The sequence below is a fragment of the Pristiophorus japonicus genome, chromosome 4, assembly GCF_044704955.1.
Source record: "Pristiophorus japonicus isolate sPriJap1 chromosome 4, sPriJap1.hap1, whole genome shotgun sequence".
Taxonomy (NCBI): domain Eukaryota; kingdom Metazoa; phylum Chordata; class Chondrichthyes; family Pristiophoridae; genus Pristiophorus; species Pristiophorus japonicus.
This window is the reverse complement of record NC_091980.1, coordinates 305,615,441-305,687,529: the sequence shown is the minus strand read 5'-3', so window position 1 is coordinate 305,687,529 and position 72,089 is coordinate 305,615,441. Positions and strand designations below refer to the sequence as shown.

General features: G+C 47.4%; 2 protein-coding genes across 10 annotated transcripts in view; one reads left to right on the top strand and one right to left on the bottom strand.

Annotated features, from left to right (window-relative positions):
* The window catches only part of ttc7b (tetratricopeptide repeat domain 7B), a 453,719-nt gene extending 450,449 nt beyond the window's left edge, over positions 1–3,270 (top strand). For all 9 annotated transcript variants that reach the window (XM_070879667.1, XM_070879664.1, XM_070879666.1 and 6 more), the window contains one exon: positions 1–3,270. This exon is cut by the window's left edge and continues 1,330 nt beyond it. The gene's annotated coding sequence lies outside the window, so the exon portion shown is untranslated.
* A 41,433-nt stretch (positions 3,271–44,703) lies between these two features.
* On the bottom strand, positions 44,704–46,369 carry LOC139262400 (uncharacterized). Its single transcript, XM_070877596.1, has 3 exons — positions 46,115–46,369; positions 45,629–45,785; positions 44,704–45,353 (listed from the first exon to the last, which is right to left on the bottom strand). The coding sequence occupies exons 1-3, from the start codon at positions 46,367–46,369 to the stop codon at positions 44,923–44,925; spliced, it is 843 nt and encodes a 280-aa protein (XP_070733697.1). The 3' UTR covers positions 44,704–44,922.
* Between the last annotated feature and the right edge of the window lie 25,720 nt (positions 46,370–72,089).

Below are 72,089 nucleotides of genomic sequence, written 5' to 3'. Positions count from 1 at the left end.
AGCTTCTCTGGGCCCACCATGCTTTGCCCAAGCTGGGAGAGCAGCATGTTTAGACTGGCTTCAGGGAGAAGTAAACACTTCAGCTGCCTAGCATCCCTTAGCCAAGCAGTAGGAAAATACTGCACATACATTAATAGCTGCTCCGCTTATATAATCTGCACCCCTCCCTCTCCCGGTTTCCTCTGTGCTGTAAGATTCACCCTAATCCACACCTTTAACTAAATTGTTACAGATTTACCTTCTCTTTCGAGATTTGTAACCCACACCATAAGCCATTACAAATTTTAGGAAGTGATCAATCTCTATATATGGGTTATATATGTGTGTGTATTTATGTACAGCAGTGTAAGGATATTATATTTATGTATTGGGAGTTTATTCAGTAAGAGATGGTTAGTAACTGGTGTAACCCCAAATCACTGTTCTTTAAATGTCAAACTATGCACCCCATATTGGACTGGGTTTCAGGACAGTGTGTTGGAATACCGTCCATTCAGCTTTGAACTCTGACCTGCATTCAAATTGTGGGACCATATAGCGAAAATGAGAAACCAATGATAAATGGAACACTAGAAGAATGATGTTTAAAGGAAACAAAAACCCACACAAATTAATTGTCACAGTTACTTCCAGTACACACTAACTGCCCAGTTGAATGGTTAAAATCTATATATGGGACTAAAGAAGTTGAAAGCTGTCGATCGTCCTTTGTCAAAAGAAAATTGAGGCCCATTGATGTAAAGAAGCCTTGAGTTGGGCTGTGAATGCAGGGATAGAATAAAACCACTCACTCAATATTCACTCCCACAAGCATCTGGTTTGTGCTGTCGCTGATTCATTTCACCATTTAGGCCGAGGACATTGCTCCCCGCCCACACCTCTCCCTATAGATCGAACCCTGAGCGTATAAAGTACTGGGCTGTGTTCGCCTCTGCCATTTTTCTCTCAATGTGCGAATACGCATTCTGACAGCTGAAAAAACGCATCACTGGCAAGCTCCCCGCCCACCCATAGGCACAAGAGCAGTCGCTTCCCCTTGGCAGTAGCACTATTTCTGTTTGCCACTGTGTCCGGCAGCATTGTCGACTGTTCCCCAGGTTGCGTCGTTGATTTTGCAGCTTTGTCGCTAAAGTCAGGCAATGCTGCTGGGGTCAGGAGTGGTGTAAAAAAACATAAGCTTATAGGTAGAAGAGAGCAAGGATGGGAAACAAATCCCTGTATAAATGCAGCACTGTAGATATTTATTGGGGGGTCCACAGGTTTGTGAATCAATGTTTGCTGGGAGTATGTCAGTATTTACTGGGGGTCCCCAGGATCTTACATTCCAACAGTGTAAAGGTACTCCATGGGCTGTAAAGCGCTTTGGGTCATCCTGAAGTAGTGAAAGGCGCTATAAAAATACAACTTTTTCTCTCCTTTCTCTTTTTCTCTCTCCTTTCTTTCTCCCATTTCCCTCTTTCCTTTTATTTCTTTTTTTCCTTTGTTTCTCATTAATTCTTTCTTTCTTTCGCTGTGGGTCAGTTTACAGAGGGAGTAGCACCAGGCTGTGCTCCTCGGTAGGTTGGGGAAAAGGAGCAGCAGTTTCTCACCTTTTTTAATGTAAAATCTGGAAGATCCAATACAGAATACAAGTGCCGATTTCAAGCAAGTCAGCCCTTCCTGAGTCGCCATGTGAGAGCAGGGCACCAGTGCAAGGTACAGACCCTTTCATCTGCTTTCCCTTCCCTTCCTGATGGCCGTCAGTGAACAGCAGGTTGAGTCTGAGCTGCGTACTAGCCCTGTGCACGCTAGAAGCACTGTTACAACAGAGCAAACTCTGCTTTTCTGTTTTCTGCTGAGGAGGGCCCTGCACTGGGGGGGTGCGGCTTTCATTTCCAACCCACTCCCAGCTCAGTTGAAATAGAAGGGATGATTCTGAACCACACTCCCTGCACCTCCAAGTGGCATTGCTGGAAGCCGTTGCCCAGAAACCGGGGAACTTGCTCCTTGGATCACTTAACGAGATTGGAGCTCGAACCTGGGACCTTCCTGGTCTTTGTGGTTCAGTGTTGCACCGGACAACAGTCACTGAAACAGTTGCGACATGTACATCAGAAAACGATGTACATCCGTGGTTCTCAGACTGTTCTTTGTGGGCAACCCCCCAGCAGGTTCTGACACACTCCCAGCAAATACTGACTCACATTCCTCCTGGGTTCACCCAGTAAATGCTGCAACACTCCCAGAGACTCCCGTCAAACACCGTGACACACTCCCAGAGACTCCCATCAAACACCGTGACGCACTCCCAGAGATTCCCGTCAAACACCGTGACACACTCCCAGAGACTCCCTACAAAAATATTGGCACCCCCCCCACCTGTATATCACCCCTCACCTGTATATCACCAACCCCTCACCTGTATATCACCAACCCCTCACCTGCATTCAGGGAAAGAGAGAGATTTTTTAAATAGTATTTCAAAAGAGAAGCTTTTAAAAATATGGAGCTGGTGTAATTTTAGTGGTTCTGTGCAAGAGTGACCCTGGAGCACGTCATTGTTCAGGACTGTGGCCCTCAACTCACGTCACAGTCTGGAGATAAGATGTCTATCCATGGAGGCCCCGCTATCGTCTGAAGAGATGGAGAGCCTGTGTCTCAGCTCATTAAAAGCCAGCGTTGGAAACGGGCTTTGAAAGCACACACACGCACACTCCTGTTCAACATTCCATTTGAACGTAAATGTTAATTTATTTCTGGACTCGCTGATCAGTTTACATGCAATCTGCCACAGGGCGTAAGATAGTTGATTCTTATAAGGTTTCAAACTGACAAGGCTGTCAGTGAGCAGTTCCTGAGCTGTGCTGTAGAAAGGGTGCGATGTTGATCAGTATTCAAGCCGTGTATCCAGAGAATTCTTTCAGAAACTTAACCTGGTGCAATGTGATTATGTTTGGAACTGAGCCCTTCTTGCAATCACTGGGTAAGGTCGCACAGTCCAAATGGAGGTTAAGGGAAAGAGAACGAGTTTTTCACATACGAGGATTGCGCTATGCTGTGAAACATTTTCTTGCAGTGATGCTAAGGACACTGTATTCATCCCTTCGACCGAGTGTGCATCCAGACCCTGGAGCCATGGAGTGAATGCTATGTTTGAACAGCGATCTGTGCTTTCTCCCTCCCCTCAGTAGGTACAGTGCATTTCCCGCTAGTCAGCCCAGCCACACAGACCAGGACAGCGCCAGCTTCAATCCCTGGCCCGTGCTGATTCAGCTGAGGCAGCAGGAGGGGGGTGGGGGTTGGGGTGCGGGTGGGTGGAGAGGCAGGGTGGCAGCGTTGGTGGTGATGGGGGGATTACAGTTAGCCTCAGTGCCCCTGACGAGGCCTCCCACTCCTGGACACTAGCGACTCCTGGCAGGAAAATGCACGTGGCTGGAGGGCGCGTCAGGATCGAGTCAGGCTCGGGCACAATGCCCCACATGGTGGAATATCTCGTTTGCCAAGAGCCGAGGGGTGGAGGCTACCAGAGGGCCGTGAATATTCCCCTGCCCCCGAGGAACTGTACTCCAGGAAGCATCAGCACCTTGAGAGGAGGGAAAAAGAACAATCAAAGCTCTGTGACATTGATCACTGAATGCCGAGTCAGATTCAGTCTAGGGAAAAAAATATCTAACTGGATCCTTTATATAAAACAAGGCAAATTAAAAATTAAAACCATGTAAAAATATCTGTTGTGTTGGTTCTAATTAGGGGAACTGCCAAGTCTGTGTTCTGGGTTAATCTCAAATTGACTTTAACGCTGTGCTGTGTACATTAAGGTTTCACTGCAATGTATCTGCAGGTTTCATGTGTATCTGTCACATACTGAGCTCCAGTCTGCAGCGCTCAATGCATTATTAGTACAAAAGATGTATAAAGACGACATTGTTAATTAAGTGTGACTGCAATGTTGTCCCACAGTGTAACAGGTATTTTTTTCCCTGCAGGTCAATATTTATTGATATTAAATTTATTTTCAATCGAACATTGTGTGCTCATTCTTGCCTCCCTTGTTTGTGGCGAAGTTAATCCAGTTTCAACCACCTGTGGTCCTTTTCTCTGCGTTTCTTTTTCACTTCAAAGGGAATCTTGTGTGTGGAACTGAGCCACACAAAACCAGAAAGATGCCTGATTGGAGCACTGTGCTGGGTTAGCCAAGACCAGAGCTGCGGGGTGTCGCAAGCAGTGATTGGCCTTATCACCGAAGGTGAGGGAACAACCAGCTCAAGTTCCTTCTCCTGGTTCCCATCCCGTGACCACCCCCCCCCCCCCCTACAAGGTGCCTATATAGGTGACAGCATTGGGCTTAGCTGTGATGACCTCCTTTGGTCCAATACCTTGCCAGTACTGGCCACCTGTGCTCACACAGGAGGAATAACAAGGTACCAGCGAGCCAGCGACACCTACGGTACAGCATCACCTTTGGGAGAGGAGAGAAGAAAATCAGAATAAATGCAGTGTCAGCCGTGGCTCAGTGGACAGCTCTCTTGCCTCTGAGTCAGAAGGTCATGGGTTCAAGTCCCACTCCAGAGACTTGAGCACAGAAATCTAGGCTGATAGTGCTGCACTCCCCTCACACTGCACTGTTGGAGGTGCCGTCTTTCGGATAAGACATAGAAACATAGAAAATATGTGCAGGAGTAGGCCCTTCGAGCCTGCCCCACCATTCAATAAGATCATGGCTGATCATTTACCTCAGTACCCCTTTCCTGCTTTCTCTCCATACCCCTTGATCCCTTTAGCCGTAAGGGCCATATCTAATTCCCTCTTGAATATATCTAATGAACTGGCATCAACAACTCTCTGCAGTAGAGAATTCCTCAGGTTAACAACTCTCTGAGTGAAGAAGTTCCTCCTCATCTCAGTCCTAAATGGCTTACCCCTTATCCTTAGACTGTGACCCCTGGTTCTGGACTCCCCCAACATTGGGAACATTCTTCCTGCATCTAACCTGCAGAGTCTTGTCAGAATTTTATGTTTCTTATGAGATCCCCTCTCATTCTTCTAAACTCCAGTGAATACAGGCCCAGTTGATCCAGTCTCTCCTCATATGTCAGTCCTGCCATCCCGAGAATCAGTCTGGTGAACCTTCGCTGCACTCCCTCAATAGCAAGAACGTCCTTCCTCAGATTAGGAGACCAAAACTGAACATAATATTCCAGCTGAGGCCTCACCATGGCCCTGTACAACTGCAGTAAGACCTCTCTGCTCCTATACTCAAATCCCCTAGCTATGAAGGCCAACATGCAATTTTCTTTCATCACCGCCTGTTGCACCACTAAAATATTATCTGGTCTTTATCACATTGCTGTTTGTGGAACCTTGCTATGCACAAATTGGCTGCCGCGTTTCCTATATTACAACAGGGATGTATAATGCACTCTGACATCTCTCCCAATTGAATTGATTTTCCAGCCAATTGGTTATCCATCCCAAGCCACACGTGCAGTATAATGCACCCAATTAGCGAGCTAATCATAGAATCAGAAATTTACAGCATGGGAGGAGGCCATTTCGGCCCATTGTGTTTGCATCGGCCAACCAAGAGCTACCCAGCCTAATCCCACTTTCAAGCTCTTGGTCCATAGCCCTGTAGGTTATGGCACTTTTAAGTATTTTTTAAATGTGAGGGTTTCTCCCTCTGCCACCCTTTCAGGCAGTGAGTTCCGGATCCCCACCGCCCTCTGGGTAAAGAAATTTCCCCTCATATCTCCTCTCTACCTCCCCCCAATTACCTTAAATCGATGCCCACTGGTTGTTGACCCCTCTGCCAAAGGAAACAGGTCCTTTCCATCCACTCTATCCAGGCCCTTCATAATTTTATACACCTCAATCAGGTCTCCCCTCAGCCTCCTCTGTTCCAAAGAAAACAGACCCAGCATCTCCAATCTTTCCTCATAGCCAAAATTTTCCAGTCCAGGCAACAATCTTGTAAATCTCCTATGCACCCTTTTCAGTGGAATCACATCTTTCCTGTAATGTGATGACCAGAACTGCACACAGTACTCCAGCTGCGGCCTAACCAGTGTTTCAAACATAACCTCCTTGCTCTTGTATTCCATGCCTTCTTATCTACCTGGCCTGCCACCTTCAGGGATCTGTGGAGTTGCACTCCAAGGTCCCTCCCTTTGTTCCTCTACACTTTTCAGTGTCGTACCATTTAATGTGTATTCCCTTGCCTTGTTAGCCCTCCCCAAATGCATTACCTCACACTTATCTGAATTGATTATAATCACATTTGAATAGCAGCACAAAACTAGGGGCCATAAATATAAGATAGTCACTAATAAATCTAATGGGGAATTCAGGAAAAACTTCTTTACCCAAAGGGTGGTTAGAATATGGAACTTGCTACCACAAGGAGTAGTTGAGACGAATAGTATAGATGCATTTAAGGGGAAGCTAAATATGTACAAGAGGGAGAAAGGAGTAGAAGGATATGCTGATAGGGCGAGATAAACAGGTGGGAGGAGGCGCGTGTGGAGCGTGGACCAGTTATCCTGGCCTGAGGGGAAACCATGCAAGAGGACATAGAAAATAGGTGCAGGAGTAGGCCGTTCGGCCCTTCGAGCCTGCACCGCCATTCAATGAGTTCATAGCTGAACATGCAACTTCAGTACCCCCCTTCCTGCTTTCTCGCCATACCCCTTGATTCCCCTAGTAATAAGGAATACATCTAACTCCTTTTTGAATATATTTAGTGAATTGGCCTCAACAACTTTCTGTGGTAGCGAATTCCACAGGTTCACCACTCTCTGGGTGAAGAAGTTTCTCCTCGGTCCTAAATGGCTTACCCCTTATCCTTAGACTGTGACCCCTGGTTCTGGACTTCCCCAACATTGGGAACATTCTTCCTGCATCTAACCTGTCTAACCCCGTCAGAATTTTATATGTTTCTATGAGGTCCCCTCTCATTCTTCTGAACTCCAGTGTATACAAGCCCAGTTGATCCAGTCTTCCTTGATATGCCAGTCCCGGGAATCAGTCTGGTGAACTCACTCAATAGCAAGAATGTCCTTCCTCAAGTTAGGAGACAAAGTCAGAATCAGCTGAACGCGGAAAACTGAGAAAGAAAATCAAAAGTGACGTCACTGCCTTGGAGGGACTGCATTGGTGGTTAATAGGTAAGTGTAAGTTTGTTTTATTAAATTGTAGTTTCCATTGTGTTTTAGATTTGTAGATATAATTTTCAGTGCCTTTAGTTAATGTTTTACTATTTTAGTATCTCAGTCTTTCTGAGGTCAGTTTCTTTGCGTTTTATAGGTCCATGACTTAGCTGTCAGTCTCTTAGATTTTTAGAGCTCAGTGTCAAGGGGTCAGGGTCTCGGTGATTTAGAGGTCAGTAGATTGACTACGGTAGCAGGCCAGCGGGAACCTGTTGCATGTGCATCCTGTACTATGTAGGAATGCCAGGACACTTCATGCATCCTGGATATCCTCGTGTGCAGGAGGTGCCGCCAGCTGCTCCAGCTCCAGCTCACTGGCTGTGCGGGACCTCGAGACCACTGCGCAGCCGCGCGGCTTAGGGAACGTTGCCTACAACCCCCACCCCGAGATCTCTGCGCTCCTCCAACTCTGGCTTCTTGCACAACCCCGATTTTCATCTCCACCACTGGTGGCCGTGTCTTCAGCTGTCTAGGTCCTAGACTCTGGAATTTCCTCCTTAAATCTCTCTGCCTCTCCCTCCTCCTTTGACACGCTCCTTAAAATCTACCTCTTTGACCGAGCTTTTTTGTCACCGGCTCTGATATCTCCTTATGTGGCTCGGTGTCAAATTTTGATTTGATTACGCTTCTGTGAAGTGCCTTGGGACGTTTTACTATGCTAAAGTCGCTATATAAATGCAAACTGTTGTGCGATTAAGGCCACCTGGTGCAATCATTTATCCAAAGAGTGGGACCAGACAGAACCTATAAACATGATCCCTCTGCATGTTTTACAGAACCCTGTGTATCATAGAATCATACAAACTTACAGCACAGAAATAGGTAATTCGGCCCGCTGTTCCTATGCTGGCTCTTTGAAAGGGCAGTCGTGTTTAGTCCCACATCCCCACAGTCAGCCGGTAGAGGTGGGGAAGTTATTGGAAACCATTATCAGGGACAAAATAAACCTTCATTTGGAATGGCATGCTTTAATCAAGGAGAACCAGCATTGATTTGTTAAAGGCAAATCGTATCTGACTAACTTGATTGAATTCTTTGATGAAGTAACAGAGAAAGTTGGTCAAGGTGGAGGTTGAGGGTTTGGGAGGTGCTGCCGGAGGAAGTGTTAGAATGTGCCCGGAGGTGAGTGCCAACAAATAAAAGCAAACGAGCCCAGTTTCTGTTCCGCTGTCCCCATGCAATGCACTATTGAACATTCTAGTCCATTGCCAAGGCAGCAATCTCGTCACACCACACACACGAGGAATGCAGATGGACAATGACTTTTTGCATTGGCTCATATTTTTGTTTTTGTCATGGAAACACTTAGCACTGTGATTTTGACAAATTAAAACTAGCAGATCATTCTCGCTGGTCAAGCTTCAATTACATTGTCGCAATCAGATTATGGTGTTGACTGACGTTTGCATTTCTTTTTGCATTTTAGTTAATTGGGGAAAAAAAACAATGTCATTCAATCTCCATTTGCAAATAATACATTGATCCCTGTATTTGTTTTGAAGCCAAATCAGGTCCATTTTGTGCTGAGGGAAGTTGGCCTCAGCTGTGGCAGCAGTAGCAGACGCTGCAGTTGGCCCCGGTCTTAGGTGGGGTGGGTAAGAACATAGGAAATAGGAGCAGGAGCAGTCCATTCTACCCTTCAAGCCTGCTCCACCATTTAATAAGATCATGGCATGACCTCAACTCCATCTTTCCGCCCGATCCCCATATACCTCGATTCCCCCAGAGTCCAAAAATCTATCTATCTCTCAGCCTTGAATATACTCAACGATTCGGCATCCACAACCCTCTGGGGTAGATCCAGCGAGGATGAAGGACGACGATATATTTCCAAGTCAGGATGGTACGTGACTTGGAGGTGATGGTGTTCCCATGCACCTGCTGCCCTGTCCTTCTAGGTGGTAGAGGTTGTGGGTTTGTGAGGTGCCTTGGCAAGTTGCTGCAATCCATCCTATAGATAGTACACACTGTAGCCAAGGTGCGCCGGTGATGGAGGATGTGGATGTTCAAAGTGGTGCATGAAGTAACTGCTTTACCCAAGATGGTTGACAAGCTTCTTGAGTGCTGGAGCTGCACCCATCCAAGCAAGTGGAGCTTATTCCATCACACTCCTGACTTGTGCCTTGTAGGAAGTGGAGAGGCTTTGGGAAGTCAGGTGAGCCACTCCCTGCAGAATAACCAGCCTCTAAGCTGCTCTTGTAACCACGGTGTTTATGTGGCTGGTACAGTGTGTGTTGGATGAGCGACAAGGACAGGAACAGGTCCCAAAGTGCTTTACAGACAATGAAGTTACAGACAGGAAGGCAAATGGAATGTTGGCCTTTTTTGCAAGGGGGATAAAGTATAAAAGCAGAGAAGTTCTGCTACAACTGTACAGGATATTGGTGAGGCCACATCTGGAGTATTGCGTACAGTTTTGGTCTCCATATTTAAGGAAGGATATACTTGCTTTGGAGGCTGTTCAGAGAAGGTTCACTGGGTTGATTCCGGAGATGAAGGGGTTGACTTATGAGGATAGGTTGAGTAGGTTGGGCCTATACACATTGGAGTTCAGAAGAATGAGAGGTGATCTTATTGAAACTTATAAGATAATGAGGGGGCTTGACAAGGTGGATGCAGAGAGGATATTTCCACTCAGGGGAAACTAAAACTAGGGGACTAGTCATAAGGGGCTGCCCTTTTAAAACTGAGATGAGAAATTTCTTCTCTGTGAGTTGTAAATCTGTGGAATTCTCTGCCCGAGACAGCTGTGGAGGCTGGGTCATTGAATATATTTAAGGCAGAGATAGACAGATTTTTGAGCGATAAGGGAATAAAGGGTTATAGGGAGCGGGCAGGGATGTGGAGCTGAGTCCATGATCAGATCGGCCATGATCTTATTGAATGGCAGAGCAGGTTCGAGAGGCCAAATGGCCTACTCCTGCTCCTATTTCTTATGTTCTTAAGTTCCTTTTGTAGTCCCTGTTGTAATGTAGGAAACGCGGCAGCCAATTTGCACACAGCATGATCCCTCAAACAGCACTGTGATAATGACCAGATAATGTGTTTTTAGTGACGTTGATTGAGGGATAAACATAGGCCCAGGTCACCAGGAAGAACTCCCCTGCTCTTCTTCGAAATAGTGTTGTGGGATCTTTTACATTCACCTGAGAGGACGGACAGGGCCTCCGCCATGCAGCACTCCCTCAGTACTGCACTGGAGTCATTTTGTGCTCAAATCTCTAGAGTGGGACTTGAACCCACGACCTTGCGACTCAGAGGCGAGAAAGAGCCACCCACTGAGCCACGGCTATATCCTGAGAACAAGAAATTATATTAAATTTTTAATGGTTTCTTGGACTACTGTGAAGTAATAATTTGGAATGGGAGCTGGAGGGGTAAGAAAGAAATTTAAATAAAATCCTGGTTTTGGAAAGCATTAAAACCTGCGCACACAGTATGAGGAAGAACTTTCTAGAACTCTGACTGAGGAGATTACATAACATGCCGACAGCCAGAAATCAGGTACCAGATGCCAGCTTTAAAACAAAGGGCCAGAGTTTCATTTGTGACTGAATAATTTACACTGAGGCCGGGAGTGGAGAGATGTTCTGTGGGCTCGATATCCATCTGGAGCTCGATCTAATCTTACTGCAGGTGGACAAGGGGATTCCATCAATGCTGCTGATTGAATCATGAAACCTCTCTTTCTTTGCCATATGCCTCTGAGAGGGCCTTAAATGTTTAATATCTTTTGCATACGATCTTATTTAAATAATGCACTTGGCCTTTTGTTTAGGAATCTGACCCAGGCTTATATGTTTCCAAGGACTGCTCAAAGGTTGTAGGCTGAAGCGGGTGAGAGCTTCGCTAACTGTGCTGTACCGGGGTCAGTCCTGGGTCCTTAAAACGGCCTATCTTAAAATGCACCAAAACAGGCGTGGTTGGCTCTGGCACCGAGAAACTCTTTCCTGACAGTTTTACATATATATAAAATTGAAATCAATGGGGATCAGAGGGAAAACACTCCACTGGCTGGAGTCATACCTAGCACAAAGGAAGTTGGTTGTGGCTGTTGGAGATCAATCATCACAGCCCTAGGACATCGCTGGAGAAGTTCCTCAGGGCAGTGTCCTAGGCCCAACCATTTTCAGCTGCTTATTATAAGGTCAGAAATGGGGATGCTCGCTGATGACTGCACAGTGTTCAGTTCCATTCACAACTCCTCAGATAATGGAGCAGTCCATGCCCACATACAGCAAGACCTGGACAACATTCAGGCTCGGGCTGATAATTGCCAAGCAACATTCCGACCACACAAATGTCAGACAATGACTATCTCCAACAAGCGAGAGTCTAACCACTGACCCTTGACATTCAACGGCATTAACATGGCTAAATCCCTCACCATCAATATCTTGAGGGTCACCATTGATCAGAAACCTAACTGGACCAGCCACATAAATACTGTGGCTACAAGAACAGATCAGAGGTATTCCCACATTACAACTTGACAACACTTCCAATGTACTTCATGGCTGTAAAGCACTTTGAGACATCCGGTGATCGTGAAAGGCGCTATATAAATGCAAGTTTTTCTTTTACTGCGGTGAGTGTCTCACCTCCTGACTCCCCAAATGCCTTTCTACTGTCTACAAGGCACAAATCAGGATGTAATGGAACATTCTCAACTTGCCTGGATGAGTGCAGCTCCAACAACACTCAAGATAAAGCAGCCCACTTAATTGATACCATCCAGGACAAAGCAGCCTGCTTGATTGGCACCCCATCCACCACCTTCAACATTCACTCTCTCCACCACCAGGGCACCGTGGCTGCAGTGTGCACCATCAAAAAAAAGTTCCCTTCCAAGGCACACGCCATCGTGACCTGGAAATATTTTGATATTCCTGCTGGGTCAAAATCTTGTAACTCCATCCCTAACAGCACTTTCACCACACGGACTGCAATGGTTCAAGAAGGCGACTCACCACCACCTCGCAATTAGATCATGGCTGATCTGTATCTTAATCCACCTTGGTGCTGTATCCCTTAATACGCTTAAAATCCCTTAATCTCAGTTTTGAAATTTACAACAGCTTTTTGTGGGTGAGAGTTCCAGATCTCCACTACCCTTTGTGTGAAGAAGTGCTTCCTGACATCACCCCTGAAAGGTGTGGCTCGAATTTGAAGGTTATGCCTCCTTGCTCTGTACTCCCATAGGAAATACTTTCTCCCTGTCCACCATATCAAATCCTTTAATCACCTCAATTAGATCTTCCATACTCAAGGGAATATAAGAACATAAGAATTAAGAACAGGAGTAGGCCATCTAGCCCCTCGAGCCTGCTCCGCCATTCAACAAGATCATGGCTGATCTGGCCGTGGACTCAGCTCCACTTACCTGCCCGCTCCCCGTAACCCTTAATTCCCTTATTGGTTTAAAATCTATCTATCTGTGACTTGAATACATTCAATGAGCTAGCCTCAACTGCTTCCTTGGGCAGAGAATTCCAGATTCACAACCCTCTGGGAGAAGAAATTCCTTCTCAACTCGGTTTTAAATTGGCTACCCGGATTTTGAGGCTGTGCCCCCTAGTTCTAGTCTCCCCTACCAGTGGAAACAACCTCTCTGCCTCTATCTTGTCTATCCCTTTCATGATTTTAAATGTTTCTATAAGATTACCCCTCATCCTTCTGAACTCCAATGAGTAAAGACCCAGTCTACTCAATCTATCATCATAAGGTAACCCCCTCATCTCCGGAAACTGCCTCGTGAATCGTCTCTGTACCCCTTCCAAAGCTAGTATATCCTTCCTTAAGTAAGGTGACCAAAACTGCACGCAGTACTCCAGGTGCGGCCTCACCAATACCCTATACAGTTGCAGAAGGACCTCCCTGCTTTTGTCCTCCATCCCTCTCGCAATGAAGGCCAACATTCCATTCGCCTTCCTGATTACCTGCTGCACCTGCAAACTAACTTTTTGGGCTTCATGCACAAGGACCCCTCTGCCTCGCAGCATGTTGTAATTTCTCCCCATTCAAATAATATTCCCTTTTACTGTTTTTTTCCCCCCAAAGTGGATGACCTCACACTTTCCGACATTGTATTCCATCTGCCAAACCTTAGCCCATTCGCTTAACCTATCTCAATCTCTTTGCAGCCTTTCTGTGTCCTCTACACAACCCGCTTTCCCACTAATCTTTGTGTCATCTGCAAATTTTGTTACACTACACTCTGTCCCCTCTTCCAGGTCATCTATGTATATTGTAAACAGTTGTGGTCCCAGCACCGATCCCTGTGGCACACCACTAACCACCGATTTCCAATCCGAAAAGGACCCATTTATCCCGACTCTCTGCTTTCTGTTCGCCAGCCAATTCTCTATCCATGCTAATAAATTTCCTCTGACTCCGCGAACCTTTATCTTCTGCAGTAACCTTTTGTGTGGAACCTTATCGAATGCCTTTTGAAAATCTAAATACACCACATCCATCGGTACACCTCTATCCACCATGCTCGTTATATCCTCAAAGAATTCCAGTAAATTAGTTAAACATGATTTTCCCTTCATGAATCCATCCATATAGAATAATTATTGTTGTTGGAAAGAAAGACTTGGATAATCTGCTTTTGTTATGTTGATTGAGGGATAAATATTGGCCAGGACACTGGGGATAACTCCCCTGCTCTTCTTTGAAATAGCACCATGGGATCTTTTACATCCACTTGAGAGAACAGACGGGGCCTCGGTCTAACGTCTCATCGGAAAAAGCGCTCCCTCAGCACTGCACTGGAGTATCAGCCTAGATTTTTGAGCTCAAGTCCCTGGAGTGGGACTTGAACCTACAGCCTTCTGACTCAGAGGCGGGAGTGCTACCCACTGAGCCACAGCTGACACTTGGACTTGCAATGCCTGACCAGAAACTGTAGGGGGAAGCAGAATCCATAATAGCTTTTAAAAAGGAAGAGGATAAATATTTGAAAAATATATTTTTTTAAGTATGTGGAACAGGCAGAGGAGTGGGACTAAGTTGGATAGCTCTAGCAGAGAGCCAGCACAGGTGTGATAGGCTGAATGGCCACCTCAGTGCTGTTAAAATCTATTAATCTATGATACAATCAACGATAATTAAAATTACAAATTATATATGGCCCTCCTCCCCTGAGGTCACTGACTTGCTTTGTGTAGTTTCTAGGTCGCTGGCTGCCCTCAACTGATCCACTCCATTCTTCATAGGTGGGCCTGGCCAGTGATGGGTCAGCACAATGTTCGGCCATACAGCACTTCAAGCCCCAGCCCTCTCCTGACCTCACCCAGCATCAACAACAACAACGAGCATTTATATAGCGCCGGTAACGTAGTAAAACTTCCCAAGGTGCTTCACAGGAGCGTTATCAAACAAAATTTGATACTGAGCCACATAAGGAGATGTTAGGACCGATGACCAAAAGCTTGGGTCAAAGAGGTAGGTTTTAAGCAGCAATCTTAAAAGGGGAGAGAGAGGTAGAGATGCAGAGAGGCATGGAAGGGAATTACAGAGTTCAGAGCTCAGGGCCCAGGCAGCTGGAGGCACGGCCACCAATGGTGAGGCAATTCAAATTGGGGATGTGCAATCGGTCAGAATTGGAGGAGCAGAGGTCTCAGAGGATTGGAGGAGGTTACAGAGATAGGGAGGGGCAGGACCCAGTGTAGGTTAGCGAGCACAGGCGTGATGGGTGAACAAAATGGCTGATGTGCTTGATACAGTTTAAGCAGCATCTTTATAATTGATGCCTATAGTAATGACAAACGGTTGGCGCCATTTGCCTGACATCTAGGTGGCTGCCCGTGATATGTGAGGATGGTGTAATGGTGGGACTGTATTCTGTGGTTCCTTTCTATTATCTAAAAGAACAATATTTGGCCTTCTCCCGTTCTTTACCTCTTACAATAGACAGGAGAAGATACAACGCAATGACATTATGGAAATGGCTACATTCACTGGACCCTTCAGCCACAGATACAGAGTTGACATGCTTAGAATAAATCATCCCGTCTTACAGTATCAATGTATTCCGAGCACGTAGGCAATCGTTAGCAGTCTAGACAGCAGAAACGTTCCGCGACTTGTTGCTGGAGATAAGGCAGCCTGAGCCTTCCATGGAGCGTGTGTTTGACGCGACAGTGTAGATGTCACGGGATCTCTGCTGAGGAATAGAATATCACTGACAAATTGAAGGTTAATAAAAACCGACAGAGTATGAGAAGCTGCTGTAAAGGGAATCAAAGAGATCTCCCCCAGTAGAGGAAAACGTATTCGTTGAAGTAGAGAAGGGCCAAGACCCATGATGTAGGGCATGTGATGTAGAACCCATGTTTAAAAGAAGACAAGGCAAATCATGTTGCAGTAGTTCGGGGAAGCCCAAGCTTGAGTTTTAAGAGCTTGAATGTTGTGGGAGGAAGGGGAGATGAGGAGTTCCATAGTTTTGAGGATCCATGGGTGCAATGAGTCTCTATACATTCTCCACCCCTTTGTGATAACCCGATTTTCCCCGCAATAGGCGGTGGGCGGTTTGACCGGTAGCAGGAAGTTAGCAGGCGTGCGACTAACTACATCTGTCCTCTGATTGTAAGTGCTGGGAAAATTAGATTCAAGTGAATGCCACAAGTCCTTCTGTGATAGAAATGAAGAGGAATTTCAATAAGCCCGCTGTGGAGAGGAACTTTCAACGTAACCATTGCACAGTTTGAGCGCTTCTGTTTGCTTACCACCTTAAGCTTCCCCACTCCTGTCTTTAATCGTGCAGCTGTAGTAGCTTTAAGATCAAGCGAGCCATTGAAGTTCTACTTTAATAAAGCTATTTCAGCAAACAACTCGCATTTATACAGCACCTTTAACATAGTAAAACATCCCAAGGCATTTCACAGAAGCATTAGCAGACACAATTTCACACCGAGCCCCATATTAGGACAAGAAACCAAAAGCTTAGTCAAAGAGGTAGGTTTTAAGGAACATCTTCAAGGAAGAGAGGCGGAGAAGCTTAGGGAGGGTAATTCCAGAGCTTAGGGCCCAGGCATCTAAAGGCACGGATGCCAATGATGGGGCGAAGAAAATCGGAACTGTGCGAGAGGCCAGAATTGAAGGAGCACAGAGATCTCTGGGGAGGAGGTGGATTGTAGGGCTCCAGAAGGCAGCAGAGATAGGGAGGGGGTGAGGCCTTGGGCGGAACTGAAAACAAGGATGAGAGTTTTAAAATCGAGGCGTAGATGGACCGAGAGCCAATGTAGGCAAATGAGCACAGTTTTCACTGCCTGGCAGCTCCTGGACAATGCCTTGTATCTGATTGGACAATGCCTTGTACCCAATTGAGCGGGAGAGGACTGAAGTGGCGGTGCAAGAAAGGAGGGACACGACTAAATACGCCCGGAATAGTCGGCATCCTCAATGTGTTATAAATGGTGCCTTTGCAATTGACCTCAGTGGAAATGGTTAGCGACATTTGCCTGGATCATGTGGCTGCCTGTGATCCAACAATGGTTGATGTTTGCTGCAGGTGACCACGGTGAGCGGAAGAAAGAAAGAACTTGGGCCTTTCAGGATGTTCCAAAGCGCTTCACGGCTGATGAAGTACTTTCGAAGCATAGTCACTGTTGTGATCTAAGGAAACGCGGCAGCCCTTTGTGTACAGTAAGATCCCATCAGGAGTAGGAGCTATGGAGAAGTTTTTACTTCCCAAGGCGCCCGAGGAAACTGAGGCCAATTGTAGAAACCATCCCATTACCCAAATTGAGGTGAGCTAACTCGATGGAGAGGTATCTTAAAGAGTAATGTTTCCCTTTTTCTTCCTCTGGTTTTTTGTCTTTCCCAGTAGACTAGATGGCTACGGGGGTGGATGTGAGGTGGGGGGAAGCGGGGAGGTTGGGGGAGGGAAGAAGTGTTTAGCCATCATGGTCCGGCCATCATGGCATTGGGGGACAGGCTTGATGGACCAGCTGGTCTTTTCCTGCCCGTAATCTCATATGTTCGTATGTAAAAGAGCTGAACCTCACATCTCTCAGTCAGTATAACTCATGTTACAGAACCCCCTGGTCAGTATAACTCAGTATTACAGTACCTCCTGATCAGTACAGCTCAGTATTACAGAACATCCTGGTCAGTATAGCTCATGTTACAGAACCACCTAGTCAGTATAGCTTATATTACAGAACCTCCTGGTCAGTATAGCTCATATTACAGAACCTCCTGGTCAGTATAGCTCAGTATTACAGTACTTCCTGGTCAGTATAATTCATGTTACAGAACCTCCTGATCAGTATAGCTCAGTATTACAGAACATCCTGGTCAGTATAACTCAGTGTTAAACTGGACAATGCATTTACCTGCCGAGGCATGGGGTGATTATACCAGTGAGTAAATTAACAGCAGTATTACCTCAGGAACAGATATGTGAGATGCACAAAGATCGTAAAGAGAGGCTCAATGTCCAAGATTTACAGTTAATGTATAAAGCAGACAGAGACACTAAATGTATTGAAATGATTCTCTGTACACACCTAGCTTCCCTCTCTTCTCTCAATGATTATTACAACCCACATGTATGTCTTATCTGTACCTAAACCCTTCACTACATGGATGAGAGCTGAAATCGGAGCAGAACCTCATCCGTAATACCATCCTATATTGTGGCATCAGTTAATTGGTCGAACACAATCAGTCTCACGTAACCTATACTTTAAAATACTTTCTGCTTACAAAACTGTTTTTATTTATTTCAAGGGACCATTATAGGCAGGCGTGCCTTTTGGGAAGTCATTGTACATGCGTATTACTGGTTTTATATTGTTATTTTAGTAACATGATTCTCCTTCTCCAAATAGCTATGTATTTTTCAGACTTCCAAAATGGCTGCCTCACCTGACCAATACTGAAAGATCTGCGTCTCTGGACAGCCATGTTTTAGACCTGAAATAAGAACTCGGTGTCGCCTGATACCTAATTTAAATAAGTAACCTTTTAACAGGAAACTAGAAAACTTATAAAAGCTGATCAAAAGCTTTAACCAAAAAAAAATCTCACGAAACAACCAACAACTAATTTAAACTTGAGCGCATAGTCTAGGCTGACGTTCCAGTGCAGTGCTGAGGGAGTGCTGAGGGAGTGCTGCACTGTCGGAGGTGCCGTCTTTCGGATCAGACGTTAAATCGTGGCCCCGCCTGCTCTTTCCCAGATGAACGTAAAAGAGTGTAATGTAGCCAAATTTGCTGATGATACAAAGAAAGTTGTGAGGAGGACGCAAAGAATCTGCAAAGGGATATAGACAGGCTAAGTGACTGCGCAAAAATCTGGCAGATGGAATATAATGTGGGAAATTGTGAGGTTATCCACTTTGGTAGGAAATCTAAAAAAGCAAATTATGAATTAAATGGGGAGATATTACAAAACACTCTGATACAGAGGGATCTGGGAGTCCTTGACATGAAACACAAAAAGTTAGCATGCAGGTACAACAGGTAATTAGGAATGCAAATGAAATGTTGACCTTTGTTGCAAGGGGGATGGAGTATAAAAGTAAGGAAGTCCTGCTACAACTGTATAGGGCATTGGTGAGGCCACACCTAGAGTTCTGCGTATAGTATTGGTCTCCTTATTTAAGGAAGGATATACTTGCATTGGAGGCAGTTCAGAGAAGAAGGTTCACAAGGTTGATTCCAAAGATGAAGGGGTTGTCATATGAAGAAAGGGTGAGCAGGTTGCGCCTATACTCCTTGGAGTTTAGAAGACTAAGAGGTGATTTTATTGAAACGTATAAGATTCTGAGGGGGCTTGACAGGGTGGATACAAAGAAGGATGTTTCCCCTCATGGCGGAATCTAGAACTAGGGATCATAGTCTCAGAATAAGGGTTCACCCATTTAAAACGGAAATAAGGAGGAATTTCTTCTCTCAAAGGGTCGTGAGTCTTTGAAATTCTCTACCACAGAGAGCTGTGAAAGCTGGGTCATTGAATATATTTAAGGTGGAGACAGACAGATTTTTGAGAGATAAGGGAGTCAAAGGTTATGGGGAGAGGGCAGGGAAGTGGAGTTGAGGCCCAGATCAGATCAGCCATGATTATTTATTGAATGGCAAAGCAGGCTCAAGGGCCCAGATGGCCTACTCCTGTCCTTATTTCTTAAGTCCTTATGTAACCCACGGCCAATATTTCGAAGAAGAGCAGGGGAGTTCTCCCTGGTGTCCTGGCCAATATTTATCCCTCAATTAACATCAGTAAAACAGATTATCTGGCCATTATCACGTTGTTGTTTGTGGGAGCTTGCTGTGCGAAAATTGAATGCCGCATTTCCCACATTACAACAGTGACTACACTCCCAAAGTATTTCATTGGCTATAAAGTGCTTTGGGGCATCCTGAGGTCGTGAAAAGAGCTATAGAAATAGTGTTTCTCTTTCTTTAACTGAAAACCAACCCTGAATGTTGACCTAAAACCAATGCCTGTTGCTTATGGAAACTAGTTAGGTTACATTTTGTTCTATTGCATATAGGGTTGACAACCCTCCAGGAATTGAAGATTAATCTCCAAGATACGGCTGTGAGCAAAAACCCAGGAGAGAAATCGTAGAGGCATTAAAAAAAATTGCTTTTTTTCATTTGCCTTGCACACTTTCATTTATTAGTTGTAAAAACATTGGAGAAAAAAGACTGTTTCACCAATGGTCAGGATTAATCCAATTGGGTAACAAAGAGTCTGTTCCTTTTTACGATTGGACGTGGGACTGAGGTGCACCTGGAGGATAGACCAATGGCAGGAAGGGTGGTTTGAGGCAGGTCATGTGATTCAACCTCCAGTAATACACCCAATCGGAGTTGGCAACCCTAATTGCACAGGATTATGGGGGTTTTATCCCAGCATTCCCCCAACAATCACATTGTACAATTGATCCCTTTATCTGTGAAAAGCAAGTGGTTCAGACCTTGACTACAATGTGCAAACAAACAGTAATACTGAGAGTGCCGTGGGACATATAACTTTAGTTGCGGATATAGTCAGAATTTCCAGGGAAAATCTGAAGAACATAAGAATTAGGATCAAGAGTAGACTATGCTGCCCTTCGAGCCTGCTCTGCCATTCAACAAGATCATGACTGCTCTTCTACATCAACTCCACTTTCCCGCCCTATCTCCATATCCCTTGGTTCCCTTACTGCTAAACATCCGTAAGACAACAGTCCTCTACCAGCCTGTCCTCGCCGCATAACACTGCCCCCCAGTCATCAAGGTCCATGGCGCGGCCCTGGACAACGTGGACAATTTCCCATACCTCAGGAGCCTCTTATCAACAAGAACAGACATTGACGACGAGATTCAACACCGCTTCCAGTGTGCCAGTGCAGCCTTTGGCCGTCTGAGGAAAAGAGTGTTTGAAGACCAGACCCTCAAAATTGCCATCTACAGGGCCGTAGTACTACCCGCCTTCCTGTATGGCTCAGAGACATGGACCATGTACAGTAGACACCCCAAGTCGCTGGAGAAATACCACCAACGATGCCTCCACAAGATCCTACAAATCCCCTGGCAGGATAGACGCACCAACATTAGCGTCCTCGACCAGGCTAACATCCCCAGCATTGAAGCACTGACCACACTTGATCAGCTCCGCTGGGCAGGCCACATCATTCGCATGCCAGACACGAGACTCCCAAAGCAAGCGCTCTACTCGGAACTCCTTCATGGCAAACGAGCCAAAGCTGGGTAGAGCCTCCCTGAAAAAGTGCAACATCCCCACTGACACCTGGGAGTCCCTGGCCAAAGACCGCTCTCAGTGGAGGAAGAGCATCCGGGAGGGTGCTGAGCACCTCGAGTCTCATCACCAAGGGCATGCAGAAATCAAGCGCAGGCAGCGGAAAGAGCGTGCGGCAAACCTGACCCACCTACCTCTTTCCTCAACGACGATCTGTCCCACCTGTGACAGTGACTGTGGTTCTCGTATTGGACTTTTCAGCCACGTAAGGACTCATTTTAAGAGTGGAAGCAAGTCTTCCTTGATTCCGAATGACTGCCTATGATGATGATGCTGCCCAAAAATCTATCAATCTCAGCCTTGAATATACTCAATGACTGAGCATTCACAGCCTCTGGGGTAGAGAATTCCAAAGATTCACAACCCTTTGAGTGAAGAAATATCTCCTCATCTCAGTCCTAAATGGCCGACCCCTTATTCTTCAACTGTGACCCCTGGTTCTAGACTCCACAGTCAGAGGAAACATCCTCCCTGCATCTACTCTGTCAAGTCTGTATGTTTAAATGAGATCAACTCTCATTCTTCTAAACTCTAGGGCATATAGGCCTAGTCTCCTCAAAGGACAATTCCCCCATCTCAGTCTGGTGAACATTTGTTATGGCAAGTATATCCTTAAGTAAGGAGACCAAAACTGTAAACAGTACTCCAAGTGTGGTCTCACCAAGGCCCTGTATAATTGCAGTAAGTGCATAATAATTCACCTTTTTTAATTCTGTCAGTTAACTCAGTATCTTTACTCCTGCAATATTAGTGTCCCACTGCACCAGGTAAAAGCTTTAAATAATGACTGACCCCAGCAGCACATAATCCCCATGCCGACTCTAGCGGTCTAACGGTTAACAGGCAAGGCCGGCCAATAAATGAGCCCTATCCTGTTAGTTAACAAGATAAACTACTTTATCAATTGCAGGCAAATTAAATAAAGATCTCATTCTAATAAGGATGGGATTAGGAAGTAAAGATTTCTGTTGAGTTGCTGGACGGGTGGAACAGATGAATGGTCCCATTGAGAAGAAAGAATTAATCTCTTTTCAAAGGAAGGACCAAATTGTGAAATATAAGATAGTCCGTAACCAACAAATGATGAATCAAATGATTAAAAATACACCCTATTTGTCAAAGGAGTATTCTGCAGATCGAGTTTGGACCTTGTTCCTACAGCAACAAAATCTTGCAATTCTATCCTGCTGCTCACCTTCAGAAACATGTCAGAGGGAGGGTCTAACTACACCTCTATTGGCTCCCGGTCCCGCATCACCTTGAATTTAAAACTCTTATGTTTGTGTTCAAATCCCTCCTATCTCTGTAACCTCCAGCCCCACAACCCTCCCGAGATATCTGCGCTCTTCCAATTCTGGCCACTTGTTCAACCCCGATTTTCTTCGCCCCACCATTGAGGGCCTTGCCTGCAGCTGCCTGGGCCCAAAGCTCTGGAATTCCCCCCCTAAACCTCTCCGCCTCTCTACCTCTCTTTCCTCCTTTAAAATGCACATTAAGACTTACATCTTTGACCATTCTTTTGGTCACCTGTCCGAGTATCTCCTTATGTGGCTCAGTGTCAAATTTTGTTTGATAATGCTCTTGTGATGCCCCCGGGACAGTTTACCACTAAAGGTTCTATATAAATGCAAGTTGTTGATGGATAGGTGGGCACTGACCAGAAGAAAAGGAGATAGAGCCTGAAGGCCACGGTCAAAGACAGGGATGTTCAGGAAGGTTTTGAAGACTGGAAGGAGATAGCAAGGCAAATAATTTTGGGAGTGAGAATTCCCGAGGTCAGGATCGCTGGGGGGGGTGGAACATAAGAACATAAGAAATAGGAACAGGAGTAGGCCATACGGCCCCTCGAGCCTGCTCCGCCATTCAAAAAGATCATGGCTGATTTTCTACCTCAACTCCACTTTCCCGCCCGATCCCCATATCCCTTGATTCCCTTAGTGTCCAAAAATCTATTGATCTCAGCCTTGAATATACTCGATGACTGAGCATCCACAGCCCTCTGGGGTAGAGAATTCCAAAGATTCACCACCCTCTGAGTGAAGAAATTTCTCCTCATCTCAGTCCTAACTGGCCAACCCCTTATCCTGAGACTGTGACCCCTGGTTCTAGATTCTCCAGGCAGGGGGAAAGCCTCTCAGCATCTACCCTGTCAAGCCCTCTAAGAATGTTATATGTTTCAATGAGATCACTTCTCATTCTTCAAAGCTCCAGAGAAGATACTCAAGCCAACATTTTAGAGCAGAGGGAGTGGAGAGCAAGCAGCAACCCAGAGCGCAAGAGGCGGATAGCGTAGGTACAGCTGGCGAAGATCACTCCGAATGCCCATGGAGGGGTTCAAAGCCCAAGAGGAGGATCTTGAAGTCAATTGGCTGAGGCAGGAAGGGCCAGCGGGGCTTGGTAAAGACGGGGCGGTGGGGGGCGCGGGGGTCGGGAGTTAGGTCAGCATGAAGGGAGGGCAGAACTTTGTTTTGGACGAGGACTCAAGCCCTGAAGTCCTGAATTAGCTGTAGGTTGAGGGTCAGGAAGTCTACGAGGTGGTGATTGGTGAGGTCAGTGCCTCCAGATAATGAAAACAGGGAGGGGGAGCAGATGATATCATCAAAAACCCCGTAGTTTGAAACAAGCCACTTAAGCCTGCTGACTTAAAGTTTTCATGTACTCTCATCAGTTAGTTCAGTAATAATGGTTATAGTTTCCAACTTAGTGGTCACAGAGATCAATACCCGAGTCAATACTCAAAGACCATCCAGTGACCACTGTACCTTTTATCAATGAATAAACCTAAGTCTGGAAATAAAATCCTTTGATCCATTTAAGGGGAAGAACAACAACAGTAGCTTGCATTTATATAGCACCTTTAATATAGTAAAACGTCCCAAGGCACTTCACAGGAGCGTTATCAAACAAAATTTGACACCGAGCCACATAAGGAGACATTGGGGCAGGTGAGCAAAAGCTTGGTCAAAGAGGTATGTTTTAAGGAGTGCCTTTAAGGAGGAAAGAAAGGTAGAGAGACGGAGCAGTTTAGGGAGGGAATTCCAGAGCTTAGGGCCTCGGCAGTTGAAGGCACAGCCACCGATGATGGAGCGACTAAAATCGGGGATGCTCAAGAGGCCAGAGTTGGAGGAGCGCAGTGATCTCGGAGGGTTGTGGGGCTGGAGGAGGGGGCAAGGCCATGGAGGGATTTGATTTGAAGCTAGGTAAGTACATGAGGGAGAAAGGAATAGAAGGATCGGCTGAGATGAAGTAGCGTGGGAGCAGTCTCGTATGGAGCATAGACAGCGGCATGGACCAGTAGGGCCAAATGGCCTGTTTCTTTGCTGTAAATTCTGTGCAAAGGAAGTCCCAAAGTGAGGGCACCACCAAGGTTGTAAAAAGAGTGGACAGAAGGAAAAATCTATCAATGGTTAGTTTGAGTTTTAAACGCTCGTGGAATGTATGGAGAGGAGACCCAGTTTGGAAAGAATGAGTTAGAGGTGATGGGGGATAATTCTCACCTTCAATGCCTGACATATAATCGGACTCAGTTTGCCCCAAAGCTGTTTTTTGGCGAACTTGAAGAGTTATGCCCGTTTTTTTGGGGCCCAACTACGCCAAAAAAAAAATCACCCAAGTTTCCCCGTTTGAATTGTTGATTTTGGCGCCGACTAGCCTGTCCTTTAGCTTTGGGGGTGGAGCCTAAGATCGGGTTGCCACGGTAACCAGGGACGCACTGCAGGCTGAGGCTGGAAAGTGCAACATACAACACGTTCTGGCCAGCTCACAGCGACCTGCACAAGCACCTTACACATTGCAGCAACTTACCTCCATTAAATTATTCAAGTGTATATGCCAAATGTCTATCTTCCCCCCCCCCCCCCCGATGCCAGTGCCAGTCCCCGCTTCTATCTCAGGCTGAGGAGTCTCCTCCCTCCACCGCGGTACCCATTCCTAACTCTGGCCGGAAGGCTTCCCTCCCCTGTCGGTGCCAGTACCCGCTCCTAAACTCTAAAGGCCTCCCTCCCCCCCCCTCTCTCACTTCTCTGCTGCTGCTGTCTGGGCCCTAGAACCACATCTGCTGTGCTGATTCTCTAACCTACGCCGATTGTCTTAACTGCCCAGAAGGTTTTTCCACAGAGGTCACATACGCCGTCCTAAGAAAAATTGGAGTAAATCGGAGCTGGCCAAACATACTTAAATGGTCAGAATTGGCGCAGGTGACAGATTACGTCCCCAATGAGGTAAAAAAAAAACGTTAAAAATCGTAACTAACTGAGTTACACTGGCACAGGGAACTTGTAGGATCTTGCGGAGTCATCGTTGGTGGTGTTTCTCCAGCAACTTGAGGTGCCTCCTGTACATGGTCCATGTCTCTGAGCCTGGTCTTCTAACACTCTTTTCCTCAGGCGGCCGAAGGCTGCGCTGGCGCACTGGAGGCGGTGTTGATCTCCTCATCAATGTCTGCTGATAAGAAGCTCCCGAGGCATGGGAAATGGTCCATGTTGTCCAGGGCTGCGCCGTGGATCTTGATGACTGGGAGACAGTGCTGTGCGGCGAGGATAAGCTGGTGGAGGATCTGTCTTATGGATGTTTAGCGTAAGGCTCATGCTTTCGAAGACCAGGCCCTCAAATCTACCACCAAATCATGGTCTACAGGGCTGTAGTAATACAGTTCTGTATGGCTCAGAGACATGGACCATGTACAGTAGACACCTCAAGTCACGAGAGAAATACCACCAACGATGCCTCCGCAAGATCCTACAAACACCCTGGGAGGGCAGATGCACCAACATTAGCGTCCTCGATCAGGCCAACATCTCCAGCATTGAAGCATTGACCACACTTGATCAGCTCCGCTGGGCAGGCCACACTGTTCGCGTGCCAGACACGAGACTCCCAAAGCAAGCGCTCTACTCGGAACTCCTTCATGGCAAATGATCCAATGGTGGACAGAGGAAAAGTTACAAGGACGCCCTCAAAGCCTCCCTGATAAAGTGCAACATCCCCACCGACACCTGGGAGGCCCTGGCCAAAGACCGCCCTAAGTGGAGGAGGTGCATCCGGGAGGGCGCTGAGCACCTCGAGTCTCGTCGGCGAGAGCACGCAGAAATCAAGTGCAGGCAATGGAAAGAATGTGCAGCAAACCTGCCCCACCCACCCCTTCCCTCAACGACTGTCTGTCCCACCTGAATGACAGGGAGACAATCACTAGAGCATTGCTGGTTCAAAGTAGATTCCCCACATTCAATGACATAGAAAGAGCACAAGGTGAGAAGTGACAGTCCAGGAAGTGAGAGCGCTCTCCACTTGCCTGGATGAGTGCAGCTCCAACAACACTCAAGAAGCTCGACACCATCCAGGACAAAGCAGGCCGCTTGATTGGCTCCCCATCCACCACCTTCAACATCCACTCCCTCCACCACCGGCGCCCCCTGGCTGCAGTGTGCACCATCTACAAGATGCACTGCAGCAACTCGCCAAGGCTTCTTCGGCAACACGTCCCAAACCCACAACCTCTAGAAGGTCAAGAGTGGCTGGCACATGGGAACACCGCCACCTCCAAGTTCCCCTCCAAGTCGCAACCGTCCTGACTTGGAAATGATCAGCCGTGACCTTATTGAATGGTGGTGCAGGCTCGAAGGGCCGAATGGCCTACTCCTGCACCTATTTTCTATGTTTCTAACTATAGCATATCTATTGGATGCATGAGAAACTTGTTCAATCGAATGACCAATCAGCAGTTAGGGGTGCCATCCCATAATTGGACAATCGCAGAAAGCCCACATTTTGGAGTGGTGACTGAATATCATGATGCTTGATGAAGATACTGTGATAGTGCCTTATCAAATTGGAGAGGTTTTTATTAGCTATTCCCAGGATGAACACAGGAGATGCTATGAGCTGCAAAGCAACGGCTCCAAGATGAGATCCAGGCTTTGCACACACTCGAGTGGAGGCCACTCAGCATGTGTGATCCGATCTTCAAGCTCAGCTCTATGCAGAATTCAGAAACAACATTAACCTTGAAGCAGATGACAATTGCTAACCTACTACAGTTTATTCTCACCAGTCACATCTCATTCAATTCAGTCAAGGGGTATGGAGAGAAAACAGGAAAGGGATATTGAGGTGAATGATCAGCCATGATCGTACTGAATGGTGGTGCAGGCTCGAAGGGCCGAATGGCCTACTCCTGCACCTATTTTCTATGTTTCTATGTTTCAACGAGTAACTTCCTAAGTTGGACAACGATTGCAGTTCACCATGTGAAACAGCGATTTACTTTTACTTCTTGCAATTTAGTATACTGTATTTGCTGCTCATGATGTGGTCTCCTCAACACTGGGGAGACCAAGCGCAGATTGGGCGACCGCTTTGTGGGACACCTCCGTTCAGTCCGCAAGCTTGACCCCGAGCTTCCGGTCGCCTGTCACTTTAATTCCCCACTCCACTCCCACTCTGACCTCTCTGTCTTCGACCTCACACCCTGTTCCAACAAAGCTCAACATAAGCTCGAAGAACAGCATCTCATCTTTCGATTACGCACTTTACAACCTGTGGACTCAACATCGAGTTCAACAATTTCAGATCATAACCTCTGCCCTTATTTTTTCAGATGGCAGCTGTTGATGGTTCTGCCATTCCCATTTACATCTCCTCTAGACCCATCTTTTGTTTCTTTACTTGTCCCATTACCATCTCCTTTTGCCTCGCACCATCATCCCTTTTGTCATTTAATCTCCCCTGCCTTCCACCCAATCACAGACCTTCCCTCCACCCCCCCCCCCCACTCCCTTTGCCTTGCCCCTGCACTTGCTTAAAAACCTGTTACATCTCTAACTTTTTTCAGTACTGATGCAAGGTCATTGAGCTGAAACGTTGACGCTGCTTCTCTTTCCACAGATGCTGCCTGACCAGCTGAGTATTTCCGGCATTTTCTGTTTTTATTTCAGATTTCCAGCATCCACACTGTGTCGCTTTTGTCATGTATGTAACCTTCATGTAACAACACTGCATACTGTATACACCTAAGAAATGCACACCTTGACCACAGGGGGTGAACTTGTGGGAGACACTCCTCACCTGGTCATCCAGGTATTTAAAGGGAGATCCCATGCAGGGTGTTCACTTCTTGGTCCTGTGAATAAAGGTTCGGGTCACAGAGTGACCTTGTCGGCAGAATGTGTCTCATGTGAATTTATAGTAGTGTGCAAGGACACTACATTTGGCGACGAGAAACGGGAATCAACGACTCACAAGAATGGCCACCGGCAGCACAGAGGAACGGTACTGTGTTGGTGAGGACTGGGACGATTTCGTTGAGAGGCTCCAGCAGAGCTTTGTCACGAAGGACTGGCTGGGAGATGCAGCGGCTGACAAGTGAAGGGCGCTTCTACTGACCAGCTGTTGACCTAAGACATACGCGCTGATGAAAGACCTGCTCGCACCCGAGAAGCCAGCGGACAAAAGCTTTGAAGAGCTCAGCAAACTGATCGGTGAGCACCTCAAACCGGCGAGCAGTATACATATGGCCCGACACCGATTCTATACACACCGCCGTCGGGAAGGACAGAGCATACCGGACTTCGTTGCAGACCTTCGGCGCTTGGCCAGCCTCTGTAAGTTCACAGACGCCTGCAGGGGGGAGATGTTAAGGGATTTCTTTATTGAGGGCATTGGTCATGCTGGGATTTTCAGAAAACTAATTGAGACCAAGGACTTAACCTTGAAAGCGGCGGCGTTGATGGCTCAGACCTTCATGGCAGGAGAGGAGGAAACCAAAATAATATACGCACGCAACTCTGCTCCCAACGTGGCAATGGATCAGAGAGTTAACATTGTAAATGCGACTCAGAACCCCGCAGGCAGGCAAGGGCAATTCGACATCAACCAGGCAGCAACAGACTCTAGGGTGGGTCCTCAACAGAGACAATGGCAGGTTGAACGGACATTTACACCATCACAGTGGACAATGCGTCCAGGGATGGGGCCATTGACACCCACTAACAGAGTGCTCAAGAATAATCAAAGAGACAATCAGAGAGGAATGCCTGGTAACAGCTCTTTTGCTCACAACAATCTCAGCTCATGCTGGAGGTGCGGGCGCAGACATGCTGCAAAAACCTGTAGGTTTCAACAATTTATCTGTAGAAACTGTAACTTCAGTGGACACTTAGCCAGAATGTGCAGAAAGCCAACAGCGAGGCTAATTTGCGAGGCAGATGAACCACAAAAGGGGTCTGCAAGGCAGGTTGATGTGTGGGACACAGCAATGGACACTGAAGTTCAGCGGGTTCATGTGGCAAACATCCACAGCTCATATACCAAAACGCTACCTATGATGATGAAAGTCCTATTAAACAGCATCCCGTTATGCATGGAGCTGGACACAGGGGCCAGCCAGTCACTTATGAGTGTCCAACAATTCAAGAAACTATGGCCACTCAGAGCTAGCAGACCCAAACTAGAACGCATTGACACGCAATTATGGATGTACACCAAAGAGATCATCCCAGTACTAGGCAGTGCAATGTTGGTGGTCACACATAATGGATCAGAGAACCGGCTGCCACTCTGGATTGTCCCGGGAAATGGTCCCGTGCTTTTGGGGAGGAGCTGGCTAGCCGAGATGAACTGGAAATGGGGGGATGTGCACGCCATTTCATCTGTGGAGCGAAGTTCATGCTCACAGATCCTACAGAAAATTGAGTCACTATTTCTACCTGGTGTCGGGACTTTCAAAGGTACCAAAGTAGTGATACGCATCACCCCGGATGCCAGACCAGTGCACCACAAAGCCAGAGCTGTGCTGTATGTGATGTGGGAGAAAATTGAGAGTGAGTTGGACAGGTTGCTAAGACAGGGCATAATTTCACCCATTGAATTCAGTGACTGGACAAGCTGTTCACCAAGTTGGACCTCACTTCGGCCGACATGACCCAGGAACTGGCCGAAGAATCCAAGCTACTGACCACCATCACCACGCACAAGGGGCTGTTTGTTTATAACAGGTGTCTGTTTGGCATTCGTTCAGCAGCCGCTATCTTTCAAAGGAACATGGAGATCCTGCTCAAATCCATCCCTGGAACAACCGTATTTCAGGACGACATCCTCATCACGGGTCGAGACACCGAGGAACACCTCCACAACCTGGAGGAGGTGCTACGCCGACTGGACCGGGTAGGCCTGCGACTAAAAAAGTCCAAGTGTGTGTTTTTGGCCCTAGATATCGAGTTTTTGGGCAGGAGGGTTGCCGCAGACGGGATCCGGCCTACCGAACCCAAAACGGAGGCGATTCGTTGTGCGCCCAGGCCCGGCAACACATTGGAGTTGCGTTCATTTCTGGGACTCTTGAACTATTTCGGGAACTTTCTGCTGAACTTAAGTACATTGTTGGAGCCGCCACACGTGCTCCTGCGTAAGGGTTGCGATTGGTTTTGGGGGGACTGTCAGGAACGAGATTTTAATCGGGCACGGAACCTGCTTTGTTCTAATAAGCTGTTGACACTGTATAACCCCTGTAAGAAATTGGTTTTGACATGTGATGCATCATCCTATGGGGTTGGGTGCGTGTTGCAGCAGAGTAATGATGAGGGCCAACTCCAACCTGTGGCTTATGCCTCCAGGTCGCTCTCCCAATCAGAACGGGGATATGTGATGGTTGAAAAGGAAGCACTCGCATGTGTCTATGGGGTGAATAAGATGCACCAGTATCTTTTTGGCAGAAGGTTCGAGTTAGAAACGGACCACAAGCCGTTAACATCCCTGCTGTCAGACAGCAAAGCGATCAATGCCAGTGCGTCAGCTCGCATACAGCGATGGGCTCTCATGCTGGCTGCGTATGACTACACCATACAGCACCGAAAATTGAGCTGACATGCTCAGCAGGCTTCCACTGGCCACCACTGAGGGGGCAGCGGAGCAAAGCGCTGAGATGGTCATGGCCGTTGATGCCTTTGACAGCGCAGGCTCCCCCATCACAGCCCACCAGATCAAAATCTGGACCAACAGAGATCCTCTCCTATCCTTGATTAAGAAATGTGTCCTGACTGGGTATTGGGCGCCTGAGGAGGTCAGACCGTTCCACAGACGGATGGATGAGCTCTCCATCCAAGCCGACTGCCTACTATGGGGCAGCTGGGTAGTCATGCCCCAGAAGTGAAGGGAAGCATTCATCAGGGAACTCCACAGCGAGCACCCAGGCATCGTGCTAATGAAGGCCATTGCCCGGTCACATGTATGGTGGCCGGTAATTGACTTAGACCTGGAACACTGTTTTCGCAGGTGCACGACATGTGCCCAGCTGGGCAATGCCCCCAGGGAGGTCCCATTCAGCCCGTGGCCCTGGCCCACCAGGCCATGGTCACATATTCACGAAGACTACGCGAGCCCATTCATGGGAAAAATGTTCCTCATTGTTGTTGATGCGTACTCGAAATGGATTGAGTGCATCATATTGAATTCGTGCATGACATCCACCACTGTGGAGAGTCTGCGTGCGGTCTTTGCGATCCACGGCTTGCCGGACATCCTGGTTAGCGACAACGGCCCGTGTTCCGGGAGTTCATGTCGGGTAATGGTATCAAACATGTCAGGACAGCGCCGTTCAAGCGGCTTCAAATGGCCAGGTGGAACGTGCGGTCCAAATCATAAAACAGGGCATGCTCCAGATTGAAGGACCCTCCCTTCAATGCCGCCTATCGCGCCTCCTGCTGGTCTATAGATCCCGACCGCATTCGCTCACGGGAGTCCCACCCGCGGAACTACTCATGAAACGGACACTTAAAACTCGGCTGTCCCTCATTCATCCAGTCCTGTCAGACATTATTGAGGGCAAGCGCCAGTCCCAAAATGAGTGCCATGACCATAATTCAAAGGAGAGATGGATAGAAATCGATGACCCTGTATTTGTTCTTAATCACGCCTTGGGGCCCAAGTGGCTCGAGGATACTGTAATTGGCAAAGAGGGGAATAGGGTCATAGTGGTCAGACTTAACAATGGACAGATATACCGCAAGCATCTGGACCAAGTAAAAAAAAGGTTCAGCATGGACACTGAGGAACCTGAGGAAGATCATGAGATGCTGCCCACACCACTGCCAGTGAACGAGCAACAAGAACTTTCAGCAGCATGCACAGTCCCTGCGGCCAGCCCGGACAGGCCGGAATCACCACAAGTGACAGAGACGCATTACAAGGCTCAACAACCAGAGCCCCAACTGCGGCGCTCCACGAGAGAGCGTCGACCACCTGAAAAACGTAATCTTTGACCCAATAAGACGTTGGGGGAAGGTGATGTCATGTATGTAACCTTCATGTAACTGTAACCTTCATGTCACAACACTGCATACTGTATACACCGAAGAAATGCACACCTTGACCACAGGGGGTGAAATTGTGGGAGACACTCCTCACCCGGTCATCCAGATATATAAAGGGAGGTCACACGCAGGGTCATCACTTCTTGGTCCTGTGAATAAAGGTTCAGGTCACAGAGTGACCTTGTCTGCAGAATGTGCCTCGTGTGAATTTATAGTAGTGTGTAAGGACACTACAGCTTTTGTATTAGTTTCTTTGTACATCCGTTCGTCAAAGGAGGACTCATTTAAACAAGAAACTGCGCCATCGATCCTGTAATATGTCACTCTTCTGGTTGTCTGCAATGCATTGAAGAGCACTTAAGCTATGTTAAATCCGCAAGGTGACGCCACTTGACCTTTTCAACTAACCCAGTAAAAATTGGAAATTGTCAAGTGGTCTCGAGTTTGACTTAGTAAATGTCATCCCTGATCAGCGTCACGTCCCAGTCAGACACGAGAGGTAGCCCCGAGCTCGGCTTGGCAATGGGAAATGACAGTGCACAGAGAATTGATGTCCTGGCACTCCAAAATGGCAGCAATCACAACACGATTATGTTTGGTGCGATCTGGGATTTGGAGAACCAACACTCACATGTACATTTTTAGAAAGGCCAACTTCAAGAGTATAGTGAAGAGCTTCAACAGATTGACTCGCGGAAAGTGTTTGTGAACACCTCAGCTGAGAACAAATGGAATCTTTCAAAGATAACAGCAACGATTTATACAGCGCCTTTAATGCAGCACAACATCCCACGGCGCTTCACAGGAGCGTTATCAAACAAAATCTGACACCGAGCCACATAAGGAGATATCTGGACAGGTGACCAAAGGCTTAGTCAAAGAGTGAGAGATGCAGAGAGGGTCAGGGAGTGAATTCCAGAGCTTGGGGCCTTGGCAGCTGAAGGCACGGCCGCCAATGGTGGAGCGATGGAAATGGAGGATGCTCAAGAGGCCAGAGTTGGAGGCGTGCAGAGATCTCGGAGGGCTGTAGGAGATTACAGAGATGGGGGGAAGGGGGAGGTCATGGAAAGATTTGAACACACGGGTGAGAAATTTAAAACCAAGGTGTTGCCAGACCAGGAGTCAATGTAGGTCAGCGAGCACAGGGGGCGAACGGGAATTTGTGTGAGTTAGGATACGAGCAGCAGAGTTTTGGATGAGCAGAAAGTTTACAGCAGGTGCAAGGTGGGAGGCCGGCCAGCAGAGCGTTGGAATAGCCAAGTCTAAAATTGCCATGGCAGCTGCCAGGCCAGTGGGTGCAGAGCTGCGTGAGTGTCTACCGGTGATCGCACAGGAGCTGCACATTACAGGAGTGGAAGCCCTGGCTATGCGTGGAAGCAGAGGGTTGATCCGAAGGAACCCGCAGTGGGTGAAGTCAATGAGGCCCTGGGCCGGGGAGAGTCTGTGATCTGTGCAAGCCCCACAGCCTTCTCCCGCTAATTCCAACTGTCCACGGGGGCTACTTGGGGATCGCATGGCCACTGTTTCGAGGAAGAGCAGGGGAGTTATCCCCGGTGTCCTGGGCCCAATATTTATCCCTCAATCAACATAACAAAAACAGATTATCTGGTAATTATCACATTGCTGTTTGTGGGAGCTTGCTGTGCGCAAATTAGCTTCCGCATTTTCCATATTACAACAGTGGCTGTAAAGCGCTTTGAGACGTCCGGTGGTCGTGAAAGGCGCTGTATAAATGCAAGTCTTTCTTTACTTAATTAAATGGCATTAGTCACCTGCTTAACACAAGCCTGAACTGCAGACTGACTGTTGTTACTGATATTGTGGGGAAATCTAGAACTAGGGAGCATCGTTTCAGAATAAGGGGCCGCCCATTTAAAAAGGAAATGAGGAATTTCTTCTCTCAGAGGATTGTGAATCTTTGGAATTCTCTGCCCCAGAGAGCTGTGGAGGCTGGGTCATTGCATATATTTAAATTGGAGATCGACAAATTTTTGAGCGATAAGGGAGTCAAGGGTTATGGGGGAGGGGCAGGGAAGTGGAGCTGAGGCCAAGATCAAATCAGCCATGATCTTATTGAATGGCGGAGCAGACTCGAGGGGCCAAATGGCCTACTCTGCTCATATTCTTATGTTCTTATGTCCCTCTGTTGCAGCCTGGAAGGAGTTGTAGGTGAAGACATTGAAGGCAGCTGGGGTGAATGGGAAAACCACCACCTCCAAGTTCCCCCTCCATAATCTAATTGTGATAATGTAATTGAAGCTCGACCAGCGAGAATGACCTGCTATTTTTAACGTGTTAAAATCATAGTGTTGAGTGTTGCCATGACAAAAACAAAATATGAGCCCGTGCAAAAAGTCATTGTCCATTTGCATTCCTCGTGTGGGTGATGTGATGAGATTGCTGCCTTAGAAATGGACTGTAATGTTCAATAGTGTATTGCATGGGGTAGAGGAACAGAAAATGGGCTGGTTTGCTTTTACTGGACCTGCTGTTGACACTTACCTCTGGGCACATTCTAACATTCCCTTCGGCAGCATCTTCCAAACCCGCGACCTCCACCTGCTAGAAGGACAAGGGTGGCTGGCGCATGGGAATACCATCACCTGCAAGTCCATCATAGGCAGTCCCTCGGAATCGAGGAAGACTTGCTTCCACTCTAAAAATGAGTCCTTAGGTGACTGAACAGTCCAATACGAGAACCACAGTCCCTGTCACAGGTGGGACAGACAGTTGTTGAGGGAAGGGGTGGGTGGAACAGGTTTGCTGCACGCTCCTTCCGCTGCCTGCACTTGATTTCTGCATGCTCTCGGCGACGAGACTCGAGGCGCTCAGCGCCTTCCCGGATGCTCTTCCTCCACTTAGGGCAGTCTTTGGCCAGGGACTCCCAGGTGTCGGTGAGGGTGTTGCACTTTTTCAGGGAGGCTTTGAGGGGTCACTGTAACGTTTCCTCTGCCCACCTTTGGCTTGTTTGCCATAAAGGAGTTCCAAATGGATCGCTTGCTTTGGGAGTCTCATGTCTGGCATGCGAAAGATGTGGCCTGCCCAGTGGAGCTGATCAAGCGTGATCAGTACTTCAATGCTGGGGATGTTGGCCTGGTTGAGGACGCTAATGTTGGTGCGTCTGTCCTCCCAGGGGATTTGTAGAATCTTGCGGAGGCATCGTTGATGGTATTTCTCCAGCGACTTGAGGTGTCTACTGTACATGGTCCATGTCTCTGAGCCATACAGGTGAGCAAGTTACACACCTCCAAGCCACACACCATCCTGAATTGGAAATATATCACCATTCCTTCATCGTCGCAGATCAAAATCCTGGAACTCCCTCCCTAGCAGCACTGTGGGAGCATCTTCACCACACGGACTGCAGCGGTTCAAGAAGGTGGCTCACCACCACCTTCTCAAGGTGATTGGGGATGGCCAATATGGCCAGTGCTATATGGCCAGTGACGCCCATATAGCACAGTGGGTAAGTGATCTGCCTTGTGTATGACTGAGCTGTAGAGACCAGGCAGAGTAGCACTATAGGAATGGTAGCAGAGTAGCACTATAGGAATGGTAGCATAGTGGTAATATTACTGGCTTAGTAATGCAGAGCCTTGGACTACTGATCCAGAGACAAAAGTTCAAATCCCATAACAGCAGCTGGGGAATTTAAATTTAGTTAAAAAAATCTGGAATTAAAAAGCTAGTGGCAGTAATCGTGAACATGAAACTGCCAGACTGTCAGAAAAAAACATCTGATTCACTAATATCCTTCTGGGAATCTGCCATCCTTACCTGAGTCTGTGGTTGACTCTTAACTGCCCGCTGAAATGGCCTAGCAAGCCACTCAGTTGTCGAGAAGGTGGTTCAATGATTGCTGGCTTTGATGCCCAAATCCTGTGAATTCATTTTTTTAAGTAAGTCTGCTGCATTTGGCCTCAATGCAGTGCACTCGGGTTAGGGAAACCAGGGGTGGATTTTCGGCTACTCTCCGTTCCGTTTCTCGCCCCGGAGCGGCGGTGGGATGTTCTGGGCGGGCGGTCAGCCTCCAGCGCCCCGCAGTGATCCCCGGGTCCGGTTTTCCGGCAGTACGGAGCAGCACCGCCCGGTGTGCAACGCCCCGGGTCGTGACACTGGTGCGAGTTTTGACCTGTTCGTCCCGCAGCGCACCCCGCAGTGACCGCCTGGGAAAACAGGGTGGTCTAATGATACCGACTGCCGAGAGGGAAGTAATGAACTCCTAAGGTAAGGTGATTGTTTTTTTCTTTTAATCTATTTTTGTGATTTGTGTTGTGGTGGTGTGGGCAATGTTTTGGGAATGTTTTTGTGGCCTTTTTGGGGGGATTTTCCCACGCTAGTGCCCAAGAGAGGTGTACAACGCCTCCCTTCGCGCTGCACCCTCTGCCAGCTGCCCAATGTTACTTACTGAGGCGCAAACTGTTCCTGGGCGCCAACTTAACCGCCCCGCTGCCATTACCGCCCCAAAAACATCAAAGCTGAAAACCCACCCCAGTGTCTCGTCTAGGGACACCTCCTGGAAAGTGTGTAGGAGGCTGTTGAGTGAGGACAGAATCAAGCTTTTCTGGGATGCTCCCCACAGTTGACTAGCCTGATGGTCCTTACTATTCAGGCTCGTACTTTGAAGAATAAGCCGGAGGATAAGGTAACACTGGGGCTACTGCACCTCCTCTACTGGGGGGGGGGGGGGGGGGTGGAGGGGAGGGGGCGTTGGAGACACATTTACAGCAGTTACTTGGGATCCAAAGAAAACTGACAGTTTCCCTTTTTTTGCACGTTAATATAGAAAGGATTATGTTGTAACATTATATATAATTAACTGTGGCTCAGTGGGTTGCTCTCTTGCCTCTGAGTCAGAAGGTTGTGGGTTCAAGCCCCACTCAAGGGACTTGAGCACACAATCCAGGCTGTCACACTAGTGTAGTGCTGAGGGGGTGCCGTCTTTTGGATGAGATGTTAAACCTGGGCCCTGTCCGCTCTCTCAGTTGGACGTAAAAGATCCCATGGCACTGTTTCAAAGAAGAGCAGGGGAGTTATCATCGCTGTCCTGGCCAATATTTATACCTCAATCAACATTACCAAAATATATTAATTGGTCAATACAGGTATCATATTGCTGTTTGTGGGAGCTTGCTATGCGCAAATTTTCTGCTGCCTTTCCTACATTGCTACAGTGACTACACTCTAAAAAAGTACTTTGTTGGCTTTGGGACGTCCTGGGGTTGTGTAAAGATGCTATATAAATGCAAGTTCTTTCATTTTACTTTGTAGCAGGGTTCACTGGAGGTCAGTCGGAAGTGGAATTTGTCTCATTATTTCCTCCTCACCGAGCCCAAGCTGAAACAGCTCAGAGCCATGGATCAATCGAATAATGCTTGCACCGATAGCAGTGAATGGACATCCAATGCTCAAAGCACTGCCGGGAAAATCCGTGGGTTAAAAGTGCGGAGAGTACCGAAGGCCAGCGCCAGGAAGAGCCGCGGGTTAAACCCCCGTGCTGTTATAGTTCTGCAGGTGAAGGAGCCTGGGCACTCCTGTCCGTAGGCCCGCGATTGGCTGCGGAGCTCGGTCTGCACACAACGCCACTGAGAGTCACTGCGGCAGAGGATGACCTTGGCAAGTGAGGCACGTGGGCACGACCAGAGGGCAGCGGAGAGCTGGCAGCCCCTCCCACACACCGACAGTGCAGCACTGCGCCACGACACAGGTGCAATCGGGGCAGACGCCATTGCAGCGTGGGTGCGAATTCGTTTTAAAGGCTCAGCCATGTCAACCAGGGGACAACGCACTTCTTCTGCATCTTTCCAGTTAACACCACCTTCAAGTGCTCAGGTCAACTTGAACATTTTTACTCATCATCATCATCATCGTCGTCCCTCAAAATCGAGGAAGACTTGTGTCTGTTGATTTCTGGATTCTTTTTCCTCAATCTGGTTCAGTGAAATCACTGAGTCGAATACCGATTGTGCTTTAAACTCTAAAAATGAGTCCTTACGTAGCTGAGCAGTCTAAAACGGGAATTACAGTCCCTGTCACAGGTAGGACAGATAGCCGTTGAGGGAAAGGGAGGGTGGGACAGGTTTGCCACACGCTCCTTCCGCTGCCTGCGCTTGGTTTCTGCATGCTCTCGGCGACGAGACTCGAGGTGCTCAGCGCCTCCTGGATGCACTTCCTCCACTTAGGGCGACACCAGGTGTCGGTGGGGATGTTGCACTTTATCAGGGAGGCTTTGAGGGTGTCCTTGTAATGTTTCCTCTGCCCACTTGGGGCTCGCTTGCTGTGAAGGAGTTCCGAGTAGAGCGCTTGCTTTGGGAGTCTCGTGTCGGGCATGCGAACAATGTGGCCAGCCCAGCGGAGCTGATCAAGTGTGGTCAGTGCTTCAATGCTGGGGATATTGGCCTGGACGAGGACGCTGATGTTGGTGCGTCTGTCCTCCCAGAGGATTTGCACGATCTTGCGGAGAAATCGTTGATGGTATTTCTCCAGCGACTTGAGGTGTCTACTGTCCATGGTCCATGTACATTTTTACTGGTGGAATACTGAGTGCAGGCTATGTTGCAGATTACATGGTACATATTTGCTGCAACCCTTATCCAGTTCTATACATTTGGATGAAAGAAATAACTTATACAGCGCCTTTCACCACCTCAGGACGTCCCAAAGCGCTTTACAGCCAATAAAGTACTTTTTGAAGTGTGGTCACTGTTGTAATGTCAGAGATGTAACAGCCAGTTTGCCCACAAACAGCAATGAGAGGATGACCAGATAATTTGTTTTAGTGATGTTGATTGAGGGATAAATATTAGCCCCAGGACACCGGGGCTAACTCTCCTGCTCTTTTTCAAAATAGTGTCTGTGGGATCTTTTATCTCCACCTGAGAGCACAGACGGGGCCTCGGTTTAACGCCTCATCTGAAAGACGGCACCTCTGACAGTGCAGCACTCCCTCAGCACTGCACTGGGAGTGTCAGCCTAGATTTTTGTGCTCAAGTCTCTGGATTGGGACTTGAACCCAAAACTTTTTGATTTTCAACCTTCAGTAAGCTTAAAGGTGAGTACTGGCTGTTTCTTCAAACCCTTTTGATGGATCCATCCTGGCTAGGTATAGGAGAGCAGAGCAACAGGTGGAGGAACCACTTGGAGCAGCAGGGATAGCAGCAGGGAGACCACAGAGGGACGTGGAGAGTCTCAGATATCTTTACTCTCCCCACAGAGCATCGAGGCCCAGAGTTACATAGCTACCCTTCACAATCGGACCTATGCGGAGGGCTTCTCCAGGCTGGCCATCACATGCCTGAGTCACTGCCCGCAATCAGACCTGCAACCTACTGTCATAAGAACATAAGAAATATCAGCAGATGTAGGCCATTTGGCCCCTTGAGCCTGCTCCGCCATTCAATAAGATCATGGTTGATCTGATCTTGGCCTCAACTCCACTTCCCTCCCCGCTCCCCATAACCCTTGACTCCCTCATCGTTCAAAAATCTCTCTACCTCCACCTTAGATATATTCAATGACCCAGCCTCCACAGCTCTCTGTGGCAGAGAATTCCACAGATTTAATACCCTCAGAGAAGAAATTCCTCCTCATCTCTGTTTTAAATGTGCGACCCCTTATTCTGAAACTATGCCCCCTAGTTCTAGATTCCCCCATGAGGGGGAAACATCCTCTCTGCATCTACACTGTCAAACCCCCTCAGAATCTTATACGTTTCAATAAGGTCACTTAACGCATTCTTTTAAACTCCAATGAATAATAGGCCCAACCTGCTCAACTTTTCTTCATAAGTCAACCCCTTCATCTCAGTAATCAACCTAGTGAACCTTCTCTGAGCTGCCTCCAGTGTAAGTATATCCCTCCTTAAATATCTGTCACTGCTGACATTGCATCGACTGCACCCTGGCTGACCTCTCTGGCTCAGTCGCTTACCCACTGAGCTATGAAGGGAGTTCTATAGAGTCTAATAGTGCATTTTAAAAATTCATTCTCTCAATGTGGGCATCGCTGGCAATTCCAGCATTTATTGCCCATCCCTTGTTTCCCCTTGAGAAGATGGTGGTGAGCCGCCTTCTTGAACCGTTGCAGCCCGTGTGGTGAAAGTGCTCCCACAGTGCTGTTAGGGAAGGAGTTCCAGGATATTGACCCAGCGACGACGAAGGAACGGCCGATATATTTCCAAGTCAGGGTGATGTGTGATTTGGTGGTGTTCCCATGCAACCGCTGCCCTTGTCCTAAAGGCGATGGAGGTCGCCGGTTTGGGAGGTGCTGTCGAAGAAGCCTTGGTGAGTTGCTGCAATGCTCTCTGTGGTTGGTACACACTGCAACCACGGTTGGTATCTTGTATCAGAATCCCAGAGCAACCAACAATTTTAGGAAGGTGTGTAACTTGCAGTGGAACTTGGAAGTGGTGGTGTTCCCATGTGCCTGCTGCCCTTGTCCTTTTCAGGTGGTGGAGTTTGTGGGTTTGAGATGTGCTGCCGAAGGAACATGACGGATTCTCTTTCCTGTAGAAGATTAGGGAACAGGCAGGTTTTTACAATAATCCATTCGTTGCCATTTTTTTTTCTGCTACCAGACCACATTTGGTGAAACTACGCCCAGGAAATCGCCCAGCGTCAATTTCACCACGTCGTTGGATTTTCCACCTTTTTTGCATGCTTAGCACCCATTTTACCGCTGAAATGACATATAACGCCCATATATTGCCCATTTAGCCACAAAAGGAAACTGACAGGCATTTTTAGGAAACTTATCGGCGAACATTACTTTCCCCATGTGAGTAACGCCGGGAAAAAATGTTACTGCCCGCCCACTTTTTTGGGGTGGAATCATCAGAATGGGCGAAATCAACGGCCATAATATCGGCCAGCGTTAGTTTCTGCACGGAATTAACACCGCGATACAATAATACCGCCCGTCCACTTGTTTTTGTCGTGAAGACCACATTTGGCGAAACTAACACGCAGGAGATCGCCCAGCGTCACTTTCACCACATCGCACACATATTGCCCACACTATCGCTCGCTCAAAAAAACGCCCGGGAAAAGTGGAACTGTTCTGAACAAACGCCAGCGTTGTGGCTGCCATTTTTTAAGTAGCAGGCCGCTTCATTCAAAAGGCTGCTTAAACTTCGGGGGAGTTTGCATTGACTCTGGAGTTCTTCTCAGGTAAAGAGACCATCTCAACAGACATCTTTTCAGACTCTGGACTATTGGGGGTTTACTCTAGGTGTATCTTAGTGAGGCAATTATTGCTTCTGATCAATCACTATTATACTTTGATTGCAATGGGGCCAGCCATTTCTCAGCCTGCATGGATTAATACGCAGATGCTGCAGAGTGCAGATGGCTCAATATGTGATGCACGTCATTATGTGCCCAATTTAAGACATGCAAGAATGAGGAGGAGGGCCAGACCATACACACCCCGCACGTACAGGGAAAAGAGGTCTTACCTCAACGTCTCCGACCACACCTGCCTATGGAGACTGCGCTTCCACAAGGTGGTGATCAATGAGATATGTGAGCTCATCAGGCCACATATGCAGCCTGCAAGCCGGACATCAGTGTCAGTCGAGGTCACGGTCACCACGGCACTGTCTTTCTACGCATCCGGCTCATAGAAACATAGACAATAGGTGCAGGAGTAGGCCATTCGGCCCTTCGAGCCTGCACCACCATTCAATAAGATCATGGCTGATCATTCACCTCAGTACCCCTTTCCTGCTTTCTCTCCATACCCCTTGATCCCCTTAGCCGTAAGGGCCATATCTAACTCCCTCTTGAATATATCCAATGAACTGGCATCATCAACTCTCTGCGGTAGGGAATTCCATAGATTAACAACTCTGAGTGAAGAAGTTTCCCCTCATCTCAGTCCTAAGTGGCCTACCCCTTATCCTTAGACTATGTCCCCTGGTTCTGGACTTCCCCAACATCGGGAACATTCTTCCTGCATCTAACCTGTCCAGTCCCATGAGAATTTTATATGTTACTATGAGATCCCCCCTCTCATCCTTCTAAACTCCAGTGAATACAGGCCCAGTCGATCCAGTCTCTCCTCATATGTCAGTCCTGCCATCCCGGGAATCAGTCTGGTGAACCTTCGCTGCACTCCCTCAATAGCAAGACTGTCCATCCTCAGATTAGGAGACCAAAACTCAACACAATATTCCAGGTGAGGCCTCACCAAGGCCCTGTACAACTGCAGTAAGACCTCCCTGCTCCTATACTCAAATTCCCCAGCTATGAAATCCAACATGCCATTTGCCTTCTTCACCGCCTGCTGCACCTGCATGCCAACTTTCAATGACTGATGTACCATGACACCCAGATCTCGTTGTACCTCCTCTTTGCCTAATCTGCCGCCATTCAGATAATATTCTGTCCTCGTGTTTTTGCCACCAAAGTGGATAACCTCACATTTATCCACATTATACCGCATCTGCCACTTGTTTGCCCACTCACTTAACCTGTCCAAGTCACCCTGCAGCCTTTTAGCGTCCTCCTCACAGCTCACACCGCCCCCCAGCTTAGTGTCATCTGCAAACTTGGAGATATTACACTCAATTCCTTCATCCAAATCATTAATGTATATTGTAAAAAGCTGGGGTCCCAGCACTGAGCCCTGCAGCACTCCACTAGTCACTGCCTGCCATTCTGAAAAGGATCCGTTTATTCCGACTCTCTGCTTCCTGTCTGCCAACCAGTTCTCTATCCACGTCAGTACATTACCCCCAATATCATGTGCTTTAATTTTGCACACCAATCTCTTGTGTGGGATCTTGTCAAAAGCCTTTTGAAAGTCCAAATACACCACATCCACTGGTTCTCCCTTGTCCCACTCTACTAGTTACATCCTCAAAAAATTCCAGAAGATTTGTCAAGCATGATTTCCCTTTCATAAATCCATGCTGACGTGTACCGATCCTGTCACTGCTTTCCAAATGCGCTGCTATTTCATCCTTATTAATTGATTCCAACATTTTCCCCACTACTGATGTCAGGCTAACCGGTCTATAATTACCCGTCTTTTCTCTCTCACTCCCTTCTTAAAAAGTGGTGTTACATTCGCTACCCTCCAGTCCATAGGAACTGATCCAGAGTCAATAGACTGTTAGAAAATAATCACCAATGCATCCACTATTTCTAGGGCTACTTCCTTAAGTACTCTGGGATGCAGACTATCAAGCCCCGAGGATGTATCGGCCTTCAATCCCATCAATTTCCCTAACACAATTTCCCGCCTAATAAGGATTTCCTTCAGTTCCTCCTTCTCACTAGAACCTTGGTCCCTTAGTATTCCGGAAGGTTATTTGTGTCTTCCTTTGTGAAGTCAGAACCGAAGTATTTGTTTAACTGGTCCACCATTTCTTTGTTTATAAATTCACCTGAATCTAACTGCAAGGGACCTACGTTTGTCTTCGCTAATCTTTTTCTCTTCACATATCTATAGAAGCTTTTGCAGTCAGTTCCCCAGGGTGCAGGGAGCAATACCTATCAGGAGAGGACAAGAATTGCCAGAAGGGACTGATGCTCCACCTCAGGAGAGAGGAAGAGGACGATGAGGGGCTGGTCGCTGACCTAGGGCCAGACAATCAGGCTGGCTATGCAACCATACCCATGACCCCCTCCAGACCGCAGGAAAGGGCTCGTGGTGGCTACATAGTTGCAAGACTCTTACGTGAGGAGCTGATATCTGAACGATTTGCCTAAAAGAATGTTGCTGTGAGTGACAAAGCTGACACACTGCTATATGTGTGCAGCTCAGACATCAATGGTGCCCATCACCTTGGTGCCAGTTAAAGTTTACGTTGATTGAAGTTAAGTTTTATTTAACCCTTTCATGTTAAGGAATCACCAGTGTGTAATGGTCCAGCTATCTGAGACAATACGCAACAAGGTTATGTTCAATTAAAAATGTTTTATACCAACATTGGTCTGAAATCATAAATATTACAGGCAATAACAAAGAACCCCCACCCACACCCCACTTTTTCCACCATTGACATCTATTACATATGTGGACTTTTATTTACTCTGTACAGCCACCAGAGGGCCCATTCCCCGGAGTCCCAAAGGATCGCATAATCCCTTGGGAGCACAGGTATTTAAGGAGGCTTCACAGGTTGGAGAGGCACTCTGGAGACCTGCAATAAAAGACTAAGGTCACACATTACTTTGAGCTCACAGTATTCAGTCTGACTCTTTCTCCATACACAACAACATCAATCAACTGTTCAACATGTCCACCAACACATAATACAAAGGCAAAGCAGGAGCGTGGTCCCCTCCCCCCACACATTACAACAAATTGCATACACCCAGATGGAGATATAACACAGCCATCACCTGCAGACATGCACCTCACTTTCCTTCCCCCCTCTCCTTCTCCCCACCTCTACCCCTTCCCCTCCTCACTCCACAGCGCCTGGCCGAAGAGCTCCTCAGGCGGTGTCTCATTTGGTGGTTGCATGGGTACGGGAGCCGGAGGTGCCGAGGGGGGAACATTCTCTGATCCAGAAGCAGGATCTTGGTTCTGCCTCTCATCTGTGGTTCGCAGTGGTGGTGCGGAACCTAGGGGAGGAGTGCCGCGCTCGGGGACCACTGGGAGGCCTGTGCCAGCAGTGTTCCTGGCTATTGCCTCCAGGGCCTCCGCCATCCGCGGAATGTACTCCGTCATGGTGGCCAGCTGTCGGGAAATGCTTCGAGGAGCTGGTCGCCAATGTCTACAATCCTACTGGACAACTGTACCATCTCACCACTCTCATGTGGCACTCGTGGACCAGACTTGCCGCGTCCACAAAACCTCTGCAGGGTCGGCGTGGTCCTGGGGACAAATGGGGTGCCCTGTGGCGAGGTGGTTAGGGCCGGAATGGAGGCGGGAATGACCGGAGGACCACAAGATGCCCTTGGGGTGGAATGACTTCTGGAGTGTAGCGATGCAGGTTCCTTGAAGTCTGCACTCTCATGCGTGGAGAACAGACCCAACGGATTGTCGGGCGAGAATCGCAGCTCCTCAGCAGATGTAGTATCGTCCGGTGAGTCCTGCCCCGCGCCCCCACCTTCTGGCCTCAGTGGTCTTGCCTGGGGCCGTGCTGCTGGCTGAGCTGCAAAACACAAATGAGGTTATTAGAGGAGAAGGGGGTGCTAGGGTCACAAGGTGATTCCAGCGCTACACACAGCATATGCACGACAAAAGCACCACCGCTCTCAAAATCATCACAGACCTCACATTTCATGACCATCAACACATTGTGTATTGCAATGATTTTCATTAGGCCAGCATTATTTCTAACAATTTTAGAAATCATCGATCATATATGATTGTTTGGATATGAGTGGGTGTGGCATCTACTGAATTACATCACACAACTTTACTCACGTCGCTTCACTTCAGGGTCTGCAGATGCTTCCGTGGCTGTCCGGGGGTGCTTCTCCATGAGTGTGAGCACCCGCTCCTTCATGTCAGTGATGTCGCTGACAACTGGTGGCCCCACACCCGTTCGCCTCTGCACGGACCTCATCATCGATAGCTTCTTCTGTAAAAGGTGACAGGACGACATGACATGAGATCATTGCGTGATATCATTGCTAGGTACTGTCACAGACACTGATATAACACATAACTGACAGATGTAATCCTGATTATTATGTTCATTATAATTCTTTATCTAAAGACGTACACCGTGACCGCAGGCTTTGACTACAACATTCCCGGTAAAAGTGAGAAACCTCACATCTGCTGATAGTCACTCATGACTGTTACAAATCAAATTATATAAATACATAAGTACATGTAAATAGATAATACTCTTGTGGATCCCACAAGGTCGTTCCATCGTTTGCGGCATTGGTTGCCCTCACGCACCTCGTTGGTCACCGACGAGACCACCTCTGCTATCTCGGTCCATATCTTCTGGTAGGCCTTTGGGGTGAGCTTCCCACGCCCTCCCTGGGTCAAACCACCCCAGCGTAACTCGACCTCCTGCAGGAGGGAGGCATTTGCCTCGTCCGAGAACCTCCTCACTCTTTTGCGGCCTCCAATGTGCTCCTCTCCCAGCTCACTGCTCTCGCCAGCATCAGTCTCCACAGCGTGCTGTGTCACCTCCTCCTCTCCCTCCATTATAGGCTAAATTCAGACAAATATGTGGCTGTTAACAGCTAGTTTTTGTTGCCCTATTTGCTCTAATGCTCTGAAGTCTTCCTCCTTCCTCCCAAAGCAGCCACACCACACCCACACATGCCTTCAGTCCCTCTCAGCTCCCTCTCTGTCTCCCCTTCTGCGCATGTCATGATGACCCTTGACCTCCTGAATTGCGGGAATCGAGCGTTGCCATGCCATTGCTGAGGACGGCGACACTTTACGGCAGAAGGTCAGCGAGATTTAACGCTAACGCCCATTTCATATCGCTCGCAGTAACGCCCAATTTCAAAAATGGAGACTAGGTGCTTTGAGAATGGGCGAGAAGCCGATGATCTGAAAACCCATTTTTACTACCCACACCGGAAATATTGCCCATTTTTGGATGGCTGATCCTATGCCTGAACCCCATTTCCCCACCCTGGCTCCACGTCCCCTAATACCCTTAACTAACTAAAATGTAAACATTTTACAGAGTTATTGAATTCAATTCCCCAAGTTACTATGATGAGCTTTCATCTTTCATTTTGCTGGTTTACTGGTCCAGTACCATAACCAGGTACACAACATTCCTTTCCAGCAGCTCAGTGCTTTCTGACTCCATTCCATTAACCTGCCTTCTCACTGAATGACTGCAAACTGACAGATGCCAAAACTATGTCAGTATCAGCTGTGGCTCAGTGGGTAGCAGGCTTACCTCTGAATCAGAAGGTTTTGGGTTCGAGTCCCACTCCAGGAATTTGAGCACATAAACCTAAGCTGCCACTCCCAGTGCAGTACTGAGCAAGTATTGCACTGTTGGAGGTGCTGTCTTTTGGATGAGAAGTTAAACCTTAAATAAATATTGGCCCAGGACTCTGGGGATAAGACCCTGGTCTGCCCTCTCAGGTAGATGTGTAAGATCCCATGGCACTATTTCAAGGAAGGCCAGGGGAGTTATCCCCAGAGCCTTGGGCCAATATCTATCCCTCAATCAACATAACAAAAACAGATTATCTGGTCTTTATCACATTGCTGATTGTGGGAGCTTGCTGTATGCAAATTGGCTGCCATGTTTCCGACAATACAACAGTGACTGCTCTTCACAAAGTACTTCATTGGTTGTAAAGTGATTTGGGACATCATGAAAGGCGCTATATAAATGTAAGTCTTTCTGCACTGTGAATGTACTGAGCTGTGACTGTACTCAGTTGTGACTGTACTCAGTGCTGCTGTGACTGTACTGAGCTGTGACTGTACTGAGCTGTGACTGTACTCAGTGTTACTGTACTGAGCTGTGACTGCACCGAGCTGTGACTGCACTGAGCTGTGACTGTACTGAGTGATACTTTACTGATGTGTGACTGTAATGGGCTGTCAGTGTACTTAGAAACTTAGAAACATAGAAAATAGGTGCAGGAGTAGGCCAGTCGGCCCTTTGAACCTGCACCGCCATTAAATGAGTTCATGGCTGAACATGCAACTTCAGTACCCCATTCCTGCTTTCTCGCCATACCCCTTGATCCCCCTAGTATTAAGGACTACATCTAACTCCTTTTTGAATATATTTAGGGAATTGGCTTCAACAACTTCCTGTGGTAGAGAATTCCACAGGTTCACCACTCTCTGGGTGAAGAAGTTTCTCCTTATCTTAGTCCTAAATGGCTTACCCCTTATCCTTAGACTGTGACCCCTGGTTCTGGACTTCCCCAACATTGGGAACATTCTTCCTGCATCTAACCTGTCTAAACCCGTCAGAATTTTAAACGTTTCTATGAGATCCCCTCTCATTTTTCTGAACTCCAGTGAATACCAGCCCAGTTGATCCAGTCTTTCTTGATATGTCAGTCCCGCCATCCCGGGAATCAGTCTGGTGAACCTTCGCTGCACTCCCTCAATAGCAAGAATGTCCTTCCTCAAGTTAGGAGACCAAAACTGTACACAATACTCCAGGTGTGGCCTCACCAAGGCCCTGTACAACTGTAGTAACACCTCCCTGCCCCTGTACTCAAATTCCCTCGCTATGAATGCCAACAAGCCATTTGCTTTCTTAACCGCCTGCTGTACCTGCATGCCAACCTTCAATGATGTACCATTACACCAAGATCTCGTTGCACCTCCCCTTTTCCTAATCTGTCACCATTCAGATAATAGTCTGTCTCTCTGTTTTGGTCACATTTATTCACATTATACTTCCTCTGCCATGTATTTGCCCACTTACCTAACCTATCCAAGTCACTCTGCAGCATCATGGTATCCTCCTCGCAGCTCACACTGCCACCCAACTTAGTGTCATCCGCACATTTGGAGATACTACATTTAATCCCCTCGTCTAAATCATTGATGTACAATGTAAACAGCTGGGGCCCCAGCACAGAACCTTGCGGTACCCCACTAGTCACTGCCTGCCATTCTGAAAAGTACCCATTTGCTCCTACTCTTTGCTTCCTGTCTGCCAACCAGTTCTCAATCCACGTCAGCACACTACCCCCAATCCCATGTGCTTTAACTTTGCACATTAATCTCTTGTGTGGGACCTTGTCGAAAGCCTCTGAAAGTCCAAATACACCACATCAACTGGTTCTCCCTTGTCCACTCTACTGGAAACATCCTCAAAAAATTCCAGAAGATTTGTGAAGCATGATTTCCCTTTCACAAATCCATGCTGACTTGGACCTATCATGTCACCTCTTTCCAAATGCACTGCTATGACATCCTTAATAATTGATTCCATCAGTACTGATCTGTGACTGTACTGATCTATCACTGCCCTGAGCTGTGACTGTACTGAGCTGGGACTGTAATCAACGGTGCCTGTACTCAGTGTTTCTGTACTCAGTGTTACTGTACCAAGTGTTACTGTACTGAGCTATGACTACTGAGTGTGACTGTAATGAGTTGTGATTGTACTGGATCCAACTGTACCGAGCTGTGACTGTACCGAACTGTGACTGTACTGAGCTGTGACTGTACTGAGTCTAATTGTAGTGAGCTGTGACTGTAGTGAGTTGTGACTGTACTGAGCTGTGACTGTACATATCTGTGATTGTACTGAATCTAACTGTAGTGAGCTGTGACTGTAGTGAGCTGTGACTGTACTAGGCAGTGACTGTTTTGATCTTTGACTGTACTGACCTGTGACTGCCCTGAGCTGTGACTGTACCAGTCTGCGACAGTACGGAGCTGCGACTGTACTGTGTTACTGTACTGAGCTGTGATGGTATGGAGCTGTGACTGTACTGAATATTACTGTACTGAGTGTGACTGTACTGAGCTGTGACTGTACTGTGCTGCGACTGTATTGCACTCTGACTGTACTCCGTATTATTGTACTGAGCTGTGACTGTACTGAGTGTCAGTGTACTGATCTGTGACTGTACTGAGCTGCGACTGTATTGAGGTATGACTGTACTGAGTGTCGGTGTACTGATCTGTGTCTGCTCTGAGCTGTGACTGCCCTGAGCTGCGACCGTACTGAGTTGTGAGTGTACTGAGTGATACTTTACTGAATTGTGACTGTACTGAGAGTTACGTAATAAGCTGTGACTGTAGTGAGCTGTGACTGTACCAGTCTGTGACAGTACGGAGCTGCGACTGTACTGTGTTACTGTACTGAGCTGTGATGGTATGGAGCTGTGACTGTACTGAATATTACTGTACTGAGTGTGACTGTACTGAGCTGTGACTGTACTGTGCTGCGACTGTATTGCACTCTGACTGTACTCCGTATTATTGTACTGAGCTGTGACTGTACTGAGTGTCAGTGTACTGATCTGTGACTGTACTGAGCTGCGACTGTATTGAGGTATGACTGTACTGAGTGTCGGTGTACTGATCTGTGTCTGCTCTGAGCTGTGACTGCCCTGAGCTGCGACCGTACTGAGCTGTGAGTGTACTGAGTGATACTTTACTGAATTGTGACTGTACTGAGAGTTACGTAATAAGCTGTGACTGTACTGAGCTGTGACTGTACTGAGCCATGACTGTACGGTGTGTTACTGTATTCATTGTTACTGTACTGAGCATTACTGTACAGAGCTGTGACTGTACAGAGCAGTTACTGTACTGAGTGCTGGCTGTACTGTGGGTTACTGTACTGAGCTGTGAATGTCGTGAGCTATGACTGTACTGCGTGTGACTGTACTAAGTTGTGACTGTCCTGAGCAGTTACTGTGCTAAGTTGTGTCTGTACGGAGTATAACTGTACAGAGCTGTGACTCTATTCAGTGTTACTGTACTCAGTGTTACTGTACCGAGCTGTGACTGTACCGAGCTGTGACGGTATTAAGTGTTACTGTACTAACTGTTACTGTACTTGTTATGTATTAATGCTTAGGGGTCATCAGACACCAGAGGGCGCTGCAGTCGGAGATCATCAGGCTGTACGCATGTGGCATGTGTGCTTGGTCACCTGTATATAAGCTGGGTGTCTTTGTCACGCTGGCACTCTTGGGCTGGAATAAAGATGAATCAGGTTGCACCGGAGTGAGTTTACAATAACCAGACTCTTGAATCATTACAATTGGCGATGAGGTAATTTAAGAACCTTAGCATGCACAATGGCACTGTTGGAATCCTGGAGAGATTCGTGGAGGCCAAGGATTTGGCGGATTTTGTTGACCGCCTGGATCAGTATTTTGTGGCCAACGGCAAGGAGGCAGAGGCCTATGCAGTCTTCGCGTAAGCAGCGCAGAGCAGTTCTCCTCACCGTTTGTGGTCCAAAAATTTACGACCTCATGAAGAACCTTCTCTCGCCTGTATGTCCGACGGAAAAAGGGTACGAGGAATTGTGCACGTCGGTGGGTAACCATCTGAAGCCACAAGAGGGATCATCATATCACATTACCGTTTGTATACGCATGTTCGTGCTGAAGGCCAGGTCGTATCGGGATCTGCGACGTCTTGCTGAGCCGTGTAAGTTTGGGAACATGCTGGAAGACATGTTTCCCGATGTCTTCGTGATAGGCATCAGCCATGATGCGATCCTCAGGAAGCTGTTGGCTGCAGAGACGCTGGATTTCAAAAAGACCATCGTGACTGCCCAGGCATGCTTGACGATGGATGATAATTTGAGGCAGATATCATCGACGAGTCGGAGTTCCACGGCAAGTACTGTAAACAAGATGGCATCATCTTCGGACAGAGCTGCTTACGTGAAACCTGCCGCTGCTCAGAGCCCGCCAACTGCTTCGAACCAGATTTCACGCTGTTGGCGTTGTGGGGGCAATCATCGGCCTCATCAGTGTCAGTTTAGGCAATACTCATGCAATGGATGTTCAAAAGTGGGGCATCTTCACAGGATGTGCCCACAATGGAGCATGTGTAGTGCGGCTCACCACGTGGTTGATGAGGACCAGTTCAGTGATGGCCCAGATACGCAACCCGAGGAGGAAATGAATGTACCTTATTCATTCCTGAGCAAGAGCCAGCTGATAGTCGTTAATGTGAAGCTGAATGGTGTGCCTGTATCAATGGAGCTGGACACGGGTGTGAGCCAGTCGATAATGAGCCAAAGGACATTCGACAAGCTGTGGGACACTAAGGCTGCGAAACCAAAGCTGAATCCAGTCAATGCCAGGTTGCGTACTTACACTAAGGAACTCATACCGATGTTCGCCAGTGCAGCAATCGAGGTGTCATATGATGGTGTGGCTCACGAGCTACCATTATGGATCGCCCCAGGTAATGGTCCAACGCTGTTCGGCAGGAATTGGCTCGAGAAAATCAAGCTGAACTGGAATGATGTCAAGATGTTGTCCTCGATGGATGATACTTCGTGTGTTCAAGTATTGAAAAAGTTTCCTTCTTTGTTTGAACCGGGCATTGGTAATTTTATGGGAGCCAAGGTGCAGATTCACCTGGACTCCAATGCAAGGCCTGTCTATCACAAAGCTCGGTCTTTTCCTTACATGATGAGGGAGAAGGTTGAAATTGAGCTCAACAGACTCCAGCGTGAAGGGATCATATCACCGGTTGAGTTTAGCGAGTGGGCTAGTCCTATTGTTCCTGTGTTGAAGAGTGATGGCACTGTCATGGCACTGTAGTGTGGAGACTACAAGGTTATGATTAACCGATTTTCGAAACAGGATCAGTATCCGTTACTGAGGGCTGATGACCTGTTCGCCATGCTAGCTGGTGGAAAGTCGTTCACGAAACTGGATCTGACGTCAGCCTATATGACCCAGGAGCTTGTCAACACTTCGAAGAAACTCACCTGCATTAACACCCATAAAGGACTGTTCGACGACAACATGTGTCCTTTTGGGATTCGTTCGGCTGCAGCCATATATCAGAGGAATATGGAGAGTTTACTGAAGTCCGTTACTAGAACTGTCGTGTTTCAAGATGACACTCTGGTCACAGGTCGCGACACTGCTGAACATCTGAACAATCTTGAAGAAGTCCTACAGCATCTGGACAAAGTGGGACTCAGGCTGAAATGCTCGAAGTGTGTATTCATGGCACCTGAAGTCGAATTCCTCGGGAGGAAGATTGCTGCTGATGGCATCAGGCCCGCTGATTCGAAAACCGAGGCCATCAAAAATGCACCCAGGTCTCAGAATGTGACGGAGTTGCGTTCGTTCCTTGGGCTACTCAACTACTTTGGTAATTTCTTACCCAGATTGAGCACTTTACTAGAGCCACTGCATGTGTTACTAAGAAAAGGCGACAACTGGGTCTGGGGTGAATTTTTGTCTTTGATAGATAGAGTCTTTGAGAAAGATAAGAATCTGCTATATTCAAACAAGTTGCTTGTTCATTATGATCCATGTAAGCGTCTTGCATTGGCCTGTGATGCTTCATCATATGGGGTTGGTTGCGTACTCCAACACGCAAATGAATCGGGCAAGCTACAACCAGTTGCGTATGCTTTGAGAAGTCTGTCCAAAGCGGAAAGAGCTTACAGTATGGTAGAGAAAGAAGCTTAGGCCTGCGTGTATGGGGTAAAAGAAAATGCACCAGTACCTGTTTAGTCTTGGTTTTGAACTAGAAATGGATCACAAGCCACTCATTTCATTGTTTGCGGAAAACAAAGGTATTAATACGAATGCATCGTCCCGCATTCAAAGGTGGGCGCTGACATTGTCTGTCTATGATTACATCATCCATCATAGACCTGGTACTGAGAATTGTGCCGATGCACTGAGTCGTCTGCCCTTACCCACAACTGAGATGGAGACGCCTCAACCTGCAGATCTACTGTTAGTAATGGATGCTTTTGAGAATGAAGGAACCCCTGTCACTGCTCAACAAGTTAGGATCTGGACCAGCCATGACCCTATTTTATCGGTTGTGAAACGGTGTGTACTCAGTAGTGATTGGTCTGCCATACCTATGGAGATGCCTGAGAAGACCAAACCTTACAACCATCGCAAGGATGAGCTGTCCATTCAGCCAGACTGTTTACTGTGGGGTAATCGTGTAATCATGCCAAAGAAAGGTCGAGAAAAATTTGTACGTGAACTTCATAGCACTCATCCTGGTATTGTCATGATGCAGTCCATTGCTAGGTCTCATGTATGGTGGCCTGGAATTGACTCTGATCTGGAATCATGCGTGCATCAGTGCAATACTTGCATGCAGCTAATTAAAGTACCAGTGGAATCTCCGCTGAGTCTTTGGTCGTGGCCATCCAAACCATGGTCGAGGATCCACATTGATTTTTCTGGCCCGTTCCTAGGAAAGATGTTTTTGGTCGTAGTAGATGCATATTCTAAGTGGATAGAGTGTGTTATTATGTCATCCAGCACGACTACAGCTACCATTGAGAGCCTTCATATCATGTTTGCTACACATGGTTTGCCTGACATTGTTGTGAGCAACAATGGACCTTGCTTCAAAATCTTGAGTTCCAGGAGTTCATAAAACCCAATGACATCAGACATGTGAGATCAGCTCCATTCAAGCCTACTTCTCATGGCCAAGCAGAGTGTGCCGTTCAAGCAATCAAGCAAAGTATGAAACGTGTAACTCAGGGCTCACTGCAGAGACAGTTGTCATGTATATTGCTCAGTTACAGGCCAAGACCTCATACACTTACTGGGGTTCCTCCTGCTGAGCTACTGATGAAGAGAAATCTCAAGACCAGACTTTCTCTTGTTCATCCTGATTTGAATGATGGTGTTGAAAACAGACGTCAAAGTCAGCAATGGTGTCATGATCGTGTTGCTGTGTCACGTGACATCTCGGTCAACGATCCGGTTTATGTACTGAACTATGGTCAAGGTCCAAAGTGGATCACCGGCACTGTTACAGCCAAGGAGGGTAACAGAGTGCTCAAGAACGGGCAAACATGCAGGAAACACCTTGACCAGGTTAAACTGCGGCACACAGATGAACTGGAACCGAGTGAGGAAGATGCAGTCAGTGACCAACCAACCATTGTTCACTCATCAGAGGACTCTGCTGACATTGCTGACTCTGAACCTTCAGTCTCTGATGTGGTCATGACCACTCCCATCAGATCAGCTACTCAGCCCTCAGTCTCAACGCACTCAGAACACTCGACCAGAGCCAAAGTTGAACTGAGACGATCAACTCTGATACTTAAAGGGCTGACGGTGGATAGGCAATGGCAAACATTTAAAGATCACATGGATGAACTTCAACAATTGTATATCCCTATCTGGAGTAAAAATAAAACGGGGAAGGTGGCTCAACCGTGGCTAACAAGGGAAATTAGGGACAGTGTTAAATCCAAGGAAGAGGCATATAAATTGGCCAGAAAAAGCAGCAAACCTGAGGACTGGGAGAAATTTAGAATTCAGCAGAGGAGGACAAAGGGTTTAATTAGGAGGAGGGAAATAGAGTATGAGAGGAAGCTTGCTGGGAACATAAAAACTGACTGCAAAAGCTTCTATAGATATGTGAAGAAAAAAAGATTAGTGAAGACAAACGTAGGTCCCTTGCAGTCAGATTCAGGTGAATTTATAATACGGAACAAAGAAATGGCAGACCAGTTCAACAAAACTTTGTTCTGTCTTCACGAAGGAAGACACAAATAAACTTCCAGAAGTACTAGGGGACCGAGGGTCTAGTGAGAAGGAGGAACTGAAGGATATCTTTATTAGGCAGGAAATTGTGTTAGGGAAATTGATGGGATTGAAGGCCGATAAATCCCCAGGACCTGATAGTCTGCATCCCAGAGTAGTTCAGGAAGTGGCCATAGAAAAATAGTGGATTCATTGGTGATCATTTTCCAACAGTCTATCGACTCTGGAGCAGTTCCTATGGACTGGAGGGTAGCTAATGTGACACCACTTTTTATAAAAGGAGGGAGAGAGAAAACAGGTAATTATAGACCGATTAGCCTGACATCAGTAGTGGGGAAAATGTTGGAATCAATTATTAAGGGTGAAATAGCAGCACATTTGGAAAGCAGTGACAGGATTGGTCCAAGTCAACATGGATTTATGAAAGGGAAATCATTCTTGACAAATCTTCTGAAATTTTTTGAGGGTGTAACGAGCAGAGTAGACAAGGGAGAACCAGTGGATGTGGTGTATTTGGACTTTCAAAAGGCTTTTGACAAGGTCTCACACAAGAGATTGGTGTGCAAAATTAAAGCACATGGTATTGGGGGTAATGTACTGACGTGGATAGAGAACTGGTTGGCAGACAGGAAGCAGAGAGTCAGGATAAATGAGTCCTTTACAGAATGGCAGGCAGTGACTAGTGGAGTGCCGCAGGGCTCAGTGCTGGGACCCCAGCTATTTACAATATACATTAATGATTTGGATGAAGGAATTGAGTGTAATATTTGCAGATTACACTAAACTGGGTGGCGGTGTGAGCTGTGAGGAGGATGCTAAGAGGCTGCAGGGTGACTTGGACAGGTTAGGTGAGTGGGCAAATGCATGGCAGATGCAGTACAAGGTGGATAAATGTGAGGTTATCCACTTTGGGGGCAAAAAAACGAAGGCAGAATATTATCTAAATGGCGGCAGATTAGGAAAAGGGGAGGTGCAACGAGATTTGGGTGCCATGGTACATCAGTCATTGAAAGTTGTCATGCAGGTACAGCAGACGGTGAAGAAGGCATATGGTATGTTGGCCTTCATAGGTAGGGGTTTTGAGTACAGGAGCAGGGAGGTCTTACTGCAGTTGTACAGGGCCTTGGTGAGGCCTCACCTGGAATATTGTGTTCAGTTTTGGTCTCCTAATCTGAGGAAGGATGTTCTTGCTATTGAGGGAGTGCAACGAAGGTTCACCAAACTGATTCCCTGGATGGCTGGACTGACATATAAGGAGAGACTGGATCGATTGGGCCTTTATTCACTGGAGTTTAGAAGGATGAGAGGGGATCTCATAGAAACATATAAAATTCTATTGTGACTGGACAGGTTAGATGTTGGGAAAGTCCAGACCGGGGGACACAGTCTAAGGATAAGGGGTAAGCCATTTAGGACTGAGATGAGGAGAAACGTCTTCACTCAGAGAGTTGTTAATCTGTGGAATTCTCTACCACAGAAAGTTGTTGATGTCAGTTCATTGGGTATATTCAAAAGGGAGTTAGATATGGCCCTTATGGCTAAAGGGATCAAGGGGTATGGAGAGAAAGCAGAATGGGGTACTGAGATGAATGATCAGCCATGATCTTATTGAATGGTGGTGCAGGCTCGAAGGGCGAATGGCCTACTCCTGCATCTATTTTCTATGTTTATAACTCGTGAGAGGAAAGCCCCAGACTGTCTTAATTTGTAAAAAGACTGTTGTTAAAATTTTAAAAGGGAGATGTTGTTATGTATTAATGCCTGGGGGTTATCAGACACCAGAGGGCGCCGCAGTCAGGTTGTACACATGTGGCATGTGTGCTTGGTCACCTGCATATAAGCTGGGTGTCTTTGTCACGCAGGCACTCTCGAGCTGGAATAAAGATGGATCAGGTTGCACCTGAGTGAGTTTACAGTAACCAGACTCTTGAGTCATTACAGTACTGAGCTGTGACTCTGATGAGCTGTGACTGTAATGAGCTGTGACTGTACTGAGTCTAACTGTACTGAGCGGTGCCTGCACTGAGTGTTACTGTACTCAGTGTTACTCTACTGAGTGTTACTATACTTATCTGTGACTACTGATCTGTGACTGTACTACTGATCTGTGACTGTACTGAGTGTTACTGTACCGAGCTGTGACTGTACTGAGCTGTGACTGTACTCAGTGTTACTGTACTGAGCTCTGACTGTACCGAGCTGTGACTCTACCGAGCTGTGACTGTACTGATTGGTGCCTGTACTCAGTGTTTCTGTACTCAGTGTTACTGTACTGAGCTGGTACTAAGAACATAAGAACATAAGAAATAGGAACAAGAAATAGGCCCCTCGAACCTACTCTACCATTCAATAAGATCATGGCTGATCTGATCATGGACTCGGGTCCACTTCCCCGCCCGCTCCCCATAAGTCCTTATCCCCTTATTGTTTAACAAACTGTTTATTTCTTTCTTAAATTTATTCAATGTCCCAGCTTCCACAGCTCTCTGAGGCAGCGAATTCCACAGATTTACAACCCTCTGAGAGAAGAAATTTCTCCTCATCTCAGTTTTAAATGGGCGGCCCCTTATTCTAAGATCATGCCCTCTAGTTCTAGTCTCCCCCATCAGTGGAAACATCCTCTCTGTATCCACCTTATCAAGCCCCCTCATAATCTTATACGTTTCGATAAGATCACCTCTCATTCTTCTGAATTCCAATGAGTAGAGGCCCAACCTACTCAACCTTTCCTCATAAGTCAACCCCCTCATCCCTGGAATCAACCTAGTGAACCTTCTCTGAACTGCCTCCAAAGCAAGTGTATCCTTTCGTAAATATGGAAACCAAAACTGCACGCAGTATTCCAGGTGTGGCCTCACTAATACCTTACATAGCTGTACCAAGACTTTCCTGCTTTTATACTCCATCCCCTTTGCAATAAAGGCCAAGATTCCATTGGCCTTCCTGATCACTTCCTGTACCTGAATACTATCCTTTTGCGTTTCATGCACAAGTACCCCCAGGTCCCTCTGTACCGCAACATTCTGTAGTCTCTCTCCATTTAAATAATATTTAGCTTTTCTATTCTTCCTACCAAAATGGATAACCTCACACTTTCCAACATTATACTCCATCTGCCAAATTTTTGCCCACTCACTTAGCCTGTCTATGCTCTTTTGCAGATTTTTGTGTCCTCCTCACACATTGCTTTTCCTCCCATCTTTCTATCATCAGCAAACTTGGCTACGTTACACTCAGTACCTTCTTCCAAGTCGTTAATATAGATTGTAAATAGTTGGGGTCCCAGCACTGATCCCTGCGGCACCCCACTAGTTACTGGTTGCCAACCAGAGAATGAACCATTTATCCCGATTCTCTGTTTTCTGTTAGTTAGCCAATCCTTTATCCATGCTAATATATTACCCCCAACCTCTTGAACTTTTATCTTGTGCAGTAACCTTTTATGTGGCATCTTGTCAAATGCCTTCTGGAAGTCCAAATACACCACATCCACTGGTTCCCCTTTATCCATCCTGTTTGTTACATCCTTGAAGAACTCCAGTAAATTTGTCAAACATGACTTCCCTTCATAAATCCATGCTGACTCTGCCTGACCGAATTTTGCTTTTCCAAATATCCTGCTACTGCTTCTTTAATAATGGACTCCAACATTTTCCCAACCACAGATGTTAGGCTAACTGGTCTATAGTTTCCTGCTTTTTGTCTGTCTCCTTTTTTAAATAGGGGCGTTACATTTGCAGTTTTCCAATCAGCTGGGACCTCCCCAGAATCCAAGGAATTTTGGTAAATTACAACCAATGCATCCACAATCCCTGCCACTACTTCTCTTAAGACCCGAGGATGCAAGCCATCAGGTCCACGGGATTTATCTGCCTTTAGTCCCATTATCTTACTGAGTACCACCTCTTCGTGATTGTGATTATGTTAAGTTCCTCCACCCCTACAGCTCCTTGACTATCCACTGTTGGAATATTGTTAGTATCCTCTACTGTAAAGACTGATACAAAATATTTGTTCAGAGTTTCTGCCATTTCCATGTTCCTCATTATTAATTCCTCGGTCTCATTCTCTAAGGGACCAACATTTACTTTAGCCACTCTTTTCCTTTTTATATACCTATGGAAACTCTTGCTATCTGTTTTTTATATTTTGTGCTAGTTTACTTTCATAGTCTATCTTCCCTTTCTTCGTCATTTTGTACTGTACTGAGCTGTTACTGTACTGAATGTTAATGTATTGAGCTGTGACTACTAATCTGTGTCTGTACTGAGCTGCGAGTGTACTGTGTTACTTTACTGAAAGGTACTGTACGGCGCTGTGACTGTACCGAGTGCGACTGTACTGTGCTGTGACTGCGCCGAGTGTGACTGTACAGAGCTGTGACTGTACTGATCTGTGACTGTACTGACCTGTGTCTGTACTGACCTTGACTGTACTGACCTGTAACTACTGATCTGTGACTGTACTGACCTGTGTCTGTACTGACCTGTGTCTGTACTGACCTGTGTCTGTACTGACCTGTGACTGTACTGACCTGTGACTATACTGATCTGTGACTGTACTGACCTATGACTGTACTGACCTGTGACTGTACAGAGCTGTGACTGTACTGATCTGTGACTGTACTGACCTGTGACTGTACTGACCTATGACTGTACTGACCTGTGACTGTACAGAGCTGTGACTGTACTGACCTGTGACTGTACTGACCTGTGACTGTACTGACCTATGCCTGTACTGACCTGTGACTGTACTGACCTGTGACTGTACTGACCTATGCCTGTACTGACCTGTGACTGTACTGACCTGTGACTGTACAGAGCTGTGACTGTACTGACCTGAGACTGTACAGAGCTGTGACTGTACTGACCTGTGACTGTACTGACCTGTGACTGTATAGAGCTGTGACTGTACTGACCTGTGACTGTACAGAGCTGTGACTGTACTGACCTGTGACTGTACTGACCTGTGACTGTACAGAGCTGTGACTGTACTGACCTGTGACTGTACAGAGCTGTGACTGTACTGACCTGTGACTGTACTGCCCTGTGACTGTATAGAGCTGTGACTGTACAGAGCTGTGGCTGTACTGACCTGTGACTGTACTGACCTGTGACTGTACAGAGCTGTGACTGCACTGAGTGTTAGTGCACTGAGCCATGGAAGGAGAGGAATTGCAGTGGCCCGGGAGCAGTAAGGAGGCCACTTCAGGGAGCAGCCTCGGAGAAAGGCGACTGGATTGAACGTCTCCAAAATCCAGGTTGCTGCTTGGAGCATAGGCAGGTACATCATCATATCCAGTCCCTCGCAATCGAGGAAGACTTGCTTTCATTCTAAAAGTGAGTTCTTAGGTGATTGAACAGTCCAATACGGGAATTACAGTCTCTGTCACAGGTGGGACAGACAGTGGTTGAAGGAAAGGGTGGGTGGGGAGTCTGCTTTGCTGCACACTCCTTCCGCTGCCTGCGCTTGTTTTCTGTATGCTCTCGGCAATGAGACTCGAGGTGCTCAGCGCCCACCCAGATGCTCTTCCTCCACTTAGGGCAGCCTTTGGCTAGCAGGAGAGGCGGCAAACAGCAGAGAAGTGGTGAGGTTGGGAGAGATTCTAGGGTGACGTGATCGGGGTCCAGGAGAGGCACGAGTTCGGGGCCCAGGAGAGGTGAGGGCCCAGGGGCAGCATGGGCCAGCCCACACTGCGATATGTGTGCACACTAGGTCCATGCAACAGGTTAATCCTTGCTATTATGTCTGCAATTACCATCGAATAACTCCATGAGGCTTTGTACTGTGAGTAAGAGCAGTGTGACTTCAGTCCATTTAATGCGACTGTAAAGTGAGGAGCAGCATGGCTAGCTGCCTTTTATATGCACCTGCACACCAGGGCAGGAAACCCCTGGGCCTCCAACAGCAGCGCCCTCAGGTGGTACATCATACATAGTTACATAGTAAATACAAAGAGTTTGCATACATGACATCATTCCCCCCCAAACTCTTTGATGCAAGTTGATTACAGGTTAAGGCGACCCGGAGCCCTGCACTCCCTGGTTGACCGTCTGAATGTCGCTTCTGGCCTGGGTGAGTTGGTTGGGCCACTGCTGCCTTGCAGCGCGACTGGTTGGGCTGGACTGTTGGGGGTGGTGGGATCATCCTCGTTGTTGACAGCGAGGTCTGTTGTCGATTGGGCGTGTGTCGGTGGGTCGCTGAAGATGAGGTCCTCTTCTGGTGGTTCCTGGTTATCTGGGAATCGTAATTTGGTTTGGACCAAATGTTTTCTGCACATTTGACCGTTAAGCAATTTGACAACAAACACTCTATTCCCCTCCTTGGCTAATACAGTGCCGGTGACCCATTTGGGACCCTGACCATAACTGAGCACAAACACAGGGTCATTTACAGTGTTGTCGCGTGATACAGCCGCACAATCATGGTACATGTTTTGCTGATAACGCCTGGTTTCCACCTGATCAATGAGGTCAGGGTGTACTAAGGAGAGCCTGGTTTTGAGTGCTTGTTTCATTCGTAATTCTGCAGGGGGAACCCCGGTAAGTGAATGGTGTCGCGTCCTGTAGCTGAGCAGGACAGGCGGGTTTGTAAGGAGCTTTCCGTGACACATTTCAAGCTCTGCTTTATGGTTTATGTTATGTATATAAACCTGTAAATACCAAGTCCAACCACCAGAGGGCTTATCCTCTGGAGTCCTAAGGGACCCCACAATCCCTTGGGAGCACCTGTATATAAGGAGGCCTCACAGGCTGGAGAAGCACTCTGAGATCTGTAATAAGGGACTACGGTCACACCTTACTTTGAGCTTGCAGTATGCAGTCTGACTCTTTATTCAAGACATAACAACTGGTGACGAGATACAAATGACGAACCACACAGCAACAATGCAGAGAACTTTGGGCATCCTGTAGAAATTTTCGGAGGGAGATGATTGGGAAATCTTTGTGGAGCGACTCGACCAATACTTCGTGGCCAACGATCTGGAAGGAGAAGCGAACGCTGCCAAACGAAGGGCGATCCTCCTCATCGTTTGCGGGGCACCAACGTATGGCCTCATGAAAAATCTACTCGCTCCAGCGAAACCCACAGACAAGTCATACGATGAGTTGTGCACACTGGTCTGGGAGCATCTAAACCCGAAGAAAAGTGTTCTGATGGCAAGGTATCGGTTCTACACATGCAAGAGGTTTGAAGGCCAGGAAATGGCGAGCTACGTCGCCGAGCTAAGGCGCCTTGCAGGACATTGCAAATTTGAAGGACACTTGGAGCACATGCTCAGGGACTTCTTTGTACTTGGTATTGACCGTGAAGTAATACTTCGCAAACTTTTGACTGTAAAGACCCCAACCTTGAATAAAGCCATAGCGATAGCCCAGGCGTTTATTGCCACCAGTGACAATACCAAACAAATTTCTCAGCACACGAGTACTTCTGCAAGTACTGTGAACAAAGTAACGTTGTTTTAAAATTGAAATGTACAGGGCAGGACTTACATGCCTGCAGCTGCACGTCCGCAGATGACTCAAAGTCCACCATTAATAGTGGTGAATACAAGGCCATTAACACCTTGTTGATCATTATTTCCATTCATGCCGCTTCAAAGGATACGTTTGCAAGGGCTGTGGAACAATGGGACACCTCCAACATATGTGCAGGCGAGCTGAAAACCCTGCTAATCCTGCAAACCACCATGTTGCAGAGGAGGACAGATCCACAGTGGATCACAACGAACCAGAGCCTCAGACAGAGGAGGCAGAGGTATACGGGGTGCACACATTTACCACAAAGCGTCACCCGATAATGCCGAAGGTTGAATTAAATGGACTCCCGGTGTCCATGGAGCTGGACACGGGCGCAAGCCAGTCCATAATGAGCAAAAAGACTTTCGATAAATTGTGGTGCAGCAAGGCCAGTCCTGACTCCCATTCGTACTAGACTGAGAACGTACACAAAGGAACTGATTCCCATAATCGGCAGTGCTACCCTAAAGGTCTCCTACGATGGAGTGGTGCACGAGTTATCACTCTGGGTGGTACCGGGCGATGGCCCCACGCTGTTCGGCAGGAGCTGGCTGGGAAAGATACGCTGGAACTGGGACAACGTCCGAGCACTTTCGTCCGTCGACGACACCTCATGAGCCCAGGTCCCTCGCTGTTCGAACCAGGCATCAGAAAGTTTCAAGGAGCAAAAGTGCAGATCCATTTGATTCCAGGGTCGCGATCCATTCCTCACAAGGCGAGAGCGGCACCTTACATGATTAGAGAGAGGGGGAGATCGAGCTGGACAGGCTGCAACGAGAGGGCATCATTTTGCCGATCAAATTCAATGAGTGGGCCAGTCCAATTGTTCCAGTCCTCAAGGGAGATGGCACCGTCAGAATCTGTGGTGATTACAAAGTAACTATCAATCATTTCTCACTGCAGGATCAATACCCGCTACCGAAGGAAGACGACCTATTTGCAACGCTGGCGGGAGGGAAAATGTTCATGAAGCTGGATTTGACCTCCGCCTACATGACACAGGAGTTGGAGGAATCATCGAAAGGCCTTACCTGCATCAACACGCACAAAGGTCTCTTCATTTACAACGGATGCCCGTTTGGGATTTGATCGGCCGCGGCAATATTCCAGAGGAACATGGAAAGCTTGTAAGGAGCCTTCCGTGACACATTTCAAGCTCTGCTTTGTGCTTTATGTTATGTATGTAAATCTGTAAATACCAAGTCTAACCACCAGAGGGCTTATCCTCTGGAGTCCCAAGGGATCCCACAATCCCTTGGGAGCACCTGTATATAAGGAGGCCTCACAGGCTGGAGAGGCACTCTGAGATCTGTAATAAAGGACTATGGTCATATCTTACTTTGAGCTTGCAGTATCGCATCTGACTCTTTATTTAAGACATAACAGATGGACTGCCCACTCCACTTGGCTGTTGGATGCGGGCTTGAAAGGGGCAGATCTGCCATGCTTGATGCCATTACCGGTCATGAATTCACTGAATTCCGAGCTGGCGAAGCAAGGACCATTGTCACTAACAAGAATGTCAGGCGAGCCATGGGTGGCAAACATGGCCCTGAGGCTTTCAATGGTGGCTGCGGACGTGCTGGATGCCATTATTGCACATTCAAACCATTTGGAGTAGGCGTTCACAACAACCAGGAACATCTTTCCCAGAAAGGGGCCCGCATAATCCACATGGATCCTGGACCATGATTTTGAAGGCCAGGACCAGAGACTAAGTAGAGCCTCACTGGGAGCATTGCTCAGTTGTGAGCATGTGTTACACTGGTGCATGCAGGACTCCAGGTCCGAGTCAATGCCAGGCCACCAGACATGGGACATGGCGATAGCCTTCATCATGACTATGCCTGGGTGGGTGCTGTGTCGGTCACTTATAGAAACATAGAAAATAGGTGCAGGAGTAGGCCATTCAGCCCTTCGAGTCTGCACCACCATTCAATAAGATCATGGCTGATCATTCACCTCAGTACCCCCTTCCTGCAGATGAAGTATAATGTGGATAAATGTGAGGTTATCCACTTTGGTGGTAAAAACAGAGAGACAGACTATTATCTAAATGGTGACAGATTAGGAAAAGGGAAGGTGCAACGAGACCTGGGTGTCATGGTACATCAGTCATTGAAGGTTAGCATGCAGGTACAGCAGGCGGTTAAGAAAGCAAATGGCATGTTGGCCTTCATAGCGAGGGGATTTGAATACAGGGGCACGGAGGTGTTGCTACAGTTGTACAGGGCCTTGGTGAGGCCACACCTGGAGTATTGTGTACAGTTTTGGTCTCCTAACTTGAGGAAGGACATTCTTGCTATTGAGGGAGTGCAGCGAAGGTTCACCAGACTGATTCCCGGGATGGCGGGACTGACCTATCAAGAAAGATTGGATCAACTGGGCTTGTATTCACTGGAGTTCAGAAGAATAAGAGGGGACCTCATAGAAACGTTTAAAATTCTGACGGGTTTGGACAGGTTAGATGCAGAAAGAATGTTCCCAATGTTGGGGAAGTCCAGAACCAGGGGTCACAGTCTGAGGATAAGGGGTAAGCCATTTAGGACCGAGATGAGGAGAAACTTCTTCACCCAGAGAGTGGTGAACCTGTGGAATTCTCTACCACAGAAAGTAGTTGAGGCCAATTCACTAAATATATTCAAAAGGGAGTTAGATGAAGTCCTTACTACTCGGGGGATCAAGGGTTATGGCGAGAAAGCAGGAAGGGGGTACTGAAGTTTCATGTTCAGCCATGAACTCATTGAATGGCGGTGCAGGCTAGAAGGGCTGAATGGCCTGCTCCTGCACCTATTTTCTATGTTTCTATGTTTCTCCATACCCCTTGATCCCTTTAGCCGTAAGGGCCATATCTAACTCCCTCTTAAATATATCGAATGAACTGGCATCAACAACTCTCTGCGGTAGGGAATTACACAGGTTAACAACTCTCTGAGTGAAGAAGTTTCTCCTCATCTCAGTCCTAAATGGCTTACCCCTTATCCTTAGACTGTGACCCCTGGTTCTGGAACTCCCCAACATCGAGAACATTCTTTCTGCATCTAACCTGTCCAGTCCCATCAGAATGTTATATGTTTCTATGAGATCCCCTCTCATTCTTCTAAACTCCAGTAAATACAGGCCCAGTCGATCCAGTCTCTCCTCATATGACAGTCCAGTCATCCCTGGAATCAGTCTGGTGAACCTTCGCTGCACTCCCTCAATAGCAAGAACATCCTTCCTCAGATTAGGAGACCAAAACTGAACACAATATTCCAACTGAGGCCTCACCAAGGCCCTGTACAACTGCAGTAAGACCTCCCTGCTCCTATACTCAAATCCCCTAGCTATAAAGGCCAACATACCATTTGCCTCCTTCACCGCCTGCTGTACCTGCGTGTCCACTTTCAATGACTGATGTACCATGACACCCAGGTCTCGTTGCACCTCCCCTTTTACTAATCTGCCACATTCAGATAATATTCTGCCTTCATGCTTTTGCCACCAAAGTGGATAACCTCACATTTATCCACATTATACTGCATCTGCCATGTGTTTTCCCACTCACCTAACCTGTCCAAGTCACCCTGCAGCCTCTTAGCATCCTCCTCACAGCTCACACCGCCACGCAGCTTAGTGTCATCTGCAAACTTGGAGATATTACACTCAATTCCTTCATCTAAATCATTGATGTATATTGTAAATAGCTGGGGTCCCAGCACTGAGCCCTGCGGCACCCCACTAGTCACTACCTGCCATTCTGAAAAGGACCCGTTTATCCTGACTCTCTGCTTCCTGTCTGCCAACCAATTCTCTATCCACGTCAATCCATTACCCCCAATACCATGTGCTTTAATTTTGCACACCAATCTCTTATGTGGGACCTTGTTAAAAGCCTTTTGAAAGTCTAAATACACCACATCCACTGGTTCTCCCTTGTCCACTCTGCTAGTTACATCCTCAAAAAATTCTAGAAGATTTGTCAAGCATGATTTCCCTTTCATAAATCAAATGCTGACTTGGACCGATCCTGTCACTGCTTTCCAAATGCGCTGCTATTTCATCTTTAATAATTGATTCCAACCTTTTCCCCACTACTGATGTCAGGCTAACCGGTCTATAATTCCCAGTTTTCTCTCTCCCTCCTTTTAAAAAAAATGGTATTACATTAGCTACCCTCTAGTCCATAGGAACTGATCCAGAGTCGATAGACTGTTGGAAAATGATCACCAATGCATCCATTATTTCTAGGGCCACTTCCTTAAGTACTCTGGGATGCAGACTATCAGGCCCTGGGGATTTATCGGCCTTCAATCCCATCAATTTCCCTAACACAATTTCCTGATTAATAAGGATTTCCTTCAGTTTCTCCTTCTCGCTAGACCCTTGGTCCCCTAGTATTTCCGGAAGGTTATTTGTGTTTTCCTTCGTGTACGTCTCATACCATCGAAGTTACCTTCATTACGTTCAGGACCCTAGTCTCTGAATTAACTGTGTCACTCTCCATCTTAATAAAGAATTCTACAATATTGTGGTCACTCTTCCCCACAACAAGATTGCTAATTAATCCTTTCTCATTACACATCACCCAGCCTAGGATGGCCAGCCCTCTCGTTGGTTCCTCAACATATTGGTCGAGAAAGCCATTCCTAATACACTCCGGGAAATCCTCCTCCACCGTATTGCTACCAGTTTGGTTAGCCCAATCTATATGTAGATTAAAGTCACCCATGATAACTGCTGTACCTTTATTGCACACATCCCTAATTTTTTGTTTGATGCTGTCCCCAAACTCACTACTACTGTTTGGTGGTCTGTGCACAACTCCCACTAGCGTTTTCTGCCCTTTGGTTTTCACAGCTCCACCCATACAGATTCCACATCATCCAAGCTAATGTCCTTGCTTACTATTGCATTAATTTCCTCTTTAACCAGCAACGCTACCCCACCTCCTTTTCCTTTCTGTCTATCCTTCCTGAATGTTGAATACCCCTGGATGTTGAGTTCCCAGCCTTGGTCACCCTGGAGCCATGTCTCCGTAATCCCAATTATATCACATTCATTAATAGCTGCCTGCGCAGTTAATTCATCCACCTTATTACGAATACTCCTCGCATTGCGGCACAGAGCCTTCAGGCTTGTCTTTTTAACACATTTTGTCCCTTTAGAATTTTGCTGTAATGTGGTCCTTTTTGATTTTTGCCTTGGGTTTCTCTGCACTCCATTTTTACTTTTCTTCTTTCTATCTTTTGCTTCCACCCCCATTCTACTTCCCTCTGTCTCCCTGCATAGGTTACCATCCCCCTGCCATATTAGTTTAACCCCTCCCCAACAGCACTAGCAAACACTCCCCCGAGGACATCGGTTCTGGTCCTGCCCAGGTGCAGACCATCCGGTTTGTACTGGTCCCACCTCCCGCAGAACCGGTTCCAATGTCCCAGGAATTTGAATCCCTCCCTCCTGCACCACTATTCAAGCCATGTATTCGTCTGATCTATTCTGTGATTTCTACTCTGACTAGCACGTGGCACTGGTAGCAATCCTGAAATTACTACCTTTGAGGTCCTGCTTTTTAATTTAACTCCTCGCTTCCTAAATTCAGTTTGTAGGACCTCATCCCATTTTTTACCTATATCGTTGGTACCTATATACACCACGACAACTGGCTGTTGACCATCCCCCTCCAAAATGTCCTGCAGCCGCTCCGACACATCCTTGACCCTTGCACCAGGGAGGCAACATACCTCCTGGAGTCTCGATTGCGGCTGCAGAAACGTCTATCTATTCCCCTTACAATAGAATCCCCTAGCTCTCCCACTCTTTTTCCTGCCCTCCTGTGCAGCAGAGCCACCCATGGTGCCATGAATTTGGCTGCTGCTGCCCTCCCCTGATGAGCCATCCCCTCCAACAGCATCCAAGGTGGTGTATCTTTTTTGGAGGGGAATGACCGCAGCGGACCCCTGCACTATCTTCCGTCCACTGCTCTACCTGATGGTCACCCATTCCCTATCTGCCTGAGTAACCTTTACCTGCGGTGCGACAAACTCATCTAACATGCTATTCACGACATCCTCAGCATCGCGGATGCTCCAGAGTGAATCCATGCGCAGCTCCAGTGCCGCAATGCGGTCCGTCAGGAGCTGCAGCTGGATGCACTTCCTGCAGACATAGCAGCGAGGGACACTGGGAGCGTCCCTGACTTCCCACATCGCACAGGAGGAGCATGACATGGGTCTGGGCTCTCCTGCCATGACTTAACCCTTAAATTAACTTAATTTGGCAACAAGGTCAAATATTACCTACTGATAAGGAAATGAAAAGAAAAAGATCAAATACTCACCAATCCACCAGCCAATCACTTACCCGCTTGGCTGTGACGTCACACTTCGATTTCTTTTTACTTCTTTGTTTTACCTTCGGCCTCGATTTCCCGAACTGCCGCTCCTCCTCCCAAGCTCCGCGCCCTTTTAGGTTTCCCTGCCTTTCTTTGACAAGATAATGCGGTTGCCCCATTAGAGGCAATCTGAATGGATCGTCATTTTGTCTTTACAACGATGAAATGGCTTGATCTGGTCTTGCATGTCTCTAGGGACCGCTGACCAGCTCTCATTGAGGACGCAACCTTTTACAAGGGATAGCAGAGGATCCTGGCTGGTTCAGGTCTTAATTTGGCGGGCCATTATGGGTGACCCTTCGCTATCAAAGGTATCCATGGCCAGTAGCAGGTCTGCGGGCTGCGCCGTTTCCACCCCGGTGGTGGACAACAGTAGTCGGTTGAGAGCATCGGCGCAGTTTTCAGTGCCTGGCCTGTGACGGATCACATAGTCGTAGGCAGACAGTGTTAGTGCCCATCTTTGGATTCAAGATGAAGCATTGGTGTTTATGCCTTTGCTTTCTGAAAACAGTGAGATTAGGGGCTTGTGGTCCGTCTCTAACTCGAACCTGAGTCCAAACAAATATTGGTGCATCTTTTTTACAACATAAACACAGGCTAAAGCCTCCTTTTCAACCATGCTGTCACCTATTTCGGCCTTTGATAGGCTTCTGGACACAGATGCAACCAGTTGGAGCTTGCCCACTGCATTGGCTTGCTGCAAAACACACCCGACACCGTATGACGGTGCATCACATGCTGAAACTATACGTTTACATGGGTCATATAATACCAGCAACTTATTCGAACACAGCAGGTTTCTGGCCTTCTCAAAGGTGGCCTCATGACTTTTACCCCAAGCCCAGTCGTCTCCCTTTGTGTAACAGCTTGTGCAACGGTTCCAGCAAGGTGCTCAACCTTGGAAGAAAGTTACTGAAATAGTTGAGGAGTCCCATGAACGAGCGCAGCTCCATTACATTTCATGGTGTGGGTGCATTCTTGATGGCCTCTGTCTTCGAGTCCGTGGATCTGATGCCGTCTGCCGCAATCTTCCTTCCCAGGAATTCTACCTCTGGCACCAGGAAGACACATTTGGAGTCCAACTCTGTTCAGTCGACTTAAAACTTCTTCCAGGTTGTGCAGGTGTTCGGAGGTGTCACGGCCAGTGATGAGGATGTCGTCCTGAAATACAGCGGTGTGTGGAACCGATTTCAACAGGCTCTCCATGTTTCTTTGGAATATGGCTGCAGCCGAGCGAATCCTGAACGGGCACCTGTGGTACACGAACAGTCCTTTGTGTGTGTTAATACATGTTAATTTTTTCGACGACTCAACCAGCTCCTGGGTCATGTAAGCGGAGGTTAGATCCAGCTTGGTGAATGCCTTTCCCCCTGCGAATGTCGCAAAAAGGGCATCGGCTTTGGGTCGTGGGTACTGGTCCTGTAGCGAGACTCAGTTGATTGTTACTTTGTAGTCGCCGCAGATTCTGACCGTGCCATCGCTCTTTAGTACCGGAACAATTGGGTTGGCCCACTCGTTGAACTCGACTGGCGATATGAGTCCCTCTCGTTGAAATCTGTCCAATTCGATCTCCACTTTCTCCCTCAACATGTAGGGGACCGCCCGAGCCTTGTGATGAATGGGCCATGCCTCGGGGACCAAGTGGATCTGCACTTTGGCGCTTGTGAAGTTGCCGATGCCTGGTTCAAATAAAGATGGGAACTTGCTCAGCACTTGAGTACAGGAAGCATTGTCCACTGACGATAATACTTTGACGTCTTCCCAGTTCCACTGAATCTTCCCCATCCAGCTTCTGCCAAGCAGCGTTGGCCCATCCACAGTGGCAGCTCGTGTGCCTCTCCATCATAGGATGCTTTTACGTTCACACTGCCAATAACTGATATCAGTTCCTTGGTGTAATTGCGCAGCTTTATCTGGATCAGGCTCAGCTTGGGTCTTTGTGATTTGTTGTTGCCCCACAGCCTTTCAAATACCTTCTGACTCATAATTGACTGACTCGCCCCCGTGTCCAGCTCCATGGATACAGGAATGCCATTTAATTTGACTTTTATCATCATGGGAGGACTTTGTGTGGAGCGGGTGTGCACCCTGCACACTGCTCCCTCGGGCTGAGTTGCCTCTCTAGCTTGTCCTTTGTGATCCACGCTAGATCGGGATTTTTCTGCCGATTCCACTGCCACGCGGTGAGTCGCAGTACGTTTGCACATTCGCTGGAGGTGGCCCCTTGTTCTGCAGTTTTTGCACGCGTAGTCTTTAAATCGACATTGATGGGCCCCATGATTACCCCCGCAATGCCAGCATTGTGTTAATGATTTTGCATTTACACCCCTTGGTGGCCTAGCAGCAGGCATGTAGGCTCTGCTCTGTACAGTTTTATTAGTTCAACAGCTCTGCCTGCAATCGGCGTTATTTTATGTACAATACTTGCCAGTGAGCTCCGATTCTGGTAGGAAGTCATCTGTATGGTATCGCGAATTAGTTCAGTCAGCTCATCGTATGTCTTATCCTTGGCCTTCGTGGGTGCCAGCAAGTCCCTGACGAGGCGGTAGAACTCGGGCCCACAACTGGTCAGCAGTATAGCCTTGCGCTTCTCCGTCTCCCCTGCTAGGTCGTTTGCCACAAAATATTGCTTGAGCCTTTCCATGAAGGCTTCCCGATCCTCACCCTCTGCGGTCCTTTAGTGTGCCAAAGGTAGCCATAATCGCGTGAAAGTCCATATTCTCGTCGCCAGTTATTATATCTGCAATTACCATCGAATAACTCCACAAGGCCTTGTACTGTGAGTAAAAGCTGTGTGACTTCAGTCCATTTAATATGACTGCAATGTGAGGGGC

Coding starts and splice junctions, on each gene's coding strand:
- LOC139262400 (XM_070877596.1), bottom strand. CDS start 46,369: ATGGAGGGAGAGGAGGAGGTGACACAGCACGCTGTGGAGACTGATGCT. Junction 45,786..46,114: donor TCTCGTCGGTGACCAACGAG/GTGCGTGAGGGC, acceptor CACCTTTTACAG/AAGAAGCTATCGATGATGAG. Junction 45,354..45,628: donor AGACCCTGAAGTGAAGCGAC/GTGAGTAAAGTT, acceptor TGTGTTTTGCAG/CTCAGCCAGCAGCACGGCCC.